A 72,089-nucleotide genomic window follows, 5' to 3' on the forward strand; every position below is an offset into this window, starting at 1 on the left:
ATGATTGTGGGTTCGAATCCCGGTTCGCCCCGATTATGTTTCTAGGTTTGTCAGCACCATACCCTTGCTCGTGGGTTTCACCGAAGCGGTAAACGTCTGAGACCTGCATCACTTCGGGCTTTCCTCCCACATTAAGCTGACACGCCGTGATATAACTGGAATAATGTTAAAAGCGGCGCCAAACCCAACTCACTCACTCACTTAATTCAACAGTACTTCACCTATATAACGGCGGGCGGACAATCCAGTGATTCACATCACGAGCACCGATCCACGCAATTGGTATACGGTGACATGCATCAACCAAGTCAACGAGCCTGACTACCCGATTCCGTAAGTCACCTCTTAAGACCTTTTCTAACCCGTATCTTCACGGGTATGTAAATAATGTACGAGCATCCGTTCCCGACCAGCCTGCCAATCATACTTGACCAACCAGCCCCAGGTCTTGCAGTGTCATGCTCTTCTCGTAGTTTTGTGAATGGGAGAATTGCTTCTAGCTGACCCTACGATACCCTCTAAGAAGTAAGTTTTGCTATCAGGTCACGTTAAGGTATAACCCTTCACCTTCACATTCTAAGACTCTTGTGATACGTCCCCCGTGAAGCTACGGGTTAGAATAGGTCTGCAGTACCTGCTTGTATGTGACGACTAGCGGGATCGGGTGGTCAGGCTCGCTGACTTGCTTGATGCATGTCATCTTATCCAGGGCGGTCGGGTAGCCTAGTGGTTAAAGCGTTCGCTAGTCACGCCGAAGTCCCGGGTTCAATTCCCGACATGGGTATAATGTGTGTAACCAATTTCTGGTGTCCCCCGCCGTGATATTGCTGGAATATTGCTAATAGCGGCGAAAAAAACATACTCACTCACTCACTCACTCATCCTATCCCACTTTCGTTGATCGATGCTTATGATATAAATCATTGGATTGTCTGATTCCGTACTCGATTATTTACAGACCGCCGTAATAGAGCTGGAGTAAAGCTGAGTGCAGCATTAAACAACAAACAAACAAACAAACAAACAAACACAATCTTGCAATAAGCGAGTGCGTATGTTGCACAGCGTGTCAGTGCAAAATTATTTTAGAGCTGTTCTATAAGTCAAAGAGCAAAGTTATAACAAAGCAAGGATCGGGGATTTGGGCCTTCAGCGAGTTCTTCCAGTGACCGCATTTGTCGAAAACGATGCACTCCAAATTCTTCAGCAATGGTCTCCCAAACTGGTATCGGTAAGGAAGTTCATTCATAAGTCTCATTCATTCACGATCCAGACTTGCCGCCAGGGCAAATCTTCTTCCGATTGCCCACTTGAGCCAGTCTGGGTGTCAACAAGTATGCCCGTGGGGCCAGGAACGTGCAGGGCAGGAAACACGCGTCTAGAGTTGCCTCCCTTTCGAGAAGCAACACCTGTTGTTTTTAGGGGTAAACAACCTATTTTCATTCCCCTGCCCAATGAAATATGTCTTTTCGTACATACGCCGTTGTTACCAGGAGGCAGTGGTAATTTGGAACAAAACTTCAGCAGACATAAAACCCAAGACACTGTGATCCGATAAGGTAGAGGTGTTTTTAAGAAGCACATTAAATTATTGGTTTACCTTTGTTCTCAACATATACTATTATATATTGATGTGAGATGTCAACTGCTTGGAACGTAGGGTTCATATGAAGAATGGTGTGGAGTGACTAAACGTCAACGCCAGAGAAAAACCAGTCTCGATTATCCGCAGAAACAGATTCAATTGTGCATGAAAGGAAACTAAAGGTGAAAATGATATGAATAGATCACTGAAAATCAGTGATGACACCAGGTGTTCACGAAATGGGTAAAAATGTCCGTCCTGACCTGTCGGTGGTACCCGACACTCACACAATTCGCATAAAAAGGAAAACACGTTCTCTAACGCCATCGTAATTATTAATATATCCCGCGTAACATAATCTAAATCCACCATCTGGTCGTATTCTGCAGTGTTCGGATAACAAGGTGTTTGAATAAAAGTTGTATAATAGACAATAAAGTTGGATTGGAAATGTTGATTTATGTGTGATATGAAGATGCTGAGTTCGGCGTAATAATGAACGGTGGTGAGGTGAGGTGAAATTTGGTTTAACGTCGCGTCCAAATTTATTGCTCTTATATAGCGACGTGCATGTACGTGTGTGTGTGGCTGATTTATAGTGCCGATTTATAGTGCTAGCCCACTGAGATACAATCCCGTAGTTTAACATGAATAACCCACTCAGACACAGTATACCGACTCCGAGCCGACCAGTCCTTGTTTTAGCCCCTTAATGCCGAGCACCAGACAGGGTAACAACAACTACCATCTTTTAACGTCTTTTGGTATGACGCGGCCGGGGATCAAACCCCGGACCTTCCGCTCTCCGGGCGGACGCTCTACCACTAGACCCCGGAGGCGGTCTTTATTAATGAATGAATCCAATGGCAGGCAGATGACCACTGTATGCTTCAAGTGCCATCTGTTGCTGAATACAGGGGGTATATAGAACCGTGCCAATATAGCCAGTTAATGTCCGGATTCTGAGGAATTGGTTAGTTTCCGGTCAGACGGTCAAAACAGGTTTCTCATGGTCAACTCCTGTTCTTCTACTTCTGCCATCTACAGATGTGACTACGAAACGTTTAAATGTACACAACTCGATTCTGTCTATTATCCCTTGACATAGCTAAACCTTGACTTACAAGTGCCCTGGAATGTATGAAAACAACGTTGACTTACTAGAGCACTTAAATGTAACTAAACTTTGACTTACCAGAGCACTTAAATGTAACTAAACTTTGACTTACTAAAGCACTTACATGTAACCAGACCTTGACTTACTACAACACTTAAATGTAACCAGACATTGACTTACTGGAGCACTTAAATGTTACCAGACCTTGACTTACTGGAGCACTTAAATGTAACCAGACTTTGACTTACTAGAGCAATTAAATGTAACCAGACATTGACTTACTAGAGTACTTAAATGTAACCAGACCTTGACTTACTAGATCACTTGAACCTTGACTAATTAGATCACTTGAAATGAACTAAACCTTGACTTACTGGAGCACTTAAATGTAACCAGACCTTGACTTACTAGAGCACTTAAACCTTGACTAATTAGATCACTTGAAATGAACTAAACCTTGACTTACTGGAGCACTTACATGTTACCAGACCTTGACCTACTGGAGCACTTAAATGTAACCAGACTTTGACTTACTAGAGCACTTAAATGTAACCAGACCTTGACTTACTAGAGCACTTAAATGTAACCAGACCTTGACTTACTAGAGCATTTAAATGTAACCAGACCTTGACTTACTAGAGCACTTAAATGTGACTAGACCTTGACTTACTAGATGCCTTAAATGTAACTGGACCTTCAACTGCTGGAGGAATTAAATGAAGAACTAGCATCCATGTCCGTAGGTAAGCCTTGACGAACTAGCATCCACGTACGTAGCTCAGCCATGCCGAACTAGCATCCATGTACGTAGCTAAACCATAAGAACTAGCATCAATGTCCGTAGGTAAGCCTTGACGAACTAGCATCCACGTACGTAGCTCAGCCATGCCGAACTACCATCCATGTACGTAGCTAAACCATAAGAACTAGCATCAATGTCCGTAGGTAAGCCTTGACGAACTAGCATCCACGTACGTAGCTCAGCCATATCGGACTAGCATCCATGTTCTTAGCTAAACCATAACTAACTAGCACCCATGTACGTAGCTAAACCATAACGAACTAACATCCATGTACGTAGCTAAACCATGACGAACTAGCATCCATGTACGTAGCTCAACCATAACGAACTAACATCCATGTAGGTACCCAAAGCTGACGGACTTGCATCCACGTACGTAGCTAAACCATAACGAACTAACACCCATGTACGTAGCTCAACCATAACGAACTAGCATCCATGTACGTAGCTAAATCATAACGAACTAGCATCCGTGTACGTACCCAAACCTGACGGACTTGCATCCACGTACGTAGCTAAACCATAACGAACTAACACCCATGTACGTAGCTAAACCATAACGAACTAGCATCCATATACGTAGCTACAAACCATAACGAACTAACACCCATGTACGTAGCTAAACCATAGCGAACTAGCATCCATGTACGTAGCTAAATCATAACGAACTAACATCCATGTACGTAGCTAAATCATAACGAACTAACATCCGTGTACGTACCCAAACCTGACGGACTTGCATCCATGTACGTAGCTAAACCATAACGAACTAACACCCATGTACGTAGCTAAACCATAACGAACTAATATCGTAACTAAACAGTGTTTTACACAGAGATGATCTTTGACAAAGATGTATTTATGCGCATACATACTTCGACTGCCTTAATAATCTGAAATATAGAAAATAATATGAATATGAAAACTGTTAACAAAACCTTCTACACTCTCAGCCCCATTCGTATTTGTACGCTTACAACTTCAGAGTTCAATTTAAAGAATAACTGATTTAACGTAATCTCAAATCACATAAAACAGGGATCTAAACGTAAAAAAAGCTAAATTGTGATTCTATCCATCTGTATTTAGTTCCTACTTCCCAAAGCGCCAGTGTCAGTGTTACAAGCTGGTGCCACATGCCAGGACTTAATGGTTAGCCAGGACGCTCGAGCCATGCTACTCCAGCTGGCGGTCTTGTCGTTAATAAGGACATATTGTATACCGAAGGACATCCGACACAAATACTTTCTTTATGGGTGACATAAACTACATAATGTTCTACAATGAAATGCTGAAACATGTTAATGCTGTAGAATGAAGTTTCTGAGTTTATGCAAGGAATACGAACTCAAACTGTGGATTTTAAGTATATTAAACACCTTATACGATATTTTACCCTAAATAAATACCATTCTGTATGTATTTAAACATTTTTAACATCGTAAATGTGAATTTAGTTTAAATATAAATGTCAACGCCAGAGAAATATTAGTCTCTATATCTGCCGAAACAGATTCAATAGTGTGTAAAAAGCGAAACAGGGGTGGAAATTATATGAATGGATCATTGAAAAACACCGATAACACTAGGACAGTTTACTGTGTCGCGAAAAGAGTAAGCATGTTCTACCATACACCTTGCATTTAACAGAATTATGTGTACAAGGTTAGTAACTTTTCAAATATGAGGGATTTACTATTAATATGTTTCCTTTTGAATATTTGTGATCAGTCCTAATTCAAAGACCGCCTCCGTGGTTTAGTGGCAGAGCGTCCCCCCGGAGAGCGTTCGGGTTCGATCCCCGGCCGCGTCATACCAAAAGACGTTAAAAGATAGTACTTGTTGTTACCCTATCTTGGACTGACCGGCTCGGAATCATTATACTGTGTCTGAGTGGGGTATTCATGTTAAACTAGGGCATGGTAACGCAGTGATCTAGCACTATAAATCGGCATCAGTCCGGACTAGTGCCAGCAGCCACACACACAGATACAAGTGCAATAATCTTGGACGCGACTTAAAAACCCCATTTCACCTCACCTCACCTCACCTAATTCAAAATGTGTATAGTGTAGGTATAAGCATTTAACTGAAGTCATATCTAAGAAAATACCTAAGGTAATTTCAGTCAGCATCACACAGGAATCAGGCTTATTTAAGATTCAACATTCATGCAATACTTTCTTCTTGCCATACGCTGGTTATTTATTTACAAGTAATTGAAAAGTGTTCTTTTCTTGTGGTAGAATTTCAAATCTGTTTGTTGCAGTGAATCATTCGAAGACGTGAAACGCATAAAAGGACGCTTAATTTAACTGAAACGTGAACCTACATGTATCTTGTTTAAAGAAGACAAATTTATTTGCAGTGTAAATACAGTTCACACGCTCACAAGCATTTTCCTACACCATAGAAGTGTTTTAAGATGTAATGAATACTATGCTGAAAACAGGTCTGGTTTTCACTGGCGTTACCACGTGAAATAAACAAGTGATATTAAGATACCTAATCCGCAGTTGCCTTCTTAATCTGTTAATCCACTTACGTGCACATCTGCAGGTTCACGAAAAAAGGAGGCACCGTGTTTACTTTTGCCACAAACGTTTCCAATTTGGTCCTTTCGGCTTTAAAACCCGGATGTCGTCTATTGAAAAGTAGAGAAATTTCCTAGCCAATTACCACATTAATGTACTTCACTTTTCTCGGATTCGCGAATCAAGTTTCATTTCAGAAGCAATTTACAAGAACGGGACATTGCACTTGTAAGATACAAGCAAGCGTACATCAGCGCCAACCAGCCACTTGACAGACCAAACAGCAAATTGTTACACATGTTTTTCATAAAAGATACTCAGCGTTGGAAGATGTCCGCCTTTCCAAATTAAGCTGAAGGGGAGACAAAGCCTTTAACTGAAACACGCTGTCCCTACGGCGCTCAAAGGGGCATACAATTTACAGCAAACAGTACCGCAGTGCTTGGAGATCCCTATTAATTATGCGGCAGTGTCCTTTCGTTTATGGAATGTTTACATAGATATTGGGGAAAAAATGCCACAGATTTTTAGTCTTCTGTATTAGCAAGTCATATTTCTGTGTTTTTACTTATATTTCTCCTTTTCAAAATGTTTGCATTTTCTTCGTTGCTGGTAGTGAGAGAGAATCAAAGAGTAATTGAAGCGGAATCTTTGAAGCATCTTGCGGCAAAAAGTTGTGAAATATTTTGTCATTTGTAAGATGAGTACTTGCAAAAAGCTGTCATGTGTTGGCAGATCTATTGAGCAAATAAGACATAAAACAAACACAGAAAGTTCAAAATTTCAGAAAATGAAGAAAATGCTTTTATCATTGGCAGAAGACACGTGCAGAACATGTTCAGATGGAAGGATATCTTCGCAGATTTTTAAAAACTGACTTTGTGAAGGTGACACGTGTCATTGTGAATAGCTACCCTAGATTTGTACACGATGCTCTCGCTGACGTATTCCACTGCATAAAATCTAGGGTTGAACCATGAGACTGATTCTTACCTGCGCTTGGACTACTCAAACGATTATATAAATTTGTTCCATGCACCGAATGCGCTTTTTCATGAGTAAATGCATATGTATTTTTAAAATGTGTTATTACCAATTTTTGCAGCCATGAAAACACATTATGAGTAAGAATGTGTTGTATTCATGGAAGTAATCCCGCTGCATATAAGTCTTTACTTTTTATAACACACGAACCGCTTTTCTTTGATGTTTAATCAACAGTGTTATCGACTGTGTAGTGGTTGAAAGAGATGTATAAAATGCTTTGAACAGCTTAATATTGCTAAACAGACCGATGTTCAAACTTCACAAATTAAATTATTCTGATGGCATCATGTATTACTTATAACGAGGCACCATTTACTTTTGTCGAATCAACCATTCGGTCAACGCCTTCCCCGTATGCATCAGGCGCGGATCTGTTACGTCATCATCTATAACCTTGTAGCGTCTCTCAAGTCGGACGGAACCCACAATCTGACCCAGCCGCTGTTTAATGAAATCGACTTGTTTCAACAAGAAAAAACAAGGGTAAATAAAAACGCTTAGAGAACAATTGGAGGACGAGTGTTTTGGTGGCTGTCGAGTTATTTCTTTTCATGGTTTTTCCGCGAAGGTCTGACCCCCAGAGAGTTAAGGGCGGGCTCCCCCCTCGACGTCATCTAACGTCAAAATCAAGACAAGATGTGGAACAATAGGATGGCAGGATAAGCTATTGAGTGAGATGATCATTAAACATTGCCACATGTTTACCTCTCTCTGAATGTTTACCTGCATGACGAGCGCACACGAAAACAATAGTACGGGGCAGAGGTGATCGCCTTGCCCTACCCCGCGCTCTCAACGTACAGAGCGCCACGGCAAGATGGCGGCGGTCTGTCGTGCTCATCAAAGGCGTGCTTTAAGTGCTTCCAATATCACTCTTCCTCTTCCCCTTTGCTCTGCTCGAGCCTCCTTCCACAGAAAACACAAGACAGCCATTGTATCCCCCTCAATCGAGTTTCCAAAATACACACTCACTTTAAACAAGAGAAATGAAGTAACACTTTTTGGCGGTTTGCTCTCACGTCGAGGGCATAATTTTACTCCGATGTGTCTGTCTAGCGTGTTATTTGAGAGATTTGTATCTAATTCTCTAGCACCTGTGGGTAGGGTTCTTTTAGTTTCGCAGTCTGTCAATAATCAGGGAGGGGATCCCTGTTACTACACACAAAACAATACTACTTTCTCTTGACCCGCCTTGTTAGCCCCTTTCAATGCTGCAGTATTTAGAGGAATTTTCATTATTGTGTGGAGAGGGATGTATGAAACATATTTCTATATTTAAAATCCGTCTTTGGAAATATCAAGTGTATTCTCAGAGTTTTTAGAAGATTTATGTCTTTGAAATTGTTTACAAATGTTAGAGTTGTTTAGGAAAGAGGCAATATACATAAGTATTAGTACGATGCGATATTTTAGCAGACAAACTATTTGTTAAATTATTTTAGATTGAATACGAAACATCCCATGAACATAACTGTATTATCTTCTGGGTGTTACCTTCATGTGTATAAAAGGTAAGATATATTTGCATATCAATGTATTATGATACTATATGTTTATGGAACAACCTTTACTTGTTAGAAACCTGTAGAATCTCGAATATCTTTGCTCCCATATGTTTTGAGAATGTTTCTTCATAAAGCAGACTTCGATATATCCCGAGGATGACGTCTTGAACACTTTCGTATACCAATGACAAAACCAAGTATTGATGACGAGCATTGGTAATGTCAGCTGGATTAACAATGCTTTCGCCAAATGATAATATTATTGATTTTGTATCCGTTTTAATTATTCATCAAACAAGAAATATTCCCCTTTGAGACAGATATTTCCTTCAAGGAATATTTGCAATTTAGAAACATCCTTCAAATTTTTCCCCGGGATAGACAACATAGACAAGATAAACTTGTGGTATTGTAGCAAAAGACACAATTCGTGGAGTCGTATAAATAGGAGAGATGTCTTATATTTATTTTAAAAAAGGTTTTGTCGCTTGTATTTTCAGTAATAAGTTGTTCTTTAAATACAGTAAATGTTGATTCTTTACTGTTAAGCTCGCTGCTTAAAAGGTGGGATTCTATAAATCTGTTGTATTTATGCTTCAATTACAACAGGTGTGGAGAAGAGAGCCTTATTTATTTCGGTTTCGATAAATCTATGAAGTTTCTTTGTAATGCAATTGCACGTACTTCTCTCCGTTAGTGTAAATCACCAAAGTTGATACCAGTTTAGCCTCTCTGACTCCTCCGAGTCTTTCTGTGTACAAGCCTTCATTCTGGAGATACTTACCTGGACCACATTCGTGGTAAGTTTGTTCTGAAGACCTTTTCTTGTCTTTAGTTCCTCAAAGGACAACGTTTTTTTAGCGACTGAACATCTTTAACTGACTCGCCAAATACGGTTTTATTGTGACATAGACCAGTTTTTTAACAGAGCTATGAAATGAACATGTATTTCCGTTTTCACAACATGCTAGCAAATTTCACATAGCATTGGATTCTTTTAAACCCAAACGTCATACTTATCTGCAGGGAAACTCTCCACGGAATGAAAAAGTGTATTTGATACTCGTATTGACCTTTCGATCGACACTTAGTATTGTTGTGTAAACAAACAGGATGCTATGCCTTTAAATTACTGACCTAAATGTGTTTTTTACAACGCTGCACATACGAGGTGCTTCAGATGATTTGTTTACTGACATCATTGATTTCATGTTTTTGGGTGATATGTAATTTGTGAACCAACAAACAAACAAACAAACAAACACATATAATAAATAAATAAATAAATAAATAAATAAATAAATAAATAAATAAATGAATAAATAAATAAATAAATAAATAAATAAATTAAATCCTTTAATCGTATTTGGGTTTTGTTCTGGAAACTGCTATAATAATTAAGTTTCTGCAACATCAGGCTATTTATCAGAGCATGGTTTAAAGAACATTTGAAAGCCTGAATACTTTTATTCAGAAAGAAGAACGTGATGCAATAATATTGATTCGTATTCACATTTTTACTCTGACCAAAGCAATAACGTTTTCCCTTACAGATGGTGCTATCTCGTGCTTCTTTTCCAGGCAATAACTGTTTTGGTTAGGAAGGTGGTTTAAGGTTGTATTAAAGTAAAACTTTACTCTAAAATTTGTCACCATCCCATTTTCTAAACAGATTAACCTTGTCAGTAAGAACTTTGCAATAAATATGAAACGGCAACGCCAGAGAATAATCAGTCCCGATTATCTGCCGAAATAGTTTCCATTTAGCATAAAAAGCAAAATATCGGTGAAAATTATATGAATGGATCGCTGAAAGTTAATGATGACACCAGGAGTTCGCGAAAAGGGTCAGCTTGTCCTATGAACCCTCATCTTATCGACAATTTTTATTTCAGGAAGCCGTTGATGTAAATTGTTTTAACGTTATCGGTTACTTTTACAATATTTACAGTGAGTGAGTGTCTTACCAATTACCGTCGGATCAGCAATTATTCAGTTGTGATTGCACAGAATTCGCTTTTGTTCATTCATGCTTTTCTTAAAGGTTTACAATATTCTTTTGGAGAAGCAAATGCTTTTCTACATTTACACAAACATTAATGAACATCGACATCACTCTGTTTCTATACAAACTGTCTACTTTGAATTAATATATATTTCTTTCATCGTGAACTCAAATTTATCTGATAAATATACCATATTATTAAAAAAATTCAATTCACATTGTTACATTGCAATTAGACGTCCGGATTATGCTGGTCTAATCTAAAACAAAGAACTAAAAGTCAATGTACTTTTGTAACCAGGATGCGAGAAGATAATTCTGGGTTTATTATTTAAAAAAAGTGAATTGCGAACAACATTATTCATGGCATATCACGTAAACCGCATCTCAAGCAACCAGGGAGGTACCTGTTCCATGTTTTCATATCAACATACAAGAAATTGAAGCAAAGGTCAAAGGGGAAGGAATATGTAAAGTAGATGTTTCGGCGTCATTTTCACATGAACATAAAATGTGTAGGCCATTTTGTTTGAATGTGTTTCTTTACATGAACACACTTGAAACTTTTTTATCGATAACAACTTCTTTATTCTTTACAGTTTTAATCGTATTTTTGTAGGTAAATAAAATCAGTAAGATTCAGCAAAAGTTTAGTTTGGTTCAGTATCACTTTGTATATGTATGAAATGCGCTTCAAGTTCTAACACTGTATTTATTGTTTGAGACTTTACTTAGAAGTTGACGGATGACAAAGAAGAGACAAAACTTTATTTATTTAAACTATGCAGATGAAAACATTGTGTCCCGATGTATGAATATATATTTTTTAAACGATTCACTTGGTGAAAACATACTTCTAATTACCTTTTAACGAGTTGTTGTATTTATCTAATAAAATACAACGAAAATTTAACATATTGTGTCCAATGAAGCATAGATGATAGAATCTATGTATGTAAATAAGAATAAAACCTGGATACAGCTATTTGAAAACTAGGGTGTGGGTTGAGGTGCACATAAAAAAAATTAACGGAATAGTCAAAGAAACAATTTGTTTGTTAGTCAAACAGTAATCAGTTAATCGTTATTTTTGCTGGAAACATGTCACTGAATGATCTAGACATATTTTTATCAGTCAAAGTGATCAGTATCTATTCAAAAATATATTAAAATATGGAGGTACACAGTCGTGGAAACCCGCTCCCTTTAAGAAAAGTTTTACTCAGTGCTTCAATTATATGTTGAGTGTCACATAATTAAGTAAAATTATGTACGTATACGGTTCGGCCGCTTTCTCTCATAGTACATTTGTACATTTTTCATTACACTGTAGACTGATAGTGCTATGGAAGCATTAAAAAATGTGTTCCCATTTTTTGCCCCTTTAAATCATAATAAAGCGCACATTTATCATCACAGAAATCATTTTGAAGTATATTGTGTTCAGCCAGTTTTGAGGTGTGCAAACGAATATTGACGAGGATCAGACAGAAAATTGCTTCTAACAAAGTTATGACATATTGAAAGTTTTATTAAACGGAATATTTGTGTCGCGAACTTTGTCCGCACTTAATGTATTATTATGTGCATGTGTTATCTGTGGAATCACATCATTGCATGTAAGAAGAAAATAAAAGAAACTTTAGAGATAACAGGCGAATAAAGAATTATTAGCGTTCTTCTTCAAACATTGTTGAGTTTATTGCTTTGCGTTTGGTTCTAATTAAATAAATAAATTAAATAAATAAATAAATAAATAAATAAATAAATAAATAAATAAATAAATAAATAAATAAATAAATAAATAAATAAATAAATAAATAAATAAATAAATAAAATCAGCATTTTCCCATATTCTGGGTGTTCCTTTATGATGTTTGCCGATATAAAAAAAACCACCTTGTACATTTCGCCTTGTTTGGCCACCATACCTTGTAAATCGCATGAGATCAAAGGGATATTTTAAGTGTGACGATATTGATTTCAGCGTTAAGAATGTGGCCGAATTTTCTTCTCACAGTAGTCCGTGGCTAACCCACGTTGCATGGACCACATGGAACACATGGAGGAGAGGGTTGACGATAGCTGGAACAAACAGGCTAGAGAATGATCGGGATTATGTATTCCATGAAGGTAAGAGGCAAGATTGTAATGGGATATCAGGAGACTGGGGGGAAGGTGGGGTTGCGTCACCCAGGGGTCGGGGTGTCTGGGGTGCAGGATGCCCGTGCTGTTCAGTCCCGTATATGCCTTTGAAGGTAGTTCTGTGTCTTTGCTTAATGGAATTTGTATTGATGCTACATTTGTTTCGACGATTATGGTTTATATGATACATTGTAAAATCAACTTTTAAGGATTTTAATCCTGGGGTAGAGCTTGTGGGTATACGGGTAATGGGTGTACTAACGTTTTGATTATAATATATGAAACTAATATTTCTTTTAAATTGTGACGATAGGTAATATACTTGCATATCAGTAATGTGAATGAGGTACAAGTTTCATTTTATTGACTTTTTAAGTTTCATTTTATGCACATTTTTTTGCGAACACCCTGTATCATCTGCGATTCTTAAAGCCATGATCATGTTAACGTCGGAATTGTAAAGTTGATGCTGTTTTTAGCAGATATTTCTTATGAATATGGAAAGGGTTTTGTCGCTTTTATATATAGGCATGCGTATGAACATCGACGTATATAACGTGATCACATAGTTATATCATCATATCAAAAGACCCAATTTCAATGTTGTTAAATATAAATATATATAAGTTCTTAAGAACTTATTTGAATTGCATTAATATATGTATATTTTAAAAGTTCCTATATATAACAATGTGATATTATTTTAGTAGCAGTTTAAATAAGACTAGCAATAGTTTTATAAGTCTGCGGTGTTGTCAACCGACTATTGTTTCTCTGTGAGCAAATGAAACGACTCTGAGGTTATGCAAATACGAGATTTCGCGCCAATCCACAAGCGTTTTCAGGCTGAATTCGAAGTGTTATTTGTGTGTGTCTGTTGTGTTAGGGACTGACAGTAGCTGACAGCTGAAGCATAGAGCATGTTCCAACTTTTGTCAATAAGATAACAAACACATTTACAACTAAATGTGTCTGTGATTTCAATATTGTGAGATGCATAATATATGTAATTTGCATACGTGTAAATAAGAAATGTTTTGATAATACTGAATTTTATTTAAATCATTACACGTCTAATATTCACTGTACATTGATTGATGAATAAGTTTATTTACCTATACTTATATAGAACAGTTTCCAAACACACGGTCGGTTACCGTAATGCAGAATATTTACGAATATTTATTTATGCTTGGGGTCTTTGTGTCTTAAAGCGTGGTAGTAAGCTACTAAGGGCAAGATGCATGTAACTATTTTTTCTCTCGAATAAGACATATGTTAATATAGACAGCTTGATACTTTAATCACGAACCGAGTGCTTTATAGCAACTCCAATCGGATTTCTTACAATATAAAAGCTGTACAATGGAGACAGTGTGAAATCAATGTGTGTGTGTGTGTGTGTGTTTGTGTGTGTGTGTGTGGGGGGGGGGGGGGGGGGGGATATTAACGTGCAATTATTTTCAACAGTACGTAAATATTAGTTGCAGTAATTATGACATTTATGTTATGTATTTAAGTGTCATGGATACGAACTAATTAATCAACAAAGGTTCGCCATATCCAGTATCTTGATCGACAAAAGCAGGTTATGAAAAGTAATGTCAATCTTGACACCACAAGATAAAAGCATGTTTTTTTCAAACACTTTTCATGTAGCAATTATGCAAACGTATGATTTATATTGCAGTATTTCAGTGGCCTGACGTATGCATACCCTCACACGTAACATCATGTTTCCATAACGCTTCTACACACGAAGCTGTTTCTAGAATGATGTCTGTAGTTTTGATAGTCTGTACAATCCATATTCATTGTATCAGTTAGTCCTGTTTGGTACCAATTGGCATCGTGTGGTATTGACATTATTTGATATTGTCTGGCAGCAGTTGGCATTGTCTGGTATTGACATTAATAAATATTGTCTGGCATCAGTTGGCATTGTCTGGTATTGACATTAATTGATATTGTCTGGCATCAGTTGGCATTGTCTGGTATTGACATTAATTAATATTGTCTGGCATCAGATGGCATTGTCTGGTATTGACATTAATTAATATTGTCTGGCATCAGTTGGCATTGTCTGGTATTGACATTAATTAATATTGTCTGGCATCAGTTGGCATTGTCTGGTATTGACATTAATTGATATTGTCTGGCATCAGTTGGCATTGTCTGGTATTGACATTAATTGATATTGTCTGGCATCAGATGGCATTGTCTGGTATTGACATTAATTGATATTGTCTGGCATCAGATGTCATTGTCTGGTATTGACATTATTTGATATTGTCTGGCATATGATGACATTGTTTGGTATTGACATTAATTAATATTGTCTGGCATATGATGACATTGTCTGGTATTGACATTATTTGATATTGTCTGGCATCAGATGGCATTGTCTGGTATTGACATTAATTGATATTGTCTGGCATCAGATGGCATTGTTTGGCATTGGCATTAATTAATATTGTCTGGCATATGATGGCATTGTTTGGTATTGACATATTGTGTATGATATTATCGGGTGACGGGTGTTATCTAGCATTCATTTATTCTGGCATTTCTTCATTTCAAACATACATTTTTATGCAAACATTGTTGATGGCGGGTGCTACAGATTCTTGTATTGTTAGGCGCGAACCCTCCGTTCTTCAGATATATAGATACCTCTTAAGGGAGATATTTATTGAAAGCGAAAATGTTTATAACTGTATTAAATGTTACTGTTATCCCGAAATAGAGTTTCCGGGACGATCATGGTAAGTGACCAATACTGATAAATAGACATGAAACTTGTTCATTGAATTGATCATGGAGGATTTATTCAGACCAGATACCTTGGTCTAATATAGAAATTAAAGCAACAAAGCTATTTCCATATTCACTGCCTCGGACATAATTTTTGTCACTGTTGCGTCAAATTTGAAAATATCCTCCACATGTCTACCATAAAGCTTTTTGAAAACTTTACTGAGGCCTTGAATGTAGTAAATGGATCAAACAACTTCTTAGTAAGAATTGTATGGCGCTCTTTGAAATCTTGGTAGAAAGAGCGTGGTCGAAGAAATGTATGCCCTGTCCATGGAAGACTTTGTGTTTAGCAGCATGGAAATGGAATCAGACCAGTCGAAATGATTCGTAACTCAGGAAATGACAGAAATGACAGAAATGACAGAAATGACATGTTGGTGACTGCTGTCAAACGTTACATAATGTAACATTATGTTTTATAACTAATAAAAAAATTCGACGTAGATAAGCGGATATTTATTTATTTGTGCGAATTCTTTTGTCAATACTAAAATACGCGAGTTTTACGCTGTTTTAAGCAAAATTCCAGCAATATCACGGCGGAGGCACATGTATCTTTGGAACAGTTTAGGTTGTGCTTATGGAAATGCATAAGTAGGTCCTGAATCGTCAGTGGCAGTACTTTGAAATTTATAGGAGCAACTTTAACACAGCAGATACAAAATATGTTTGTGTGTATGGAAACGTGGTCTATAAAGGAGGAGTCATTGTGTAGTGTTAAGATTAGTCAAACATGACACTTTCTGCTTTTAAGTTGAGGTGAGGTGGGGTGATGTGAAATGAAATTAACGTCGCGTCCAAGGTTAACGCACTTATAAAGCGACGTGCATGCACGTGAGTATGTGTGGCTAGTGTGTCGTACTAGTCCGGACTGATGCCGATTTATAGTGCTAGCACATTGAGATACTCTATCGGAGTTTAACATGAATACTCCACTCAGACACAGTATACTGACTCCGAGCCGACCTGTCCGTGTATTAGCCCCTTAATGCCGAGCGCCAGACAAGGTAACAACAAGTACCATCTTTTAACGTCTTTTGGTATGACGTGGCCGAGGATCAAACCCCGGACCTTCTGCTTTCCGGGCGGACGCTCTACGGAGACGGTCCACGTTAGTGAAACCTAAAAGTAGGTACTGACAAACCAAGGATCATAATCGGAGCACATCCAGATTTAAACCCAGGATCAGCGGATCCTTTCACAACTCAGCGGCGCGAATTTCGGGGCATGCCAACACCCGCCGTTGTGACGTCGAATGTGCTGTGCAAATGAACTCGAGTACTGGTAGCTGTTCCCCTTGAACGGCAACCGTAACTGCTCAAACAAAGATCATATGTTGATACTGCTTCTTGAGAAATGCAGGAGAGGGTTAAGTGAAGAAGTGTATTTCCCTGAGAACTATAAAATAGACGATGTCATGTCAAAGGTAACCACGACACAGCAACACTGTTTTATCCCATATTGCCCTGCATTACCTCGTATTGCCCTGTATTACCTCGTATTACCCTGTATTACCCTGTATTACCATAACGATCTCCACATTCTAGACAGGGGATAAAGATTCAACTGCATGTAGATCTATTCATATAATTTACATAACTATTTTGCCTTTACGCCCAATGGAATATGTTTCGGAAGATAATCCAGACTGTTTGGTCTCGGGTGTTGACGTTTTACATTAGACACGTACTCATTTACTCACATAAGTCATTTTGCACATGTGTAACTATACACACATGTGTATATGTAAATTTACTATTAAAATTAACTCAAGTGTGTAAATAAGGAATGTAAATGATGTAAGGCACACATATTCATCAGTATGTTCACGACTTTCAACATGTTTTCGAGAGTTACCTTACAGAAATCTTCGCATGAAGCAACATGGGTTTGATTTAATATGTACACCAATATGGACTCATTGAGACCCAAAGAACACACCGTCCACCCAGCTGTGGGTGTCAGCATAAAAGTTGGTATTGCTGTAGTCTGAATAGTGTCATTTTCAGAATAGAGAACTGTTAACAATTTGTTTGGTGTTGGCGAAACAACAGATATATAGTAACTAGATCATCCTCTGACGTTGGCATAAACATTCACATTACAACATTTACACACAGTGCAAATTCATATTTACATTTGCACCTGCTACAGACATGATGTAAATTTGCTCCTGATGACAAATATACACGCATATGTATAGAGGTGCATGTGAACGGGGTATAAGTCCTACACCTATCGACACATAATTATCACATACGTTTTATACGTAACACGAATATTCCCCCATGTCTTTCGAAACTGGAAATATCTTTTTTTTGTGTCGTCAAACCCTTGACAAATTTCAATTTACTAAGGATCGGTTTGAATTTCTGTATAAAGAAACGCTTTTAATGAATGAATGATCGGCGAAAACATGTGAGAATGTGCAATAAGCTTCGTGTAAAAGGATGGTTTTTAGAGGAGGTTATACTTTCTTAGCCAATGCACTTGATAACCTAATCTTTTTATGATGTATATTCCGCCGTAAAATGAACAACGAAGTTCCATTCCATGTGTGTTTATGTGTACATCGTCTCATTTCTCGTCTGACGATGACCGTTTTTTCCCCTTTCTTTATAATATATTCTGTGTGTCATGCTTTTATTGCATGATATGATTATGATTATAGAAGGGGTTTTGTTGTTTTATATTCATGAATAATTATACATAAAACGTCAACACAAGAGAATAACGTCTTTATTATCGGCTGAAACAGATTCCATCTGCGTAAAGGGCAAAATAGCTTTGAGAATTATATGAATGGCCCACTGAAAATAGTTCTCGTTTGAAGAAACCCAATGCATTAATAATTGCGATTCATATTTTGTGATGCTGTACAATAAGGTACGGATGTAAATTACATTCAACCTATTTCAGTGGTTTTATTGTGTGAACGAGGATGACACGATTGTGTAGTTTTTTACATATAGCATTGACAATAAACATTGAAATGTTTGAACAGTTAATCGACTTTATTCTGTATACAAGTCTGGGGCAAAAAAGACCAAACATGATACGAGGGAAAAAACAACTACAAGTCCACTATTTGTCACATCGTCATGATGAAAATATACTACTCAAAAGAAGTTAACGAACACCGTTTCTTTCATATGATAACAGTTAATCTCTCATGCCGTGACAGCTTAACTATAGTAATGTGAAAGAATAGATTGTTATTTAACTTCTTTTTGAAGTATATTTAAGATGCGTGACAAGATATATATTTGAAAGAAAAGAAACCACGTTAAACGTTACTTTATCATTGCTTTAATTATTTTAGGTTCACCAAAGGAAAAAAAACACTCGTATATTTATCACGTGACCTTCCGTCAGAATATATAACAATGCAAATGTAAATTCACGACGTGTACCCTTGAGAATATTCAGTCTCGTTTATTGACAAAACAGATTCAAGCGGGTACAAAAGGTAATATAGTGAAAGGATTTAATGAAGAAAGTGGGATATTGTTTCAATCAAGAGGCATCATACCTGGTAAGTGCGCAACGATAAAAAATATATTTTAACGGTTTTGCTGTAACAAAATATAATTTCTTTGGATATTCCCGACTCAATTTTAACCCGTAGATTTCCAGTATCAATTTAAATGCACAACGCCAGCGAATCTCGACCACGATTAGTTAAGATTTATCTCCCTTTGAATGATGACATCTAATTCTGCGTCATACTCTCCTACCACCATAGCTATGAAGATAAAAATCCCATTCTCAGGTTAAAGTTGTCTTTATTGCTGACCCGACTGATAAGTCATGCATTAAACGGTTGAGCATATATGCTGTTGTATGTTTACTATTTGCCCTTTTGTACGACATGTTGAAATATGATTGAAAATACAATATATAAAACATTTAAAAAAACATTTAGAAAAACTCATTTATGACTGTATTGCATATGCTCATCTGATTTTTCGATAAAACTAAATGTTCTAACAAAACATATCTGATGCAATTATTTTTATTTGTTGGGTTCGTCAGAGTTAAAAATAATTTGTTGACTTTAATTCATGTAAACATTGTCTTATTTCCTAAAGGCTTACACTGTTTTAATTACTTTAAAAGTTCGAACTGAATTTATTGTACATATTTCAAAACCAGCACCTTTACTATGGACGAAACCAGGCGCCGATCATTAACCCTTTTAGACATACTTATCTCCCCTTGACCGAGATCGCCATGCATTGACCAAATCTACTCTGAAAGGATGCCAGTGCATGTATTTTCAACGTTCCCGTCCTCAGTTTCGAGACGTGAAGATGAATACACACAGTTTTCCATAGCCTACGATTTTGCGATCTTATGGTTTTCTGCGAATAACTTTAAATCAGTTGTTGACAGTGCTACGATCTCTTGTCTTGAATATGCTATATCAATTGTTTGGATTTACTTGCTTTAATCGCGGTAAATTCGATTTCTCATTGCCGATGTACAAGTTAAATACGCGTTCTTTTAGAAAAAGCGATCTAAAGCTAGGTGTACATTTAAGAGGAACATTCTCTCATTTAAGTGTATATTCTCACGAAAGGCTTTATGAAACTTCACAATTTGAACGTCATGCACAAACGAAAAAAGGTCATATATGTGTTTGCATTTTTTTCTTCAACAAAGGCTTTTAGTTGTGTCATACAGATTCATTTAAGACATTTATTATACTCTTCGAGGCACCTTCTTAACGAATCCCCCTCCCTTCCTCTCCACCATACCATCACCCCACGGGACTAATACCTGCCACACGTGTTGGCCATACGCTCCCCTGTTGCTCCGCATCAATTAAGTTAATTAACACTTCACTATTGAAACCCGGTCTCGTAGATCTAGCTCTAAAGCACTTCTCAATTTCTGTTGTTTTTGTCAAGATGTTTAACATGTTTTATGCCCACTTCATTGACCGACATGGGAGCATTATTCGTGGACGGTGTTGAAGCTCTAGTGGGTCTTGATAAGAAGGCTGACACACGAATTCTGAACATGTTAGTAAGTTGCTAATATATGAATAAGACTGATATAACTTAATAATGGATAGAAATACTTGGAATATTTTGATTGAAGACATGACGCCCATAAGCCCCTGCTACAATGAGTGTAAGACACACATATACAATAATAAGGAACAAGCATTTCCCCCATGTTTTGAATTTATGGAGAGGGCGGGGAGAAGGGGAGAGAAAGAGAAAAAAAACTCTGAGGAAAAAAGTTTCAACATTGACATTATAGTCACCGAGTTAATAAAACACTTGCATTTCTCAAAGAATACTCTTAATTTGAATACTCTGTATTTGTTTGATTATATTTCATCCACAAAACTCAATTTGTAAATTAAGACATTAGACATTGACATCGGTCGCGCTCCTCATTATGTTGACAAACCTGGTTGCTGTAGTAACATTTGAGTCACTTTGAGGTGATATTATTTCAGCATTTGACAGTATTTCACACACAATTACCAAGTGTATATTATTACTTTGATGCCTGTTGTAGTTCACGATTTGCTCTGAAACATAACGTCTCGAAGTCACACTGATATAGAAACACCATGTGCTTGTTGATTTCCTTGCGTGTATGATACATAACACCATGGATAATCATATGTGTTAGACTGTAACACGGGACCCTCATGTAAATACATGTACATATATGTTGATACCTACAATGTTAGCAGGCAAGAAGTTCCGTCATTCCGTGTAGTTTCTCCGAGAGAGAACAAATACAAGTCGGTTGCGAAAATACATTTTTACTTTTAGTTGCCTCACCATTAGGAGATAAGAGGAGAGTTGTTAGGTTCAGTCATTCCTGGTGATATCAGGACTTCGAATCAATGTAGTTCACAGTGAAGTCCAACATTGCTAAAACTAGAGAGACCATATACATCTCTGTTTAAACACATAAGAACTGGCATCTTAGAACATAATAAGATAGAACAGAATATAAGTTGCATCGGAAAGCTGTGAAGTAATGCATACATACAACGTGATAAAAGAATTTGTAAGGTGGCAAGTGTAAGCCTACCTGTGCAATATAAAAGAATGGATTTTTGGGGTACTTTTTTCAGTAAAGTAGGACAAGCTTACCTGTTCGCCAACACCTGGTGTCATCACAGAGTTTCAGTGATCCATTCATATATTTAACACTCTTTTGCCTTATACGCCCAATGGAATCTCCTTCGGCAGATAATCGAGACTGGCTATCCTCTGGGGTTGACGTTTTATATTCCTAAAAAAGATCAAAAATATATCCCAATAAAATTCATGTCTGTTGTTGATGTCAGGTTATCAATGACGTGTACTTCATTTAATTAATTATATCAAATTTAAACAGAAAGAATATGTCTGTCAACATTTACACCTAACTGCTCGTAAGTGGAACGTGTGACAGTGGACGTTATATTGGCCACACTGTCAAACACAGTCAGATCTTTAATATCGATGTGGATCATTTATCATCTTCCAATGCTTATCATACGTGTAGTGACTTTTTGGACCAAGAACAATGTCAAGAACCTGGTATTATTAACATTGAAACTTAGGTTTATGTCCAGCGATATTCCAGCAGCTCCAGCCTTTGGTGTCTACATTTCAACTTTTGAGTTGAGCATGCTCATTCTACGAAGATTTCAAAGCGCGTCGTGTGACTCTTGTATCAAAAGTTGATTGATTAGGGTTACAACATTCACGGCCGTAGTAAAGCCTTCAAAACGTTAATGGTAGAAAAGTGGAAAACATTTCCAAATTTGACGCATCAGTGACAAATATATTGTCTGGTGCAATTCCCTATTTTGACTTGTACCTTATGTTTCCGTGTGTTTTTCTGGTGACCAATTGACTTGGTTGTACGTGTGTTTGTGACGGGTGCCACCGGTGGGTCAGGATACGCTCACGTTTTGGGGAAAAGCTGGTATCATCTCTATTTGATTAGGATTCATAAACATAATAATAATACAAAACGTCAACGCCAGAGAATAGCCAGTGTCGAATATCCGCCGAAACCAATTCCTTCCGGAAAGAAGACAAAGGGGAGAAAATTATATAAATGGATCACTGAAAATCAGTGATGACACAAGGTGACACAAGGTTTTCGCACGATTATGATACAGTCTAAATAAATAAATGAAACTTCCAGATTTTTTTTTCTTATGATTGCGGAAAGGGTTTTATCGATTTTATTACAGCATCATATCTTCAATTCGGATGATCTCAGTTACGTTTGTCCTACGATGTTTATTATCCGTTTAATGATATTTTCGATCAGAGTGTTGGAGTGCGTGTCTTGTCATAGTTCCAGTGGCGTCGATATATTGGCTGCTGCACGCCAGATGAGGAATCACAAAACAGTAGTATGAATGGTTCTCGTAACGCCTTTACGACCGATGTATCCGAGTACAATAGGTGCTGAAGTGACAGTTTCGTGCTGATTTGCGTGATATACAGGTGCTTAGCATTTCACTATCTGCACCCCATAAACATTGTACACAATGCGAGGAGGCTAAGACATACTGACATATACAAGTATACGAAGGCGAATTCAGAAGGAGAATGAAAGGGGTAACATCGTTGACATTTGGAATTGTCAGCAATAAACAATATTAACGTTGAAATTGATATTTTGTATGGACATCGTTGATAGCTAAAAAATCTCTTTTCATATATCCGTGTGTATATTTTATTCAACGTATTTAAACCGTGTGCATGTTCAAACTAACACAGAAATTGTCTTTTCTGTTTCTTAAAGTGCATTCGTTTTCAACCATCAAACGCTGTATAATTCTAACATCAGTTCTCAAAATGGTGTTAGGGAGACAATAACGTTTTTCAATCAAGAACAACCTCATGTAGGAATGGCAATAATTATCATTATTATCAAATGAATTGATATGGGTTAACATTAGTGGTTCATGGTACAACTAAACGGTGTAATTTTGTACGCGCTGCAGATATTAGGTTCTGTTCATACCAAGGAATCTTTATTCCAAGAAACACGAAAGCTGTAAGGGAAAGGGGGGAAGATATTGTGTGCGCCCGTATCTAACACGTGTTGGTGAAGCTGGGGGTCCGAGAACAATACGATACTCTCTTCACCTAGCATCGCTGGCCGATTTGCGAAATTTGAGACCAAACATAAATATAACACGGTCCCGATCACCGGGGTAGCTACATCATCCTTAGGCACCGCTTGTCGCAAAGTCTGGGAACTCTGCATTAATCTGATTGGTCTCAGTCAGCTGTCAATCACGGCAGGGGGCGGACGTCAGAGAAAACAAGAGCCCAGCGCGGCAATCGTTCTAGATGTCGTTACAAAGCTGCCCCGCCCCTCAAATTCCGAACATGAAGAAATACAATTCCACGTACTCATGGCAGTGTTGAAATCGTCTCATGGTAGCAACGGATAACGGTGTGTGGGGTTTGGAGAATGACTTGCGTCGATCTTATGTATCAGTTTTATTCACCTTATTTTCCGTACAAATCAGCCAGCGATGAAAATCAGGTAAGAGGAGCAGGGCTTCAAGAAGCTGACAACTTTTGTAATTGAATTCTAGCAATACTTTAATTGTATCTTTCGATAAGGGCATAATTGCATGACAAATAGTCGCGGTTGGAAGCATACCAATAGGGACTCTCTAACATACTTCACGCTCCCGACATTACCAGTGATTCTTGCCCTGTCTGCCTAGACTATAAGCTATAAATTCCATTCTCACAAATACTCCACACATCACATAGCCAGAAATTCGCTGCCACCGATGTTTAATACGAATGTGCACGTTTCAGAAATTCGGCGTTCCGTCGATGTATGAGAGTCCTCATGCCGGACATTATGTAGAAGGCAGTCCCGGATCCGAACGGGACGGCGAACCAGCTAAGGAAAATCAACCAAAAGGATCTCAGTACCTGAACCCAAACTGTCTCCTACTTACATACTTCTCTGGAGATATTGCCTCCGTTGTGGACGAACATTTTAGTCGAGCTCTCAGTCAACCAAGCAGCTATACGATAGACAGACAAGGGAGCAAGACATACTCCAGATCAGGTAAGTGCAAGTTTCATGCATTTGAAGATTTAATATTTTAAGAAAATACCTTATTGAAATGATATTTGAAGTCAATAGTTATTTTAATTAGGTCTTAAGGATTTATTTGAGGTGCCACATATAATACCAGTTCAATAAATTTGAAATTATTTTTCAATAATCGGAATATTGGTGATGGGGAATATTTGTCATTACCGTCACTGTCAAAGCTATATATGCTTCGTTTGCTCCATTGGTCATTATCTTGATGAATATAAGTTATATCTAATCCTTCTAATTCCACCATTAGGGAAATATAACGTTATTATCAACACTGAATTTATGTGACTGGACATAAACATACATTTAAAGATTTTTCATAGATCATATCACTTCAAGCAAAAACATGATCAGATAATTCCCTATCCGACTGAATGTTTATGAAATATGGTAAAACATATATTTTACATTTCGACTTGTATATCTCTTTATTGCAAAAATCATTGATAATTATTATTCACCAGATAAAAAAAACATTTATTAATTATTAAAATGATTTCCTTCAACGTCATTTATATCTGCACTATCATAATGAGAGATTAGAACAATAGTCACACAAGTATAATATGTGGGCCCAAAGCTAAGATGTACATTGTCACGTGACCTATCAACCTGCACATGGAAATCAAATATGCTCTGTTTGTTTGCTCTGATTAACTACCATTTGGTTTACCAAATGTTCCTTATTTATCAAGTCACAATGTTATTAATAAATATATGGTGTTTCGGGTTTTTTCAAAACCATAATCCAAAAGTAACCGGAAGGGAAGGTTGTAATTTTGAAATCACTTTCTAAAGGAAGGCTTTCCTACAATTAGTACAAATAATAACTAAGATATTGGGAAACAATCCAGAGAGATTGATGAGGTTTGGCGTATCTAACGCTAGTTACCCACTTACACATTTCCAGTACTAATTAATTAAATAATCCAGCAAATACGCCCCAGTTCATATGATCCTACTTTTATAGCAACCCTGCTAACTAAAGAGATAACATCCACGATATGAATAATGAGATTTAGTGCTAACTGTTATGAACCCTAAACTCGCACTGTTAGCTAATCGTGTCCAGAGTACACTTCTTTAGAACATGTTCAAATAAGACATATTGTTTATTATATTGGTTAAATGATTTGTTTATACGCCGACAATAGTTTCAGTTTCAATTCAAGTTGTGTTCTCTATTTCAATTTGAATGATGCGTGTTTGTAAACCAACCTCCGCAAATATGTCTACCATTAGCTGCGGAACTGACACCTATCGATGTGACGCAACAGCACGAGTTCGTAACGTGATGGCGTCATCAATGACTTTCCCATGCCCGCGTCAGCAAGACGTTATGGTAATGCCATCATGTAAAGTGGAAGTTACCTAAAGTGTGCCAACGACTCTTCAACCCACCCACACCTATGCAATATATATCAAGCACACGTCATTATAAAATCAGCTGATGATGTCAGGCAGTAGATTAGAGATCAATTTCATTCAGTTCTTGATGCTTTTGATTAGCCTATAAAACATGTTGGGTTTAATTGATAGTGATTCAAAAAGACATGCTTATGATAAAGTCGGATTCGTAGAGTCGAATCTGCTTTTGGGATAGAGTTCTGAATATGGAAAGGGCTTTGTCGCTTTTATTCCCATAGTATATTTTAACTTAAGTGAAATATATCTAGTGAGGTTATGTCAATTGTCAGATCAAATTCATTTGGCTCGTGACATTGTTCTGTTTCTGAAAATCTATCATCAATTTTAGGGTTTTGATTTCATACACGAACTCAGCTGATCCTATTAATCTGCAGACAGATTATCAATTTCTGATCTTTCCTGTTTGAGTTTTAAAAAAAAAAAGTTTTATAAGAAAAAAATCTTCACTGACTGACCCCTATTTGAAAACTAACAACTCAAGTTTCACCATTTTGAACGCTTTGAGTAAACATGATAGCGAAAGACTGATGTAACAGATCGCCTGATACCAAATGGTTCTGTGTAGGAGCTCGTTTCATCAACGTACTTCTATTTATACTACACAACGCTCATTGATTTTTATCGCGAAACAATAAGCTTTGAAACGTTTACAGTCTGTTACACTTGCAAAGGCAAGCAAAATATAAAAATTGAAAGAGGTTATTTATGTGTCTTCTTAATGATATGTGAGAAAACACGAAACTACGCAATAAAACAACAGCAAACACGTTGTTTTCTTAAAGAAAAATATCAAGATCGTCAAGTCACGAAATCAGCGCTCAAAGGCCTGTCCTGTCGACAATACCAATGTACCACCCCCGTCCCTTCCTGCTTGAATTAAACCGAGGCTCATACATAGCATATGTCTTCACATTCAAATTACAACTTTGGAAAAAAAAACTCTTTTATCGTATCGTTTCTCTGTGTGTTTTAGTTTGGCCGTCATTGGCGCAGAATTTGGTTACGATTTTTTTACGGTCTTCGTTATCTTGTATCGCCGATTGTTGCAACCGGAGCATATCCTGAACAGGCTTCGTTTCGTTTTTATTTTCCAACTTTTTGTGTTCCCTTAACACGGTAGTTTCAAATTCATTGACACTTCCATTCAAGGTTTAACTTTTTAACTGGTCTCAAAGCAACGTTTTTTAAATTTCTCAGCTAATTTTTGAAAACTATCTTCAGCGTTTGAATATCTGTTTGAAGTTAAGTTAATATCTTACACGAGGGCTTTGCTCTCCAACTTTTACAAGATCACAGTGTATTACTGCTTGTCAGTGTACCAGTTTTACTTGGCACATGTTGGCATTGGTCCGGGATGCCCGAATTCTTTCTGGTAACGCTGCCACACTCTGTTGTCAAATAAATTTGTCGTTGTTGGTTCCCGAAAGGGTATACCAGTGCACCAAGAAACAGTACCATCTAGGTAGGAGTTTGTAAATTGTTTTAAGAAACGCTGAATAAAGTATACGTTCCCGAAAGGGTATACCAGTGCACCAAGAATCAGTACCATCTAGGTAGGAGTTCGTAAATTGTTTTAAGAAACACTTAATAAAGTACTTCCAGCATTTTATTTAGGTGTAGTCATTTTTTGTGACACAGTGATGCACATTACGTATATACAATAAATAATTGAATAATACATTTTGATCATATTGAATAAATACAGACACGACAATATAAGCATTTCGAAATGGGGCAGGATACGTTCACCGTTTCGCGAACACCTGGTATCATCACTATTTGATAGTGGTTCCTATACACAGGCTCATGATATAGTTAGTATCGTATCGCAGTTGTTTACCTAATCCATGTACCGGTAGCGTTCATGAACCTTTAAATATTTTGTTGCTCTCAAATCGCATTTTTACCTAATCCTTTCAATCCTATTCTCAATAAGTATTCCGATGATAAAGAACACCACTGTCCACAAGGCACTGATAATAATATAGCATGCACTTATTGTACAGCACAGCACAGCACAGCACAGCACAGCACAGCACAGCACAGCACAGTCTCACCAAAGAAAACCCGCAACTTGACCATATCACACTGGATAACGTCTTACCTTTATTCAGAGGACCATACGGGCATACTGCTAAACACATTGTGGAATATTTATGGGACGATATTAAATATCCATAAGACACCACGTTTAAGAGCTTCTCAGACACGATCTTACACGAGTCCTTGTGGTTACCAAATTGCCAGACGCATACCCAGACAAACCAACTATAATTCATACAAGTGTACATTCATCAACCATCACCCCCACCTCACCCACCTCCAACCCAGACGGGCACATGTTCTCACAAATTAAAACTAGTTTTCAACCAACAACTGGAACACGGTTCTAACCAGTGTAACCAACTGTTTGGCAGCACAAAGTTAGAGCAATTAATTCTTTAGTTGCCAGACGGGCTGAGTCGCCCCTTCATTATCAGCACCCCGCTCGTCTTGCACGTGCTGTCTGCTGACCTCAACAGGGCTATTTCTCCATGTCAGTGGTCAGTCTGCACGTGCTGCTCATATGTTGTAGGCTGATTGACCACTACTCCGTCGGGCACCTGTCTCCGTCAGCTGAGAGATTGTAGTTTCAGGGAGAACCTTCGGGGTGTGTTTATAGAACCGGATGCTAACATGCACAGCCAGTATACCAGTCTGTATGTAACACCTCGGATGTGAAGGGCTTGCTGTATTTGATTGAATATTATTTGCTGCTGCATACACACGGCACTGTAAGAAACAAAGGTCAAAATCCTCTTTATTTTTGATAACGGTATGATTGCATAAACGTTATCATGTATATAGCTTTTTTATTATTTTCATCATTTAACAGTTAGCTTAACTCCCGGCCAAACTATAACATACACCATGTTTGATGGCTGAAAATGAACAAACAACAAATGTTTTTTCGATAGTGATGTATTGATAACGGTATCAAAGATATGTTTGGACTTTACCTTGGTAGTGTTTCGGCGACTGTTTTCAGCCTGGTAATGTTTTGAGAACGTTGAAAATGTTTTGGTCAAATCCAATTTTCAAGTGTATACTTTCTTTTGATCGGCAGTGTATGATGCGTAAGGTTATGTAAAAACATACAGCATCTGTGTCGGTGTTAAAACGTGTAAAAGTATAAGCAGGACGACTAAATGTATTGTTTATTACTTTGTACATTTACACATACACGTCTAAATTACTGTAAATATTGTATTAAAGTACTCAAAACAACAGCTTCCTTCACATCATACGGCTATGCTGAGGATAAAGCGTTTGAGATAGGATTGCAATTTTTCATTATTATGATACGTCTTTCATCTTTCTGTATGTAAGAATTCTTTTTCAAAATTAATCCCCGATTTTGTGTTTTGTTTTTTTATGTTATTTTCGCCGCATACTGATACCGCACAGGAACATGTACCCATTTCAAAGAGACATCACATACATCAAGCAGATAAAACTATAAGAACAAAACATGTTTCCGAATTATAGATGCCATCCAACCTTTCGACATATCTTACATTTCCTGGCAATGTTCTACAATATTTCATGTTATCACTGTTGGGTTGTCTTGTACATAAATTGGCGCGTTTTCAAAACACTACAGGACGATTCCGTGTTCGTAATATCTGATCCAGTCGCAGTTTTTATTTCACCCTCGCCCTTTCAACAGGAGGCCTTCAGACAATACGCGCAGCCTCAGAGCTGACTCCGTCTTTTCGCTGGGTCGTATCTTAGCTTGAATCTCGGGGCACGAGTTGGGGAGACAGGGGAATAGAAAAATACCCCCCTCCCGTGAAAATACATCTACCTCCACAAGTGAAAACACCCACAGTGCTCGCCACCAGCGACATCGGGAGGGTTCGGTTGGTTTGAAGGTTACAACGCACGTCATATGTACGTTGATCATGTGTAATTTACAATAATGAAACTGCACTATTTATTGAGAGGGTTAGTATTTATTATCAGTATTGAAAATATTTTTGAAGTTTATTTTTACAACTTTGATGAAAGGAAATTGTTACATTTGATCCTGTCATAACCGAAAAGAAAAGTGTTTTTTTTTAAATATCAAATATCTATAATGTGCTGGACCCACCTGCACAAAGCGATCTTAGCGCTAAGATGATCTTAACTCCCATACCTTAACATAGGCTTACAATAGTCTTAGCGCTAAGATCGTTTTGTGCAAGTGGGTCCTGGTGTTTCAAAAAGTTGAAACGTTTTCATGTGCGTGTGTATTTGCTTGGATGTTTACGGTAATTAATGTAACAATCAATAAGATTATTAATTTGATTAAACTATTATTTGGTTTGAGGATGCCTTGTTAGGCTTCACTTAAGTAGTTTGAATTTGTTAACTTTCTTTACGTCGTACACAGACAAAAAATATTTTCCATCAACATGTACAGACACCACAGACCGAGATTGATTGCAACGCCGTTTTATGAGTTTGCTATAATCAAGTTATTTTATAGTTAGTTATGAGTTTGATTTTACTTATCTATATAATATTAATATCGCTTTATACTTTTCTTGCAATCGACCCAGATTAAACGTACTTTCGTTGAATGTGACGTATGTACTGACACCCGGTGTTCTGGACTAGTGAACAGCATGTTTAATACTCCGTGTCGTGATGGTCACAATGATATTACGTTACCAAGGTGACGGTACTGTGCATGAAGAACCCTGTTCACTTTTAATGCGTTTAATTCTCATTCTCCGACCAACACGTTAACACAACCGACATGTTTCGTTCACAAAGTATTGTAAATATAAAACGTCATGGCTAGAGTATAGCCAGTCTCGTTTATCTGCGGAAACAAATTCCATTGGGTGTAAATGGCAAAATAGGCGTAAAATATTATATGAATGGATCACTGACAATCAATGATGACACCAGGTGTTCGCGAAAAGGGAACGCATGTCATTTTCAGTTACACCCCGTGACTATTAAAGAAACCGAGCATAGTTGCATACTAAGATTGATACTATGACGCACACTAAGATGTGCACAAAGATGCTCGGGATTTATAACACTCTTGGCACGATATGGCTGAAATATTGCCGATGTGACGTTAAATTTTAACTCACTCACCCACTCACTATAACACTCTTATCAAACACCAATAGTTATCATTGAAAGAAACGAAGGTATGTCAAAGAGTATAGATTATACACAGACACAAAACAATTTCCGGAAACACATATAGATCATGTGTACTTAAAAAAAACATGGTTCTCACTTCATCATTGAAGTGTTGATTTGCCTGGGAAGTGACGTTTCAAATGCGCCATCTGTTGGCTTGTCACTGTACTAATCGCCGGATTTGACCGCCATGGGGCGCTGAGAAGCGCCTGTGTATCATTATGCATTTCGGGTAAAGCTACAATTTCAGTTTTATAAGAAAATTTTGTTCCTTGTCAAGAAATGTTGCTAGTTCTCCATGATGGATTGCCCAGTGAGGTTTTTGTTTATGAGAGGCCTCCAAAAGTAGACCATCTTTAACGAAGCGACAAAAAAGTGGAAGTGTTTGAAAAGAAAACCTCAAGTGGGATGAGTGTTTGGAAGTTTTATACACAAATTCCTCATTGAAAAATATAAAACATAAGACATTTTGAAAAGGAGCTTTTACCCGTTGAAGAAAAAGAAATATTTATAGTTCGATATAATATTACCATATGGTTAATATTGCATATACACTTAAAATCGAACTTATGCAACACTAATGCAGATCATCATCATCGTCAATCATCATCATCGTTTATTATTATTATTATTATTATTATTATTATTATTACTACTACTACAGAATAATATATAAATGCAGCAATTATTATTATTATTATTATTATTATTATTATTGAAAGAGTAGGCAAATGTATACAGTCTTTCGTGCCTTGCCATGTGGTGATCGCTACGGTCAGCACCTGACGTCACGAAGGTCCGTTTCCCACCGAACTTACTGTACGGACATAGCGAGCGCCGTCCATACACCTGGACTACTTGTGATTCAATAAACCTTTTCCTCCGAACAAACTAGCCAAAGCCGCGCGCATACATTCCCATATCGGAATATTTGGTATCAAAATTCGTGGTATCCGGCCCAACCGGTATTAATATACCCAATAACGGGAGGCTTTGTATTTTATATGTTTATAAACACAGACACAGAAACGTACAATGTTGCCTGACCATCTGTGAAATCATAAAGAATAATTTTATACAAATATATTCCCACCATAGGATATAGTAAGGCTTAAATGAAAACACTCTCCGGAATGGGAGAATATGATGCATTCTCTAACCGGTGACGTTGTGATACAATGGAATTTAAATAAGATAACCTACGATTATAAAGTGATGCACAATACAGAAAACCCCACATCAGCACAACAAAAATGGTTATTAAAATTAAAAGAAAACAACATGTATTTAAGATAAGATGAAATGAAATACATTTATTGAAACAACAGAGACAAAATAGACATACACACAAGCAGTAGGCATTAAAATACATGTGACATGAGCATATTTACAAAAAAAGGTAAAAGAAACAAATAATATAATATGTTAGATATACAATTCGGGACATTATTGCCTAAAATTGTAAACATGGTGAGACATATTATTTATGATGTTGACATCATTATTTTTAAAAAAATGCATAAGAATAAACCATCTTCGTCAACCTATCTAAAATTATTAAAACATTTATATATAAGGAAGAGGATTTAGGGATGTCAACATGTTCATTACGAGGAACACAACGTTTCGGAGTATATGCTTACACCTTCATCTGGTAAATTCTCTTCCTTATGTGTATCACTTCTAAAAGCCTTTCAAAGACTTAATATTTATATTATATTTATACTTTGTATAGGAGAGATCTTTGAGATCATATATGTCATAACTTTCAACCTGTCTGCTCAAAAGGAAGAGAATTTTATGGATGTCAACTTTTTTTATTATGATGAACACAACGTTTCGGAGTATAGGCTTACTCCTTCTTCACCTGATGAAGGAGTAAGCCTATACTCCGAAACGTTGTGTTCCTCATAATAAACAAGTTGACATCCATAAAATTCTTTTCCTTATGTGTATCACTTAAAAATGCCTTTCAAAGACCTTTCACCTCATAGTGTATTGTTTTCACAACTTAATATAGCCATTTAATAACGCTGAGTTCGTGTACCAACACTGAACCAACGACCTGTGTAAATGGGTAGGGTGGTCCGTCTGTCTTTAAGTCCGCTTGTACACAAACACACGGAAGATGGCATCACTGTAAGAATGCTACAGGGACGTGGAGTAAACTCAGACCCCGTACTGTACCGAGTTGTCGAGTAACAGTGACCTTGTAGTAGAGGGATGACATTGAATTTGGTCAAACTAACACACCTGTGATTGTTGTCGTTAAGGGCAGGTATTTGCTTAGGCATTACCGTGGTAATCCATTGTCAACATCGTGCAAGAAATAAAGAATCGAAAGTGAAACGAAGAAATCCCCACACATTTCTCATGGTCATAGATGCAGGATAAAAAATCGGTCGCCAAATTTTGGATGATATTCTCATATTTGATAATGTTGTGTTTCAACTTAGCCAATTCTTCAGACTTTGTTGTTGTGTGGATCTAAGCTTTGTTTGATACGCTTTAAGTTACAATGTTCAAATAACTCCATCGCGAATACGATGCTTTTAGATTCATTTCTAAAATCAAGCATTAACACATGTACAAATCTTAAATTGACTTTATAATAGTCTGTGAGTCATGCAAGCCAAATAAAAAGAGCCGGAACAATGTTGTATACATGTATTGTGAAAATTATGTAACAGTACAGAGGGATTTCATTTGATTGTATTTTAGAATTTTTTGGTTGGATGTTTGGTACTGAATAAAATTACATTGCAAATGTGGCGTTTTTGAAACAGCTAATACAGCCATCAGTAAAGATGTTTTTTTAAAGGTTGAACGTATGTCATGTGTTTTATAATTAAACTCATGCTGACTGTTTTGCCTTTTTAAATCCTCCTCAATCTTCCGAATTCTTGCAACCCATCAACATAATTAGAGGCTCCGCACAACATGACCTTTACGTGCTACAAATTAAGACTTAACAAACTTACGTAAACCGTGGCGCAGATTTGGCAAATAAGTTACAAAACATCGAACTAGTTTGACAAGTTGTTGGAAAACACTCAGCCCGTGTAGGGATTATAAGCTTGTCGTGTGCTAATTAGAATAATTATAAAAAAGTCATTAAAGGAAATCTAGAATTAGACATTCTTAACTTCAAACCAAGAGCAAATCTGACACGCTTGTTTCACACATGGAACTGCTTTCCTTCAACGTGCGCAACTAGCTTTAACTCCGTTCCCGCCTTGAGTAACTCAATTACTGAATTTGCGCTGACTTCCGGGAGGAAATATGAACCGATAATTTGCTTTATATATCATTTAATCACGTGAATAATCGCTGTTTAACGCCAGTATATCCCTCAACACTCGTTGGAAGGAGATTTAAAGACGGTGGTTTTCAAACAAACGTCCGGAGTGCACGTGGAAGTTGTTATAACTGTTAGATCATTAGTGGTTTGGTAAATAGGATGTTGTACCTCCATTTTGAAATTTGTTTTCTGTATAATTCTCTTTACCTGTCAGGTGAATTTACAAATGCAACATTGAACAATTGTTTGACTTTGGATTGCCTTTGCGTTAACTGCGGGCAAAAGAAAATATACACTCATGTTTGATGGTGGCTAAAAATTAAAGAAAAAAGAAAGTATGGACCCCTTACCCATATTTGATGGTTTTTAAATGAATCAAACAAGACATGGTTATTTGATGGTGATGTATTTGATACAAGTACCGTAGTTGTGTTTGGGATCTTAAGTTTGCAGTGTTTCGGCGAATGTTTTCAGTCTGGTAACATTTTGATATGTACTGTTTTTGGCAAATCTAATTTTCATGTGCATACGCTCTTTTGTCGGCAGTTTATTTAAGAAAGAATGTCCATGTTCTCATCGGTAACCTTGGCATTTGGGAATTATTAATCCATTGGGTTTTATCAGAGAGTAAACGTGTAAAGGGGCCTTACAAAGATTTGTCGATTTTGTAATAACGTTCATGCGTATTGATAACAAACAAAACATACTTATTTTTGACACGCTATCAGCGAACGCTTTATTCTGTGAAATATACATGAACAAGAGCATATATAACCAGAAACAAGACAGTACTAGATTTAACAACCTTTTCAAGCAACTTTGGAAGGTTAGGTTTCAGTCCAGACAAAGTAAGACATGTACTCTTTGACAGTGACAGTATAGACAACTGGTGTTATTTGTCTTTGATTGACTGATATCAACAAGTTTTCAGTTCCGTTAAACAGATTTACATAGCCCCTAAGATGTGCTTCCAATCCCCAGGGGTATTATTGCAACCTCAAATTAATTTGCATCGAGCGCGAGGAGACATCATGTGAAATATTATCGCACGTGATCTCGCTCCAGGAGGCGATCTGATTGGTTGACATGTGTTGACGGGCGCTGAGGGGCATGTTGTCAGTTTCGGGGAAATAGACAATTATTGCACGTAGAGAAACGATAAACCTCTTGAGTTTCACGCTTAAATGTTATCTTAATTTGGTTCCCGCGATTCCGACAGTAGAACAGTTTAGTTTCAAAATGTTGAATGTATGAGAAACCTTGCAATGTCTTCAAAATATGGCTTTAAATAAGCATAGCTCCTGGACGTGACAGGCAATGTGCTGATTCAGAATGAGGTACCGCCTCTGAGAATAAGCGACAGACCTTTTCTGGAATGTGCAAATTTGAATGCGATTTTCGTTTTACACAATTAAATCATTTTTATATTAATGGTCTTTTTTCCAAAATTAGAACGAACAAGTTTGTATTTCTGCGAAGCAAAGATTGGTTGATCCCTCAACAAATAATAAACTAAACAATAAGAGCGTTGCGTCAGGTTTTTCATAGATCTGATTTATCTCAATTGTCCTATAAATTAGCCAATTCGTGGCGTCATGCATGATAATATGCATTTACGCTTTCCAACATGCCACGTGCACAGGCACTATCATTTACAATTATACATATATTCATTCATACAATATACATACGCGGATAATAATTATTATCTATATATATTTATATAAAATGACAAATCCCTTCCATTTTTGCAGGACATGTCTGCTGAAAGCACAGTCGATTGTACGATTTCGTCTATATCATGAGCATGTGTTTGTGTATTACTATCAAATAGTGATGATACCATCTTATCATATTTTTAATCAAGGTTTTTATCCATGTGAAAATAATTATATCAATCATTTCAAGTGTCACGGGTGTCACGGGTGTCACGGATGCAAAACAAACACATTCATAATCTGAACATCATAAAAACACTGGAACCTTGTGTGTCGACAACACTCGCGTTCTGACCTTGATCCAGTCTCAGCCCCATGTACACTGGGGTAAGCTGATCCCATTGTTTTACCCACAAAACATGAAGTAGACAAAATGCCTCCACTTCCATGAGGCCATGTCGAAAAGATGGGGATGGAACTTGTGGCATTGAGCTTCAAGAAATGCTTAGCGAAATCTGATCATCTGAGTAAACTTTTCATTACTTGATCGCGTTTGTGATAGGGATACAAACAACTTGATACAAATACTTGATGTTTGGAAAATGTGATTTTTTTGTAGGTGTTAATGAATAATTTATACTGATACCCTGTGGCACCTGGCACCTTATTGTACAATCCATGTACTGTTACTTTCTGGGGTATCCATGTTAAAACACCGGGTGGTATTTCAGTGGGCCAGCACTATAAAATCGGTTTAAGTCCGAACTAGTACAAGCAGACACACACACAGACGCTGTACACATGCAATAATCTTAAACGCGACGTTTAACACAAATTTAACTTAAAAAAGATGAATAACAATCACTACAATGTAGATATCGCTGCAATGAAATTACATCACAATGCTTTGCAGACGTCCAGACTGCAGACTGGTTACCATGACGTCACAATCAAATGACATCACTTATGGCTCTGCTACTGAAGCTGTTTGCAGTACTTTTTACACTGAAGACACTGCTAATTACTGTCTACAAATTGGAAAAATTGAAAGAATGATGTTGGATGATAAATAAAATCTCACCCTCGTGTCTTTTGATATCAAATATATCAACACTCGTCATAAAAGTGGCAAAAAGCCTCGGCAAACCTCCGAATTTTTCCACTTTTATCAACTCGTGTTGATATATTTAATATCAAAAGACACTCGGGTGAGATTCTCTATATAGCTGAGAGTAATCCAGTCGAAATAACTGATGTCTGCCGAGATCTGTTTTGATGGATCCGCAATATCCACCGCAGACATGTTGCGATTGTTAGTGTCCATGTTGGATATTTGCATGGTAAAGTTTGTCAAGACTTGACCACCATTTCTCACTTCTCCGCTGCTTGCAACACGCGGGACAATTTGTCATTAAATATTTCCCGCCATTTTACACGCTTTGGATGTTTTTGAAATCGATGAGAAAGTGACCACTTATCCCTTGTATATGTACATTCCTGGCTTCTCTATAGCCTTCCTGTTGGCCAGTGTTTGTTGTCAATATCAGCGATGAGCTAAACATTGACATTAGTTAAATACCGTGCGTCCCGACCCACATTCCTGTCATTAAGGCATAAACTGACGATCCGAGGCATTGGAAGGACCAAGAACAAGGGAACGTTATGCTTGTGTTTTGAGGAGAATGTTAAAGATACGATGCATTGGTTATGTAGCGTAAATACAAATATACACAATGAATATATACAACGGCCGTTAATCCGCAATCCACGCCACGTAGAGTACTGTTAGGACCGTCTGTGTTTATGAACGTGACATTACGATGTACCAACAACACGTTAATCCAGACGGTTGCACTCGGTTGTCACTGTATCTTAAAAAAATAATAATGTTTCCTTCTGATATGCAATTCGTAAAATATGTTTCTTGAAGTATTATAGTCTTCATAATGAAATGAAATCCAATCCGTAACATTGTAGCTTCTGAAATTAAAAATGGTAAATTATGCGTAATCCGTATCGCAGTGGTATGTTTCTGAAATGCTTAAATGTCTGCGGTGTGCATTTGTTTTAGGCATTTGTCGAAGGGTAAATTTTCGATTAATGGTCAGAGATGAACTTCCCGTTATGGTAGTGTATTAAATAAGTGTATGATATATATGTTTTTTCTTGATCACATTTCCCCCTCACACATTTTAATACCCCAAAAATGATTTCAGCGTCAAAGTTATATGTGCAAAGTAATTATGCTTCAGACTTTTAAAACAGAAATTGTCAGCCACGAAGGATACATTGTTGCAAGTGTTCTATATATTTTTCTATTATGGCTCATAGTTATAATTATTTATAGTTTTAGGTATAAATATGTTTGTAAATGTAGCTGAAATAAATGTCCAGTATCCAGACAAAATATCCCCGCCCCCTCCGATTATCAAATAGTCGGTCCCTTACTAACAACTCCTCAAGGCAAGAACACAGAAGTCCAACAAAATGGCACATCAGTAAATACTACAGCAATATTTTAGTCAAGTTACAACTTGCACCTCTGTCCTTCTTTTGTAGATTTGAATCAAATTCGCAGAATTAGGATACATTATGTGCAATGCAGAACTCTTCTGAAAGGGTTCTGAGCATCGGTAAATCTTGTACAAACATCAACAATTATCTTGACTGGCCACAATTTCATGGGTATTATACATTTCTAAACACTAGCATGGGTATTATACAATTCAATACACAAACTCCGCGAGAAACAATGCCATACCCACAGCACCAGTGTCCAAATGATGGCAGGTTAAATTCTTCAAGACAGAAGTCCTGTGAACGGGCGATGTATCAATGTGCGGTATAGCCTCCGGTATTTCCAACAGTTGGTCTTGTGCAATGTTTGGTTACAGGAGCCCGGGTGTTACGCTCCACAAACAGTCGCTCTACACACCCGAGTTGTGCAATGACCGGTCACTCCATACGAGTATTCCTGGATGAGCATGTTACTGAATAGTGACACGTGTGGAAACACTCTCTGGCAGTTGGTTAGTTTTGTATTTCGTATGGAAACAATGACGTAAGAAGGAGATTCCGGTGGTCAAGTGTGTTTGCATTGTGTGTTGACCCATGTTATGGTTGCGATACTTGTGGCTACAGTGTAACCATCCTTCTATGTGAGTGAGTGAGTGAGTTGGGTTTTTCGCTGATTTTAGAAATATTCCAGCAATAAACCCGCGGGGGACACCAAGAATAGGGCTTAATATTGTTCTTCTCAGTAAGGCTGTCGCCGTTAAAAAAAGAATAATAAGTGAGTGAGTTTAACGCCCCTTTAAAAAAATATTTCAGAAATTAATATCCCAGTGTCAGTTTGATGTGAGGAAAGCCTGAAGTGTCTTTGGTCGTAGAAGTTTGGTGAAAATCACGATCACAGCAAACTATGGTTCCTAATGAGTTTCAATGCTATCTATATTTATGAAAATGAATCAAGAAATTATTCCTTATATTAACATCACTAATACTATATTTCTGTTAAGCGTTCATATGTGCATGTGTTAATACGATTGTTGGTTCCACCAAGGGGTCATTTGTGCATTTTTTGTTATTGTTATAATGTATAAATGCCATGGTTTAAATTATACTTTATGTATAATGTCTTAGCTATTTGCACCAGACCCTTAGAGATGAATATACATATACAATACTACTACCTTTTCTTTATATTTTATAAGAGCGAGAAATATATTTAACGCCTGTATGGTCTTGTTTCATTATACATCAATTATCAAACTGATAAACAAATTAGACAGTTTGGACAAGTACTGACTAGAATTGTACTGTCTCCCAAAATTGAACGTAACATCTCCTTATTGGCGTCAGAAAAGCACGTGTTAAAATGTCACGAGGTCCCAGTCAGTGATGATATTCAAATACAGAATTTGATTTAAATACGGTAACGTGAGCCGTGTGTCGGCCGTCATCTGGCGGCGAAACAGCCATATCGGGGACCACACAACCCACAACGAGGCACGAAATGAACGCCATCGTGTGTTCCCAACGCTCATTGTGCCGTGCCGAATGAAGTCTCCGCAAACCAGAGCAGCATGCATATAAGAAATCAAAGAGGATCCGGGGTGGGCTATTCTAGTGGAGAATCTTGCTCGCATCTTTTCCCAGTATTTCTGTGTTTTTCTTTTTTCCAACGCGGAATAGGACGCACTAGACTTTAATCATATGCAGTACGCTACTGTTATTGTCAGATGGCAAAAATACAGGGCTGAGGGTTTGTTTACATTTTCGGCATTCGACTTCCCTCGGCCGATTTGCCTTCTTAGTTTGGCGGAATGTTCACGTGTAACACACACCGTATAACCATTTTGCAATGTTTTATCAACTAACCAAAGCCAAGAATTAAAACAAGAGATAATTTGCATTCAATGAAATGTAAACAAGACATAGCCTTTCTCATTTTGATATCTGAATATCAAACGATATTCATATTTCTTCTCTATGGGAAAGGAGCGTCGAGCTCTAAAGGTCAATTATTTAAAGAAGTGAATATTGGTCATGTCAAATAATGTCGCCCAATGTGAAAACAGATGCCGAAGAAATCGTAGAGTTATCATGCCACCTCGATCGTGAAACAATAGTTCTAAGAATAGAGGGTGATAAACAGCGCATGGACGATGTGAGGGTGCCACGATAATGTATTCTCAGAAGACACATTGCGCGATCAAAGGTTGAAATCTATATAGGCAACATAAGTTTTTGCTGTTTTATAAAGCTCACACCTTGTCTATATGACCAAGTTACCGGCTAATTGGTGTCATTGTACACCTGTGGGTCTGTCTCCATTCAATCAGAAAAAAACTAATCTAAACCAAAAGAAAGTAAATACTTGATAAATGGATTTGACAAACGTTATCCATACGTTACCCGGCTGAGTCAGTTGCCGCAGCACTGCAAACTGAAAGTCCAAAACAGAACTATGTGGCACCCCTATAACCATTACTTTTTTGTTTCATGTTTAGTCACCATCAAGCATGGATGTACGCTTTGTTTTGGCCGACAGTTACTCTTTTATAAAGCACACATTTTGTCTATATGGCCCAGTGCCTATTTAATTGGTGTCTTTGTATCTATATACATGTACACTTGTGCTCTGTCTCCCCTCTATCGGGAAAACTATATATGGCTTGAGCACGCTGAGATACCTTGTAACAAGCGAAAGCACCGTGTTGATAGCAATCCGCATACTCTTAGCTGCAAGCGCGGATACAGCGTTCTGGAAAGAAGAGGGCGAGGGGTCGTTACAAATGTTTTATTTTATCTATTTTTTGACAGTAAATATGTCAATCGGGAAACAATTTGGTTTTTGTCTTTGTATGCAAGGATTAGTCAATTACCACCCCACCCCCTTCCCCCCTTCAAACTCGTTGACTTGGTTGATTGTGCGGCGTACTCGAATGGCGTAGGACGTTGCACATAATATCGATCATTGGTTTGTCTGGTGAGATTATTTACAGACCGTCGCCATGTTGCCGGAATTTTGCTGAGTGCGACGTTATGAAAGAAAGAAAAAAAAACACCATTGTCAAATCAACATAAACTTATTCCCACCGTTTCTTTTCCAGATACATCCTTAATGTGCAATCGGAAGTTACCACCGTCGTTTTGGAATAGTGCATATCAACCGCCGCCATCAGCTTCCGGTTCCGCTCACAGCAACTTCCCTCTCAGTGCGGACTCATACTTTCCATCATCTCTATACGGACTCCATAAAAACTGGCCGTATTACACGTCACAAGCCCACACATACGGCCATCAGGGTCCCCATGCCTTTTCCTATTCAAGCATGGATTCTGCAAGTCGTCTTAACTCACATTATAACTCTCTTATGATGCAAAACCCCTCACTCGGCGGACGTATGGATTCCAGACATGCGCAGTACGATCTTGGCAAGAGCTCGGACGCCTTTACCGCCGCAGGATACTATTCTATGGGGCGCTTCGGGTCAGACATTGCTTCAACTGTTGGCGTCGACTCGGGGATCTCAGGTTGGTTAGCGTCTCGCAAATGTTACTAGGGTTGCCTGCAATTATATTTTGTGTTGGTCTATTGTTTGTAAACTCATATCCGTCTGTGTATAAAATGTTGCGTATCTGAGCCAGGAAGCTGGAATGTTCTTCTGGGTTGAAGTGTGTGTATGCTACACAATACGTTGGCCTTTCAACATATCTCGACGTTTTCTTTGCTTTAATGTCAATATTTCAGCCGACAGACTGGTATGACAAAATAGACTGGTATGAGTGGTTCATTATTTTTGGTATTTTATGCAAATAAAACTCTTAATAATTCAGATAAGCTTTCCCCAATCGTAGACGAACACATACTGAACTGTTATACGTGTGAGTGAGTAAGTTAGGCTTAGCACCGCTTTGAACAGTATTCCTGTTCTATCACGACGTGTCAGTTTTGTGTGGGAGGAAATCCCGAAGTAATGAATGTCTTAGACGTTTACCACTTTGGTGAAACTCACGGGCACAGGCATGGTGCTTATAAACCTAGAAGCATAATCGGGGTCACGATCGTAGGTTTCTGGCATGCCCAAAGGGACGCAACTCTGCACAGCGAATTAAGGCGCCTGAGACAACCCTGTAAATAGGAATGAATACTGATTATATGTTTTGTGCAATTTTATATGTTCTTTTCGCTATTTGTTTACAGGTTTGGATCTTCCTCTACAACAGACGAAGAAAGAGATGTATTGGTGACAGTGAAGACGTATCAACTCATGCCAATCACGTGACTTGCCAACGTCTGATGAACAAATCTACACGGCAGTGACAGATTCATTTGTGGTCTGCAGGAAGAAGCAGTCGGAGTGATTTCCCTTTGGAGGACACGTGACACGCCAAATCACGTCAGTGGTTCGAATGGCATTTAAAACAAATCACGCGAGAGCGGCGGAGGCCCCGGTCGTCATTGCAGACAACCTGCACCAACAAAGATTGCGCCGCACGTGCAGTGACTTTAATGAATTACATCACAGAGCGCCCAGGGCGTAAAGGGCGCATGTTTTATATGTATATATGCTCAACTTATTGTATGAATGGGCACTTGTATAAACTGGTGAACAAATGAGAATATATACCCGGGTTTATTTTTATTCATTACTACGTGTGTGGTATCTTAATATGTTTGTTTGGTCGACATTTGCTCTTTTGGGTAATTCTGTTAACATTTGCAATATTTATGCCACAGCCGTGATTGATGTAAGGCCGGGGTCCTGCACTTCCGGGACAAACCAGCTTTGAAGGTGTGAGCGACAGCTCATAGTGCACAAATACGCCGTACTGTGAAATGCCACAACCATCACACTGTCCGCGTATTTCTGTGTGAGGAATGTACAGGGTGCACCGAGTCAGCAAATACTGAACAAAGGATTTAGACATGTTCACAGTAACAAGCGGATTATTTTAGAATTACACCCAGCTTTGACCTTTGAAGCCATTTAATTGGACACGGGTTGACAATTGGTTTAAGGCGTTGCGCCCCTTAGCCGTTCCAGGATGCGCTGATAATTTGCTCCGATTATGTTCCATGGGCTGTCTTTCGTGGGGTTCAGGAAAATATTAAATGTCCTCGATCTACATTACTTTAGGCGTTCATCCTAATTCAAGATGACATGGGGGCACGGATGATCAGTCGTCTAAGGCGCCGCAATTTCTTGAGCATAATTCCGCCTTTTGGGTATGCGTGAAACCTATGACTGTGGGTTCGAATCCCGGTTAGCCCCGATGATATTTCTAGATTTGTCAGCGCCATACCTGTGGGTTCCACAAAAGTGGTAAACGTCTGAGACCTGCATCATTTCTGGCTTTCCTCCCACATTAAGCTGACACGCCTTGTTAACTGGAATACTGTTCAAAGCGGCGTTAAACCCAACTCACTCAAACCAACATGCTATGACAAACTGATACACTCTATTCGCCCATTCATGTCATTTTAGCATAATGGGGTTCACCGGATGGGAAAAGTTTCGTCCTTCTTACACCAAAAAGTCATTGTCTCAGTGTCTCTGAGATACTGTTCAAAGAGGCCTAAAACCAAAAAAGCCCCCTCCTGAGACGCGGAGACAAATTCGGTGAAGGGCGATCACGATCATCCTACAACAATTACTAGGGAGGTGCACAGGAGACGCCTAGGAATAATCACTAACAGCAACAGCAGACGGTCTTAAGTATACAACTTAACGAAACAAGCAAAACATTTTAAAACAATTATTTTTTTGTCGATGGAGCGCTTTTACACACAGTAATCTGAGCTGTACGAATCTGTATTATTGCATAGGAGATACAGCGGTTCCCTTCCCGATACACTTCCCTTGTCCAAAACTAAGATGTATAGCCTTCACGAGTTTATTTTCAAAATTTAAAAAAAATGCTCAAATAAGCGTGATAAAGTTTAAGTTTTGACCTTTTTTGGTTGTAGAGTGTTGTTTCTTTATTTCACGAATTTTTGAAACAACGCTGTTTGGCCATGGGCTCATTATCGAAACACAATCTATGTTAATGGAAACAAATCCGTGTGTTTTGTATCCCGACCAATCTTTCATTTAATTCTGTGTTCCCGAAATATTTACTACTTCTGTAATTCGTTTCATTAATATTCTTATTATGCTTGTCGCAACAGCGACTAACGGGATCGAGTGGTCAGGCTCGCTGACTTTGCTGAAGCATGTCACCGTATCCCAATTGCGTGGGTTGATGCTCATGTCAATCACTGGGTTGTCTGTTCCAGACTCGATTATTTACAGCCCGCCGTCATATGCTGGAATATTGCTGAGTACGACGTTAAACAACAAACCTATATGGTTGAGGCCGGTTATCTTACACACAATCACAGATAAATCTCAACTCGAACTCCATCAAGTCGACATACCATTTAAGACAATTTAGGTTCTAAGACCAGACAGGGTCATTAGCGACATTATGGTTCAATGTTTCCGCTTATCTCGAACTACAGGAAACTCGACTTGTTTTCGATGCTGCCCAAGACTTCGAGTTAACGAGGTTTAATTGGATCAAGGTTGTATTGGCGTCCTAAGTCCTTATCCTTCGAGAATAGAATTTAAGAAACTGGCCGTGTGTTAATAAGGTTATAAACTCGCCGAAATGTCAGAACATTTCTTTTATATATTATGATGTTTCTTGTCTCTTTTACGTTTCAGAGACTGAATTTATTTTAGTTATGCACAATGAACATCGACAAAAAGGGAACATCATCTACATCGGTGATACATGTATATCGCCGGGTGTCACCTTTAAAAACTCCAAAGTCACAGTGGTAGTATTACGCTAATAGCTTTATGTTCCGATGTGGCGCTGAAAGATCGTGAGTCCCTGCTGTCGCTTTGTTGCGTAATACTGATTTAAACTTTTCACTGTTGATGCAACTTATGTTAACACGTGGGAGTTTTTAGCTAAAATTTCTCCCAATGGAACTTCAATGGAGCAAGCAGACGTGAGTCCCCGGGAGTATGAGAACTGGAAACTGAAACAATTCGAGTCCTGTCTCAGGCTCCCGACACTGTCGCCAGTTAGGAGCTTTAAACTACCCTGAATTCTGGCTTTCCCACAACTTTAAGCGACAGTCTCTCCGCTATCTGGACAATCAAGGCAACAGTTGTTGAAAAGTACACAACTCTTTTTCTTACACCAAGATTCGATGACAATTTCTCAAATTATCAACTAAATCATTGTACGACTCGCGGCAGTTGCTGCCCATAAGTCAAACTCCTCGCACCACACTCTCTGAACCGAGGCTGTTTCGGAGCCGGAATTTATCACCCCCTCACAAACGGCAGGTCAGGGGCTAGGCAGTTGTGAAATTGATTAAGAATATGAAGTTTGCTTCCTGTGTTTTTTGCATACGTGTCATTATATGCTTCACAGATGAAAATAAACAAACAAGCCCTCTTTAAACGGCGCATACAGTGTGGGACTCCCTTGCCGGAGTGAAATAAAATAACATTTACGGGTAATAGAAAATATTGTACAAAGTCTACGGATGGAATAAAAGTTATGTCGTGGATTCCCCATGGAGAACAAACTAAATGTTTGCTAAAGAGAAAACGAGCTGGTTTTATAGGGCGAGGGAACACACGTAACCACCTGCAGTTCACTCGGGACTTCTCGAGATATTTCGCCACTTTTCGCGTATTTTCTTCTATAATTTCGACCACAGCTGAAAAATGCAAACAAATATTGCTTCATTTTGAACAAGAAATAGAACTAAATGAAACCAAAGCAATTATTTCTGCCCCGACGAACCAAAACGTGAGCACAAATGCAGGAATCAAGAACCCGAACCCTTTCCCGAAAGTGTGAGTATGGTTTTACGCCGCTTTTACCAATCTTCCCGCAATATCCACGCGGGTGACACCAGGAATAGGGCTTGAGACATTTTACCTATGTGGGGAATCGAACCTCGGCCTTAGGCGTGACCAAGGAACGCTTGAGCCACTTCTCTACCTTACCGCCTCCCCATCCCGAAGATGAAGCTTTTGGTTACTATAGATACGTTCTAAATGTTACATACATTATTGATAAGCACTCGATACCACTGATTGAGGATTAGTGAATATTGCTTTGCGCCATTGTCAGGATTATTGTTTTCTATGCCAAGGAGCCTGTGTGAATCTGGACCCGGCAAACCAGAGGTTGACAACATCAGCACCAATCCATAATGAGCTGGGCCACACCTAAAGCTTGACCTTCATTAATCGACTATAAGCTAGGGACCCATTCTCAGGCGGTATCACTTTGGGGTACCATTAATGTCACTTATCTGAAACACTACCATTGATAAATCTGCCACACTTTAGGACATGGTACCAATACAAACAGCGTCTTGAACTTCACAACATGTTTGTGATTGTTGAACCATCATGCCGGAGGCGACATCAACTACATTTATTTGTTTGTTTATTATCAAACGCCGCACTCAGCAATATTCCAGCTATATGACGGCGGTCTGTAAATAATCGAGTCTGGACCAGACAATCCAGTGATTGACATCATGAGCATCGATCCACGCAATTGGGATCGATGGCATGCACCAACCATGTCAGCGACCCTGACCACCCGATCCCGTTAGTCGCCCCTTACGGCAAGCTTGGGTTGCTGAAGACCTATTCTACCCAAGATCTACTTGAACTACAGAAGAAATATCAACATGGATCTTTTCAGATTTGAGTGTAAAACTTTAATGCATTGGGGCAGTTTCGACATGAGTGATTTAAACAGGCCCAGCAAGCCTCTCGTTTGAAGAAAGGGAGACCCATGATCTTGCAGCATGAACACAGGGCGTAGGAGCCATGATAAATGACAAATGCTTTTTGTGTGGTGATTCGCGTCACGCTGTTATCGTGATGTTGATTATTATCCTGGCATAAAGACATGGTAAGACATGAAGTTAAGGTCCTCATATTTACAGAAGTTTTATCTCTGGCTCGGCACTCATCTACTCATTTGTCAGTCAACGGATGGACACTTTCCTACACATTCAGCAGCAATGTCCTTTTTTTTGCAGCAAAAGCTCGGTGGATATTTGTCAGCATGTGCACATTGCATATGCTTCAGGAGAAGGACAGAATCCGGAAGAAAAACTCTTCAGGGTTCATGGAGTCTTCATGGAGCTTCTTGATAAAATTCCTCAACATACGTTTGTCACTGACAATCAAGTTGTCAAGGGGAAAGCATTTCCAATAAATTGTCATATGTACACTGTTCCATCGAGGTGTCATGGACATTAGATGTAAGACTGATAACGTTGACGGGTACCCTATGCCTATCATATGAGTGAGTGAGTGAGTGAGTGAGTGAGTGAGTGAGTGAGTGAGTGAGTGAGTGAGTGAGTGAGTGAGTGAGTGAGTGAGTGAGTGAGTGAGTGAGTGAGTGAGTGAGTGAGTGAGTGAGTGAGTGAGTGAGTGAGTGAGTGAGTGAGTGAGTGAGTGAGTGAGTGAGTGAGTGAGTGAGTGAGTGAGTGAGTGAGTGAGTGAGTGAGTGAGTGAGTGAGTGAGTGAGGTTTTATATTTAGCAATATTTCAGCAATATCACGGCGGGGGACACCAGACATAGACTTCACAAATTGTTCCCATTTTGGGATTCGAACCCGGGTCTTTGGCGTGACGAGCGAACGCTTTAACCACTAGGCTACCCGGCCATCCGTCTGTATTATGAGCCGTGTCAAGAGGATTGGATGGTTACAATGGGGGATCTCGTTTATTGTGTGTTATCATCCCCTGGACGTGGATCGTTGCTATCAACAATGTTCCTGGTTCAGACTCAGTTTGATAACGGGACATTGTTACAAAGCTTGATAATTATGACGAAAATATTCACTCTCTCACTTGGATAAAAGCGCAATGGTTGACAAATTGCCGGACAAAAGAAAGTAACTACCAATGGTTGATGGTGGCTGAAATAGAGTGAGTGAGTGAGTGTGGGAGGAAAGCCCGAAGTGATGCAGGTCTCAGACGTTTACCACTTCGGTGAAACCCACGAGCACGGGCATGGTGCTGACACCCCCAGAAAACATAATTGGGGCGAACCGGGATTCGAACCCACAATCATAGGTTTCTGGCGTGCCCAGCGGACGCAATTCTGCACAGCGAATCGCAGCGCCTTGGCCGACTGGGCCACCCGTGCCTACGGCTGAAAATGAAACAAAAAAGAAATGGTTATTCGATGGTGATGCATTTGACACGGGTATCACAGTTGTGTTTTGGACATAGGCACGAGGACCGCCTCCGTGGTCTAATGGTAGAGCGTCCGCCCGGAGAGCGGAAGGTCCGGGGTTCGATCCCCAGCCGCGTCATACACACACACACACATACCCGTGCATGCACGTCGCTATATAAGTGCAATAATCTTGGACGCGACGTTAAACCCCATTTCACCTCACCACGTAAGCACGAAGTGTTTCGGCGACCCTATCAGCCTCCTTACGTTTCCATAACGTTTGGAATCTTTGGTCAAATCTATTTTTCATGCGTATGCTTCCTTTTCCCGTCAGTCTATAATAGCCAGTGACCATTTTAAACATCCATAAAACAATAATTTTGATATCCTTGAACAAATTTATAAGCGTAAACATTTTTATAAAAACCCATACACTGTCTGTTATAATGAAAAACCTCCCCACTAATATAGCAACGGTTAGGATTCAATAGATATAAGTCAAATGTGTTTGTGTAGTGTTCACACGTTGTTCACGTTTACTTACATCCGGGTCGTTTTCGCTCCCAGTCACGTGAGCGGCGCCATCTTTCCGGCCAGGAAGCGAGGAGCAATGAAGACATTGAATTCAGCCCTGGGTCACGTTTGGCTTTAATTGTCTTTGGATTCGGGCTGTTATGAAACCAAATGAAAGTTTTGATTCATTGTTTTGGGTTCCTGGGAGAAGTTCTGATACTCATCTTACCTAAACCACCTACACGTTTCCGTACAAAGCCTGTTATTCCCAGCCTAAAAACTTCCAGTGGAACAGTCGTTTCCGTGTTCTGCAAATGAATTGCCATGTTGTGGAAATGGACCGTGTCTTTTCTGTCGTTTTACGGGCGATGCTGATTTTTGTGTGTTTTGATGAAGACGAATTGTCCGTCGTGTTCTCGGGGCATATGGGGAATACAGGGGATGTTGGAGTGCGTGGAAAGTTGCTGTAACGAATAACGTACTGCGAGAATGTTGTATTTGGTTTTCTTGGTATTTGTTGCTTAAACGTTGTCACTATGCCACAAACATATTTCAGTGATACCAGAGGGTAACAAAAAGATATGCATTGTGTTTTGTCTGTGCAAAAATAATATTTGATTAATATTGATTAATATTTTAGTCGATAAACATTGATGTCGACCTCATTGTATACTTTGTCAGTAAATGTAGTGAAAAAGTATTGACACATTTAAACACACACGCACATAAAACGTAATACATAAAACAACTAAAATTAAAAGATAAACAATACCAAAACGCTACAAGCACACACAACTATCCCACCCCAACCGACAACAAATAGTAAAGTAAAAAATACCAAAATGCGTGGATAAGAAAGATATCTTTTAATTTTTCTGTGGCTATATAGATTAAAGATAAATGTACACGTCAGCTGTTTGAGTGAGTGTAGGGTTTGAGGAGTAGGATGTAAAATTAGCCGAATTCAGTTTTTATTGATAATTGTAACTCCTCATCTCACAGAAAAAGAGCATCGGGAAATTAACCATTTTGGCCACAATTGCTTTGAAAGCTGACACAACTACTTGTTGAAATAGATAAATACCATTTTCAAATTAAATTTATTGGAAAAAAATTTGATAAGTAAAATAGTATGAACGTATACCTAGAATATTGAAACTGGTTGATGTGTCAGGCGAAATATGTCACCTTAATTTAGGAACGTTTTTTTTTCAAATCCCTTTCACTCGGGCAAATGGTAAAACATATCATGACGAAAGTAACGATGCCTTTGTTATTTTTCCTACAAAAAGGGTGTGAGGCTTGGTTACCTTCCCAACAAAACCTTTGCCAAATGCCACTCAAATAATGTAGGCTACTTGCCCCAAATATATTTTCTAGATGGCTCATTTTCCAGTTTGGCAGAAAAAACCCTTGATGAATAGCGGTTCACGCCCTCACACACATTTTGACAAGAACATCGAAGGAAAAAAGACACGAAGGCTTAAAATGGGAATGAACAAATTAAAAGGAAAAAGTATACCAGTTTGTATATGTTCGCCATAATGAGGTTGTGTATGATGTAAGTACTACTGCTGCTATTGCTACCACCACCACCACCACCAACACTGCTACTGCTACTACTACTACTACTGCTGCTGCTATCGCTACCACCACCATCACCAACACTGCTACTACTACAACTGCTGCTACCGCCACTGCTACCATTACCACCACAACTTCTCTGCTTCTACTACTACCACTACTACTGCTACTAAGTACTGTTCCTGTTACTACTACTACTACTACTACTACTACTACTACTGCTACGACTACTACTACTACTACTACTACTACTACTACTACTACTACTACTACTACTACTATGCTGCTGCTACCACCACTATTACTACTACTACTACTGCTATACTGCTACTATTACAACTGCTACTACTACTATTACTGTAACTACCACTGCTACTAATATACTGCTACTATTACTGCTGCTACTACTACTACTACTACTAGTACACTGCTACTTCTACTACTACTACTATTATACTGCTGTTGCTGCTACTACTAGTATATTACTACTACTATTACCACTGCTACTATAACTACTGCTACGACTACTACTACCACTACACTGCTGCTGCTGCTGCTGCTACTACTACTACTACTACTACTACTATTATACTGCTGTTGCTGCTACTACTAGTATATTACTACTACTATTACCACTGCTACTATTACTACTGCTGCTGGTACTACTAGTATACTGCTGCTACTACTACTACTACCACTACTACTATAACTACTACTACTGTACTGCTATAACTACTACTACGACTGTACTGCTACTACTACTACTACTACTACTACTACTACTATTATACTGCTGCTGCTACTACAACTACACTGCTGCTACTACTACTACTACTATACTGCTACTACTACTACTATTATACTGCTGCTACTACAACTATTATATACTGCTGCTACTACAACTATACTGCTGCTGCTACTACTACTACTACTACTATACTTCTACTACTACTACTACTACTACTATTATTATACTGCTGCTACTACAACTATACTGCTGCTACAACTACTACTACTACTAAACTGCTACTACTGCTAGGACAATGCTGCTACTATTATACTGCTGCTACTACTACTATACTGCTACTACTACAACTACTACTACTACTACTACTACTACTTTACTACTACTACTTTACAGCTACTACTACTATACGCTACTACTACTGCTATACTGCTGCTACTAAAACTACTACTACTACTTTACTGCTGCTACTACTACTATACTGTTACCACTATGCTGCTACTAATCTACTACTACTATTACTGATGCTGCTGCTACCGCCACGACCACACCACCATTGCTACTCTACTACTACTATTACTACTACTACAACCACCATTATTACTCTACTACTACTACTCCTACTACGGCTGCTAAAACTATTACTACTACTACTATCATACTGTTGCTGCTACAACTATATTGCTGTTGCTGTTACTACTACTACTATACTACTACTTAAATATACTGCTGCTACTACTGCTACTACTACTACTACTACTAGGACAATGCTGCTACTACTTTTCTACTACTACTAATATACTGCTACTACTACTACTATACTACTACTACTATAATGCTACTACTACTATACTACTACTACCATACTGCTACTACTACTATACTGCTAGTGCTACTACAATACTACTATACAGCTACTACTACTATACTACTACTACTATACTGCTACTGCTACTACTAGGACAATACTGCTACTACTATACTGCTGTTACTGCTACTATACTGTTACCACTATGCTGCTACTAATCTACTACTACTATTGCTGCTGCTACCCCCACGACCACACCACCATTGCTACTCTACTACTACTATTACTACTACTACAACCACCATTATTACTCTACTACTACTACTCCTACTCCTACTACTACTACTACTACTGCTAAAACTATTACTACCACCACCACTACTATTACTGCTACTTCTACTACCACCACCACCATCATGATGATATACACATTTACCCACATACCAAACCATTACCACACCATTTTCTCCACCAATACCACAACCACCACCACCACCATCACCACCACCTTAACCACAAACAACAACACCATCACCACAAACAACACCATCACCATGATATACCCACATGCCTAACCATCACCACATCACCATTATAACTCACCCTACCATCATCACCATCCTCGCTATAAGCACCGTTACCACATCACCATTACAACCAGCTCTACCATCATCACCATCCTCGCTATAAGCACCGTTACCACATCATCATTATAACCCTCCCTACCATCATCACCATCCTCGCTATAAGCACCGTTACCACATCACCATTACAACCAGCTCTACCATCATCACCATCCTCGCTATAAGCACCGTTACCACATCACCATTACAACCAGCTCTACCATCATCACCATCCTCGCTATAAGCACCGTTACCACATCAACATTACAACCAGCTCTACCATCATCACCATCCTCGCTATAAGCACCGTTACCACATCACCATTACAACCAGCTCTACCATCATCACCATCCTCGCTATAAGCACCGTTACCACATCAACATTACAACCAGCTCTACCATCATCACCATCCTCGCTATAAGCACCGTTACCACATCACCATTACAACCAGCTCTACCATCATCACCATCCTCGCTATAAGCACCGTTCTGCTATTACCAACCCCATCACCGCTGTAAGCCACGTTATCATCATCAAAATTTGAGCCAGCGTTATCACATTCACCATCACCATCACAATCGCCGTTGACAACATCTCCACCGTATGTCCCACAACCACAACAAACACTATCCACCCGCCCAAAACATCACCCAAACCTCCACCATCCCCACCACCATCATCAACATACTCACTATCGGCAACACAAGCGTGTATTTCTTTTGGAGACCACTATAACGCTCTTACAAAATTTGTTACCAACATCTCCCCTACTTAAGTGCCTGTGCGGCTTAATGTATCACAGATCCATACCGCATTTTACCTCCACAGAACATACCCTCAACATCTGCGATAGTTAAAATATTTCAAGGTGGAAATTTAAGTTAACCGATTTCAATGTCATTATTTTGTCATCCATCTCGTCAGTCCCTTTGCTCTCAACTCAGTGGGGGAGCAATCTCACCCCCTTCACCATGTGTTCTGTACAAACCGTCACCACTTGCCGGGGAGCAGGTGGCGCGATGTGACCCCCGCCGTCAGCCGTTCACGTTCTACCACCCTGGTGTAATTAGAGATATAAATTCAAATTATTTCTGTGAATTTTCCGCTCAATAAAACAGGTCTAGAGGACATTTAGAAAGAGTAGCTCTTTGCACTTTACATTGAACTTATCTCAGCCGTGACCTCCCTTCTTGATGTGTGGCAAAACACTGGAATGAACTTGTTCCGTTGTTGGAATTAGCTAATATTGGTAGATGAGATCCCAGTCGAAGTGGAGGTTTTGATGCCTGCACATGGGGGTAGCTTTAAACTGGCATACTAATGCGATCAGTATCATGGCGCCTTGCGGTTGGCCATGCGCGGATGGTTCCTAATACATGAATGCAGAGATTTGGACTGAATATCACCAGAACCATTCACACTAGTTTTCGATAATGATTTATAATGTGTTAACTAACTTTGATCAAAATGTCGTATAAAGATGTTAAACAAAGATAATATTCCCATTACGAAAGCCTCTCTTGGATATCAAACATTTAATTTTGGTAAAATTGAGGGATTATTTCCATTTCGTATTTAATACTTTTTATGAGTTGATATTTATACAAAGTATAGTGCTTCACTGTAACACATGTAGACATACCAAACATACGCCCCCGAGATCCGGGTTCGAACTGATTCTCAGCAACCCTTGTCGTAAGAGATCGGGTGATCAGGCTCACTGACTTTGTTGATGTATGTGATCGTATCCCAGTTGTGTAGATCGATGCTTATGATGTATATCACAAGATTGTCTGGTCCAGATTTATTTTCATACCGCCGTCATATAGCTGGAATATTGCTGGGTGCAGCTTTAAACAACAAAGCAAACAAGCTTAAAAGTATTACATTATTATACAGATACGTGAACCTGAGCCCCACCCTAGATCTTAATCTTACATGTCCCAGTGAGTGAAGTGCACCGAGTTTAGATCCATGTACATTGTTAACGGACCTGACACTAAAGGTCGTAACAAAAAGGAGAGTAGCAATTTTTAATCTAAACCAGCAATGTCTTTTACTGTCATGTTTTTGCAGAAAACATAAAGTCTTTCAAACATGGAAGCTAAATGCATTTTCCACCCAACAGACACATGTATGTTCGCATGTCTGTTTGACTCCGCTATCACCATTCAAAGTAATATACAATGTTATATATTGGGGGAAATTCGAATTTCCTGATCCGACTGTTCAAAAACAAATACACCTAGCGTTTAGCAGCCATAGACATCGCAGTCTATCAGATTAAACAAACCACATGTTAAAAGTACGCGTACCTTTGCCTTCAGGGCAGAGACATTAAAGACTAGCGTCTGAAAGGGTCAAGACGGAAAGTTTTGAAGAGAAATTATGTCTGAAAACAAAAACATGGTTCCACTTCCGTGTTAATACACAGAGAGATGTTTACAAAAACAGAACGGTGCTAAACGTCTTTGAATTTTCATAATGCCTTTTTGCAGGTCCATTAAGACCGAAATTGTCATTTTGAAATCAGTTTTGATACACGTTCGTGTTTTTAATGGTATCCTTACAATAAAAGTGGAATTATAGGTCGTGTGTTTGTAGAATAAATGTGGAGTCAAGTTTCTTGGGTTTGGCTTTGGGAACAAATAACAAAAAATACTCACATGGAATGCGATACCCTATATGTCTTCGAGATTATGTTGCCCTTTCGCTCTTTTTATTGACAATGTGATGATACAAGGTGAGGGGAAATAGGGTTTAGCGTCGCGTTCAAGACTATTTCACTTTTATAGCGACATGCCTGTATGCGTGTATGTGGTTGCTTGTACTAGCCAAGGACGTTTGTCAAAGTAATGAAACTCACAAGCTGACAGAACACATGCCATAATCAGAGCAAATCTGAGATTCGAACCCACGAATACCGGATCCAGGCAATGCTATGGAACGCATCTCTTCGCTATGAATAAAGGACAACATACAAAGCATACAATCAACACACAAAATATACAATCAACCTACAAAACATACAATCAACATACAAAACAAAACATACAATTACATACATCAGAAAACATACAATCAACATACAAAACATACATTCAACATACAAAACAAAACATACAATTACATACAACAGAAAACATACAATCAACGTACAAAACATACAATCACCATAGAAAACATACAACCAACATGAAAAAACATACAATCAACAAACACAATATACAATCAACATACTAATCAACATACAATCAAAATAATACATACAAAAAATAATCAACAAAAAACAACAACAGCATATCGTTCAAATTAACTGCAGCTTACTCGGATCGATTCTGCGCACATGCGTTTCCATGACCGGTTGTGTTTTTTCTATATGTCTTTGCATAAACCGCTAACTTAGGTAATTATTTCAACATCACAGACCGAGCTTGTTATGATAGTATGGATGTCTCTATCGATGACAAGACGCCCAGTCTGCTCCTCGGGGCCTCCGGGGTAAATAAGCCGGAACAACTGATATCGGTGACTGTAAAAACAAGAAACAAAGAAAATATAATCCCGATTCGTTTTAGTGTGATGGATAACTTTTTAACATCATTTCGTTTTCGTTTCGTTTAATTACAGCAAAAACTGCCAAGCTGTCAATAAAAGCTTTCCTACCGTTTCAATTAGAGTTCATTAGCAGGCAAGATTGTTTACAGTTATTGTTGAGATCTCGTCCAACCGACCACTCGTTGTATGACCCTTATCAGAAAAATCATAGAAACAACAAACTAAGTGCCAGGATATGTCAAAATTAGCGTGTTAGAGAAAAACGAACACGATCGTATCAGCGGTGTATTAGTTCGACACTGTTGTGTTTTATGTTTCTTTTCCGTTTCCGTTTTCCGACCACACTTTTACATCCATTGCATCAGGGATATAAGGTTAGGAATTGCCACATCCTGTATTTGTATTTCGCCGAACACAACGTCTACCAAGTTGATGTTTTCACAGATGACAGGTGAAGTGAGGTGACGTGAAATGTGGTTTAACGTTGCGTTTAAGATTATTGTATAGTGACTGGCATGCACACCCTGTTTTAGCCGCTTCATAACCTACCGCCAGGCAGGGTAACAACAAGTACCATCTTTTGACTAGGTATGACGCAGCTAGGAATCCGACCACCGACCTTCCCTTCTTCGACCCTCTATCATCTTAACCACAGAAAACTCTATGATCGTCCGATCCCACTGCCAGGGTCCGGTAATCGTGGGTTCGAATCCTTTTTATTCGATTATTGTATGTGTTCTTTCGGCCCATTGTCTGAGCTTCACGAAGACGACAAACGTCTGCAACCTTGGCGACACCCCACAATAAGCTAGCACTATAAAACCAGCATAAGTCTAGACTAGTAAAAGCAGCATCACACACACATGCATGCACGTCGCTATATAAGTGAAATAGCAATAGACTGTTTTTCACATTATCCCTACTCGTGTATATACAGAACCGTGTCATTGGTATATTGTAAGTCTTGAAATAAATGGTCTCCAGTGCGACTGTTAACCCCCAGCCAAATATGCGACTTAATATTAATAGTATGTCAAATAATCAGTAAGATCATTTATAAGTTATCGAATCTAAGAACGACTCATTATAAGGTTCGAATGCCAATAAATAGACTTACTGATTTAATGAATAGAATGTATTTCTGTTTATGCATTATTGACAGTGACAGAAGAATTGGTTTTACAAATTTTATCAAACCTGACCGGTATGGGACATCCTATATTGTAATAAATTTGATTATAATTCTCAGTCAATGTATATCCTCCAAACTAACATACATTTACTATTCGATAAAATGTATTTTCAGTTGGAAATTTAACCCAAAATTTAAAAAAGAAAAGAAAAAGAAATTCATTTTAAATTGATAAATGTCTTCTGATTCCATGTTAATATAACAAGGTGACGTATTGACTTCATTATCGCTCCCCTCTACCTGTATCTAAGACCAACACCAGGTCCCGTCATGCAAGGGAGAACGGCACCACGGCCTGTGTTGGGGGAAGGAATTACGTTGGGTGTAGCGCTTAGATCGCGTCAAGGGAGGGGTCCTATGCCTTATTGTGTGGCTTACACGAGTAACAAATCTGTGTTTTCTTCTCTGGAAACTCATTTCCTCTGTTCCTCTTGTGCTAATTTCATCACCCCAACTTTTGTCTTGTGTTTCTCGGTTTCCCTGGCTAGCTTGTTGTTTGGTATTTGACTAACATTCCTCCAGACGGCCATTCTCTGCCGGCAGAGGGCGCTAAATTGTAGAGCAAACAACGGCCTATTTTTTCAGCTGATCAGCTCACAAATGTGACGTTCGGTCCATCGTAGCTGTCTTGACATACATCAGGAGTTTTTGCTGTATGGATAAACTAAGTAAGGAGACAAAAACCAATACAGGATTTCAAGAAACCTTTCACACCGACTTCAATACATTGGCAAATTGTCAACACGGGATGGAACGACTTCAAATTACTAATAAATAAAATCATCACATGTTATATATAATTTACTGTTCACATGAAAATGTATCTTATTTTGAGAAGAAAGAGGAGAGAGGGCGCTCCTGTAAGCTATTGATAACCTTTAAATTTCACAATGTGGATAAACAATCATATTTATCTCCTTCACAATGTAGATAATCAATCATATTTATCTTCGAAATGCTCGGCCTGTGAAGATCCGGGATAGAGTAGGTCTTCAGCATTCCATGCTTGCCGTTAAAGGAGACTATGCTTGTCTTAAGAGGCCGGCGACTAACGGGATCGGGTGGTCAGGCTTGCTGCCTTGGTTGATGCATGTCATCGATCCCAATTGCGTGGATCGATGCTCATGGTGTCAATCACTGGATTGTCTGGTCCAGACTAGATTACTTACAGACCGCCGTTATATAGCTGGAATATATGGCTGAGTGCGGTGTTAAACAACAACACAAACAAACAAATCCTAAATGCTCAAGGATTAGAATTTGGGGACCCTTTAGCCGATGTTCGGAGTTGACCGGGATCAAATGTGAGGAGATTACATGTTAATATCATAAACAAATCCAATTGTTTGCAACCATTTTTTACAAAGAATTGGAGTGAGTACATGAATGTTGTTTAACACCACAATCAACAATGTTCTAGCTATGTGACGATAGCCTTTAAATAACCCATTTTGAATCATCCAAACCTGTGACTAAAACACCGTTCACACCATTTTGGAACGATAATACTCAATCCGACAGCCACAGATCCCGACTACTGGTTCCAATTTAGTCGCCTCTTGCGACCGGCAATTGGATGTTGGAGACCAATTCTAAACAGTCACATGGGGAACAAGACTTTTAGACCATCTATGATTGATGTCTTAATAGATCACTCACTGCACATTAAATAGCCTTGATGAACGTGACTGGTTAACGTTCATGTCAGAAGTTTTTTAAATATACATTTTGGACAATTCACGTTTTCTTAGTTACTAGCAGTTGAAATGTAGGGGAAATTTGAACCAGATGAAGTAAAACGTCACTCAAAATTTTATCAAAAACATCATAGTCTTTCCTATAGAACGATTGAAAACACAAGTCGGAGGCTGCATTTAATCATATTGTCCAGTTTAGTTAGTCTGTCATACAGACCCTGAAACAAATATATCCAATACAGCCCATGAAAGTCTATAATGTTTTGCAAGTCTAGATTACTGCAGTATCTGAAAATGAAGTAAGTCTCTGTCTGCTTTTCATTATATTTTATAACTATAACCTATTTTTCTGTAAAATATGTTCATTTCAGAGACTAGATGTTAGTCTACAGTTTAGTAAATCACAAAAGACAGAAAAATACAGGCCATTAGAAATAACGTAAATTGGATATGAAATGATGTCAGTTGCTCAAATAAATAAATAAAACCGCAGATATCGTAGTAATTATTTATAGCCAATATCGAGTTGTCTCCCCTTTAAAGTGCCTGATAATGCCATCAACCACGTGGCCACCCCATATCTAGTACTTCCTAAAATACCAAATGTGTTTATATATTTCATTTACGGTAAATATTCCTAGAGTCACTTACCACTTTAAAGCGCTTAGCATGGCAGAAACTATGCTAAAAGGGCGCTTTTCTCTAAACATTGTCTTCTTATGAAATTGCTCAGCAAGCCGAGACGAAGGCATAGAATACTTGCCGAATTCCACAGTGTTAGCTTGTTGTTCCTTACTACCTAAACCAATCAAATTGCAGCATTTCCACACACTAAAGTGCACGTGAGTCGTAATGACGACACATTTGTGAGCAGAAAGCGCCATCCCCCTGGAAAATTAATGAAACTGTTTGGTAATGGCGCGTGGAAATAGCACTGGACATCTGAGGAATTTGCAATGCACATCTACACCAACAACTGTGTATTTTGTTTCTTTTCGATCCATCTCTTGTATACATACGAGCTATAACTTTAAGGAAAACATTGGATTTTGTTTTGTAATCGAGTAGTGTGTAAAACGGAGACACACCCCAGGCCATAACGAAATATTTCAAAATATCCTGCAAAATTTGGTTCCGCTGTAAGATTGGTATTTAACTTGACATAGATTGATAATGTTGTGTTCTTTCGCAGGACAAAAGATCACATTTGGACCAAATAGCTTTTGGGACACAACCGTGAGACACATAAGAGGAATACAAGGTACAAATACAATTATCATTATTATTGCTTGTATGAAGGACGTCATTTTATCGAGCAGAAAGGTTGTTGACTATGACTAAATAACTAGATACATTGGAGCCTACTATAACACATGAAAGGTTAAAGTATGCGTGTAAGCATTACAAACGTATCATTTTGCAGAAAATACAAAGTTACTTTATCCAAGCTTACATTTGTCCCATCGTCCTATGGTGACCTGGGATTCCAAATCCCCATCCTCTTGAAACTCAGGAGAATATACCTTTGGTATTGTTATTGCAGATACGATAATTCTAGACGCTGTCCCAAGTCTTGAACTTCTGTTGTAGAACACCTCGCTAGACACAACTAAGGAAGTGTCGGTTTTCTCGATCTGCATCTCTGCTATGACTCAATCAAGTGACGCTATCAACACAACTCGATACCAGACGCTCGTGTACTTTCTTTTGTTGTGTATTTTTGTAACTGATTTAATCTGGAAACAGTTCTCTCCCCTGTTTTGCAAAACGCTTGTTATCGTGGCTGACATGTTTTCGTTTCATTCGAAGCGACCTCTGGCGGCGAAAACATTACTGGTCCCAGATTGAGGAGTATCGAAAGATAATAAGTCAAAATTATTTTGTGTGCGTTTTTGGACGTCGAAGGATATCACTCATCAACTTCTTGTTTGCATTGTATCCATTTAGCCGCCTATTACGATGTTTGAAAATGTCGGAGTGATGTTTTAGTAACACAAGCCATCGCATCATTATCTAAAATGCACATCATTGTATCATTACGCTTGCAAACACTGACTGTGCCTTCAGCTAGTCATAGGCGTATATATCCTTGATTTGCAGCTGAGATCCGTTGTACAGTTCCATTGCCCAAAGTCAGCTAGGTCGATGTTGAAAGGCTTGATGGAACATCTGACTCCTTGTGACCTATATGAAGAATGTGTAGACGTGGTTGTTAGTTGGTAGGACATTGGGGATTGAACATCAGGACGTTTTGAGCCTGAGACATATTGCAATATTTGAAATACCAGATTCAGGACGGACTTGAATGAATGAATGACTCATTCATAAGCATCCAAAGATCCTTTAAATGAAATATGAAACGTCAACGCCAGATAATTATCAGCCCCGAACAGATTCCAGTAGGCACAAAAGGCAAAATAGTGATGAACTTAACATGAATGGATCACTGAAAATCAGGTATTCGCTGAAAGGGTAAGCATGTCCTGCTCTAGTGGTAGAACCCGCCACTCTAGTCCTGCGCCATGACCGTTGAATATATCTATTTTGTGAAAAAAATAATCTAGAAACGCATACAAAAGCAAGTCTAGCCAGCCCTAGCTAGCTCTATTCAGCATAGGGATTTTTTTGATTTTTTCGAGTCAAGAAGGATATTGTGTTATATAAGATTTCAGAGACTAAATCTTAGTCTACCGCCACTCTTACAACTTGCATTAGAAAGTAAGTGTTCGTTTGTTGCCAAACGGCACACAGCAGTACTCCTGCCATACGACGACGGCATATAAAAGAATGCTCTTATTTTAATGCTAAAAGTGGGAGACGAACAGTATATTTGTTTCACAAATAAGCTTTGTATCTCACCAAATAACATTCCTTGACATCATGAACCAATAATGTCACTTCTTGTAAGAATTGGAATCGTTATAAAGCATCACCCCTCTATGCAATGTTTACATTACTTGCAACAAATGATATTGATAAGCACACTTGATAACATAACATCAGACCAACTCGGACCTAGGCTCCTTTAGATTTCCTCCATGGAAAGGATGTGTCTGTCCCGAAGAACATGCAGGTACATTGCTGCTGCCTTATACAGCAGACGTTTCACTATTTAATCGTTGATTGATCTTCCCTCCCCGTCAACATACCCCAACCCCCTACTCCCACCCAACCGCCAGGCAAATAGTATAAGAGCTCTGGGGGAGGAATATGAGAGTGAATCGGTGTACTGCTCAGGGTTAATGATATTTTGATATATGGAGAACATGAAGACAAGGGTGTCATTTTTCATATTTTATTGCATCTCTAACTCATTCAGTGGGTACAATGTGCACTCCAGAAACAGGGGAGCGTGAAAAGAAACATGGTTTATGAATAAAACCTCACAAAATGCTCATTGGGAAAAACTTTTAATAACGAACGGATGTGTTCAGAAGGTTAATAGTCGTCATCGCCCGCAATGGTTTCTATTATGTATATCAACAACTGTTATTGTCTTGTAAACTGAAATCTAACAGCTTAAAAAATATAATGGTCTGTTAACACCTCTTGAAAATTCGCGGCAATAACAAGAGCATGAAATTATTGAAAATGTTTTAGGAGGTTAAAAACGAATATATTCTTGGTACAAATATGCTGCTTGCAGCACTGGACGTCATTATGTCGAGGCTGACTTCCATTTATCACAAAGGTATGCTCACCCCCGAGGAGGAAATATGCTATGATAGAGCCACCCTCATGGAGTACATTGGCTGTAATAATACTTTAAGACAACTAATCATGCATCGAAATATGTTATACACGTAAATGGTCGTACTTTCGGTGGAGAATAAAGTACTTTAATGGTCGTAAGGAATTCTTGGTTTCCTTCTTAAAGAGGCATCATCTCAATGTCCACATGTTAGCTACAAAAAACGTCATGGAATGAAATATGTTATTAAAAATGTTTCTTTGACATATGCTTATAAATGTATGCCATGTGCTTTGTAACTACCTTTGTTAACTATGGACATTAGATGGGTATCATAATGTCAATGGTTAGATCAGTCTCGGCTATGCTTTGAATATGGAATAAAATATTAACAACAGATATATTTGAAATAATGCGACCTATTTCAAATATAAACTTTACACAAACTCAATACATGCAAAACTGATGTCTTACATATACGATGGGTATTATTGCATAACAAACACACTGAATATACACTGTAACATATGTATCCATTATAAATGTTTGCTGTAACAGTACACCACATCATGTGTCTTCCTAAATAGATAAACATGTTTATATACAACTATATGTGATCGAATAAAATATGGAATGTCTAAACATATTTAAGATACGAGGATGTGATGCTCCAAACAATTGGAAAATAGTTTTATTTGCCACTTTAATGTCCCCTTCTTTGGCCTTATTAATGACTATAAAAATGTAATTATAAATCCGTAAGTAAATATAAAACGTCAACGCCAGAGAATAATCAGTCTCGATTATCTTTCGAAACAGATTCCATTGGGCGTAAAAGTCAAAACAGTGATGAAAATGTTATGAATGGATCACTAAAAATCAGTGATGACACCAGGAGTTCGCGAATTTTCTATTCGCCCTCACACTAAATGTAAATGGACGTTTCTTTACCGTCCCCCTGTTGAGGTTAACAGCAACACAAAATACCATGTAGTTGTAGGGACTTTTTGTGTGCAACAAACCCTGGCGCATGAACAAACACCGGCGTCGATCGTTGATGGAGCTGCATTGAAGGAAACAACAGTTGATGAAAACATTACGTTCCTTTTTTTCAAACCACCCTCGAAACTCTAAACCATCTTTTATTTTGGAAACAGGAGAGGGGGGTGTATAGAGCGTTAAATCTTGTTTTGTCTTGGCAAAATAGAGCCGACAGTAAATGTGTTACAGAACGGCCACGGCAGTGGTAAACATAATACTTACCATTTTCTCCTGTCTTGGATCATTGCAGGAACCTTGGCGCCTGTCTTGGCTAACATATGGTTACGAGATGGTACAACAGTGCGAAAAAAAGATTCTCTGGTGCTGACGGTGAAACATTGTCAAGTTTCTCTGTACGATCTAGCATAAAAAAACAAAGACTAAGACCTCATTTTCAGAGATCTGGATTAATTTTAAGACTAACATCGTGTAACAGTTTAAGATATCGCAACAAAACTGTTTCATTTGTTTGGTACACTGAATGCTGAGAAATTGCTTATATACTGTGAAGCGTATGAAGATAATCATATCTGACATTTAAAACCAAAAATGTAAATGATCGAAACAGCTGGGGAAAAGGTAGAACTATTTCATATATCAAGGCTCAGCAATCGGCAGATATTTTAATGTAAATGCAGAATGATATTCATCTCAGATCAGCGTAATCCAAATGATCAGCCAATATTGTGAGTGCATATTCATCTTAAAACATTGTACAAGTGTTTTAGATACATTAAACATTGCCTTTTCAAATACAATGTACACCGAACTCCCTCAGTTGAGTTTATAGCCACATATGGTTTAAAGGATGCAACATTGTGATACCTGCGGATTCCTCTTCTGCACTGCGGTCCTACATGGTCACTACGCTTGTCTCAAACTACGAACGGATTTCTGTTGGATGTGTCACAGGATTTAAAGAAGTTTCGCTGTCTGTTTCAAATATATAATTACATCGCTGTATTTTTTCAAATACATGTTTATTCCGCTGTATGTTTCAAAACTTTTCTCCAAAAACGTTTTTTTAGATCTTTTAACATGTACATGGCGAAATATGTACACCTGCATTAGACATACATGCACTAATTATGACTGTAAACGCTTTACTGATAAATTGTGGAAAGAAAGAACATCTTGCATGCTTATGTGAAGACTCTGAAACCTTACTGGCACCTACAGGCAACAGCCTTATATCTTGAACTGAAGCTGTCATACTGGTGGTGCTCTGGCATACATCGTGTTCATGGTAAACGAGGTGGATTTGTTCATCATTATTCATATTGAAAGGTTCATTTCAGAAAATTACAAACATTATGAAAAAATATGAATTAACTGCGTTAGGTAATAAATTATTACTGAACTAAGTCGTTCTGTCAGTTTGGGAAGAAACACCTTCGGAAAGATAAATTGTAATTTTCGGAAACTGTAGGGAATATGAACGAGTGTCAGAGAAATTGTAGTGTTTTCATTATTTCTTTAATATAAGTGAGGAAGGAAAATGGAATTTTGGTAAAAAAAAATAACTACCTTAAAACGATGATGAACAACTACGAATATCGTTGTTGATGAGAGACGACTTGTAAGGAGGGACAATTGCTAAATGTGCACACATGAACATGAAATGTAATGGACGTGTGTGTGTGTGCTTGTGTGTGTGTATGTGTTTGTGTGTATGTATGTTTGTGTGTGCTTGTGGGTGTATATGTAGGGGTTTGTGTGTGCTTGTGTGTATTTGTGCCTGTGTGTGTGTTTGTGTGCGTACGTGCGTGCATGAGATAGTAATTATGGCCCAAGATAGTTAAGTAGAAACTAAGACTGCTCAATCTCTACAGCATAAATGTAGCAGTAGCATTACCTTCGGACCCAGTTTTGTTATAAATTACTAGTATATAGGAAAAAGGAAACACACTTTTAACTAATTAATTGTGTGAATTGGTTCAGTATCGGATTTCTGTACAATGATATTACATTGACATAAAGTTTCTCATTCAGATCCCATAGCATATATTTAATAAAACATAATGTCATTCTGGGAGTGATACAAAGACATCCGCGAAAGATACAGACGTAGATTGAAGTTATAGATTGATGCCAAGGATGTCTTTCTACCAGTGATACAAAAAACACCTCTAAAGATACAGACAAGATTGAAACAATGACGTTTAGTTATAACATTGTGTTCCCTTGCATCATGCAGTTCCGAGCTTCTCCCTCCCAGATAAACCTATCGATAAGCACACAGAGTGCGGCGTGTAACAAGACTTGACACGTCTTCTCTTCATTAGGTTCTCACTAATGTCCAAAAAAACATATTCACTGCGCAGTGTGCAGCATTTCATAACATGAACTGAACTAAACATGCACCCTACCCTGTATAAAGAACGGTAAAATGTTGGAGTATCGTGAACCTATCAAGGAGAACAAGAAGCTCCTAGCGAGGACGGAGACAAGGAGATCACATCCTGCCGAGCTGACCCAAGGAATACAAATTATGATCAACGTTTCAACGCCCGCCATATTACCCTACTGGTGGGGGTACTTTAAAGCCCATAAAAATCTAAGTGCGTCTTGATTGGTTCACGATAAGAGGACGAGAATTGGTGAGTCGACGTGAAAACAACGAGAAGGAGTAATTTGCGGAAGTGAAAGCGACTTATAAATAACGAGGGAGATGAGGGTTTGTCAGCAGGGTTATCTGAATGATAAGATTAGCTGCTTCACTGTTGCAGATCCCTCCACACTCTCACAATTGGATCAGCTTGTTAAACAGAAATGCTTCTTCAACTTGAAGGGATAAAGTCAAGCAGTTTAAAATGGTAAAAAAAACAATATTTTGAGAGAAAAATCCAAGCTACTTAACACATATCATACTTGTTTTGTCTTGGTGCTAAAATGGTTCGATTGTTGTACAACTTTGTTGTCACATAGTTATATAAACACAATTCATGAATACAAGTGTTTCTTGGGGACTTTAAGAGCCATATCCTTCGTTGGTACAAGGTGATTTTCATGTGGCGTATTTTTTCTCTACACGTTCTGTATTTAACTGTTAAAATGACAGCCTTTGACATTTCCAAAATCGTTATTTTGCAATAAAGCTCAATGTTTATTTTCTATGGAAGGACATAATCACATTTTCAATACTTCTCTTCTTAAGGTTGTTCATCTGTAAGAAAGAAACTATTACGAAACAAAACAAATTTCACATATAGCATACAATTCCTTTACTCGTTAGAATCAATTACGAAAACCAAACATTAACTTTAAAAGAATTTCTTAAGTTCCCATGAGAAAACTCTCTACACAAAACCTTTGCAGTGTTATTTGTATTTTCTTCCAAAGCAAAACGATGACTGCACAAATCGGAGCAAGAAAGCAAAATATTGCTCTAGCCCGATTCATTTTCCATTCTCGTGTTTTCTCGCTGCTCGATGCACGTGCGTTTGTTGACGCAGGCACCACACGCTTACATATCGTCACTTCTCGCAAAATATCTCCATTTCACTCAGTTGCGCGAGATTTGGGGGATACGCTCCCCCTGTGAGGAACAACACTGCAGTAGTCGTGTAGGCAACACGTTATACAGGAATGCTAACGAACCCACACTTCCACGATCCTAGAACGCTAGTCATGTCTCAATACATCCACTGTTTACTAATTTTGAGATATTCTGAATAGTTGTAGGGGAAGTATCACTTGCAATATAGAGAAGGTTTTCCTGAAGGCAACCCTCCATCATGTAGACCTCTTCATCAACATATTCTGTTCACACCTCGCTTGTGTGTGGTTTCATACAAGAAAAGGTAGATTACAGAGATCTTAAGAAGGTAAATGGAATGGAGGCTATCGCTTATTTATCATTCCGAAACGCGATAACAATGAAACCCCACGTAGCTCCTTTACCCACAACGAAATACAAACGTGCCAGCCATTTACTATAAGTCGTAAATCATTTTCAATGAATTGACTCTTTAAAATTCTCCATCGATTGAAGAATTGTTTTTCTCTTTGACAGAACAGATACACATCAAAAGCATCCGTGAAGTTTTAGGAATGTATTGATGGTCACAAGTTAAGGATCATTTTGTAATCACAATGTGAGAAGCTATCAACCATGCAGTTTTCAAAATTCCATTTCACTGAAGCTGAATAATATTCTGGTCCACAGTGGCGCAGCCTAATCATGACGCTTTCCTGGCAATAACCTCAAACGAAGACATGAAAATAAATAGACTTTTTTCGATTGGACGTGTGATTTTACAGGCCATTATTTGTATATCATCGACCTTTTCCATAATCATAAGAAGTATTTGCTGAAAGCAGAATTCATTCATTTGTAAGATTATGGCTACACCACGAGCATGTGTTTATGAATCAATATCAAATAGTGATGATACCAAGTGTAGGCTAAAAGGTGAGCGAATTCTGCCCCTCATATGCAAAGGCAAGTCAATTGTTCACCAGACAATATCGGTATATGTCACAATATGTCGGACATCATCTGTGTCACTTTTAAGTCAAAGTTGGAATCCACATGCCAACCATAACACTTTTTAAAAGCTTTACTGATGCCGTGGATGTTGTAACCCTGATCAAACAACAAGGCAATAGTCACATGACCCTCTTTGAAATGTTCCTAGAATGAGCATGCCCTGATGTACCTCAAAGTGTAGACACCAGAGGAAGTTACGGTGTAGTTTCAACATTTACAACATACTATCCCATAGCGCCGTGTGTGTCTCAAGTCGGGTAGCCTAGTGTTTAAAGCGTTAGCTCGTCACGCGGAGACCCGGGTTCGATTCCCGACATGGGTAGAATGTGTGAAGCCCATTTCTGGTGTCCCCCGCCGTGATATTGCTGGAATATTGCTAAGCGGCGTAAAACCATACTCACTCACTCACTATGTGTCTCAAATTAATATTACTATTTTCAGCTACGTCATCTGCCTTAAACCCCGGTTTCTATCTGTGAATCTATACATTTACATTTTCATCACAAATTGATTTAATACTTGGAAAGTTACAAAAGTTCTGGTGTGGCTGAAAACTTGAATGTTTGTATTTTAGTAGGCATTCTATTCAAATGTTTATTTCAATATGCCCAGTGAATGGCACAAGAGACGGATAGGTGCGTTATATATGTTGCTGTGTATATAGCTGACAGAAGCTATTTTCTTACTGCTGTCTGAAAAACGTGAAAGGGATAGATACATGTATTTTCAGATGTAACTGAACGTATGGGTACTGGAAAGGTACCATACTCGGTTTGTGTGTGCACTGGAATGTTTTCTTACACTTTTTACAAACGTTATCCTACACTAACAACGTGTTTAATAACACTTAAATCAGGGTTCCTAGAACTTCTGACTTTGTATGCATGTTCTCACGTCCTCCTTACATGTTCAACGTTAATTGAAACGTTTTTGTCGACGCATCAATCTTTATATTGTGCTGTCATTTAAAATGATATTTATGAACAAACCGATGAGCGATATTTAAGTTTATGTTTGGTGACGACGTACATGGTTTCATCGAGAGAAAGTATTATTGAAGTTTGCACATAATTTCTTTGTATGTGTTTACATGTGCCTGCGTGTGTGCGTGCGTGCGTGCGTGCGTGCGTGTGTGTGTGTGTGTGTGTTTGCGTGTGGATGTTTTTGTATGTGTGCGCGCGTGTGTGGATGTAAAACGAAATACTTTTCGGAATGAGGTTTAAAACACAACAGAAGAGACCTTTAAGAAATTAATCTATCTTTCATGTTTTTCGGAAATATACCAAAATTATAGCTTTCCCGTGCACTTTATCGTAATGCCTCTAATGTATCATTTCTTATAAGTATCCGTTTGCGGGCAAAAAATATTTTCTATGAAGCCAAACCACATCTCAATAAAGACACTCTTTTCCCCAAACAGGGCTTGTAATGGACATTCCTGTCTTGTGTCGGTTTCTTGTTTTCATTCCACGAGAGTAATGTGGTCATTCTTAGCGGCAAAAGTCTCACATAAAAATGCCAACATTCCGGAAGAAGAACTTACCGATCTCCCATCCGTCATCGCGGTGTACTACTTTCCTCAAACTGATGATCACCACCAACAGTAGCCTGACGAAAGAAAGTATATGTATCAATCAAGTTTGCTTATTTAGCTGCGTCGGAAAAAAATGGTCATTAAGGAAGTGATATTTACTATCAGTTCCCATGTCCAATTTCATCTATTCTATGTATCTATTTCTTGAGAGTTTGGGTAATTTAAAAAATCGATTCTAATTTTAAAGGGTGATCTTTATATCACTGAATGACAGAGAGAGAGAGAGAGAGAGAGAGAGAGAGAGAGAGAGAGAGAGAGAGAGAGAGAGAGAGAGAGAGAGAGAGTTGTGTAAAGAAGGAGTGAAATGCACTCACACAAATCTTTTGAAAATGAAATGCATCATATGTTTCATCGCTTTCATAAGCATTTGCTTCTAATTGTTTTGAGGGTCCATGAGTGATTAACAAGTAGGTACTTCTATAACATGCCTCACTTACGTGTTGATGATTTGATGGCTTATTTCAAGCACTGGAGTTGTGCGCACCAAATCAGCGCGTGCATTTACATGGCGCCACCTGGTGATGAATCATGGAAACTGTCAAAACGAATTATGATGGCTGAAGCCGAGCAGGACAGAGGCAGTCTCCCGAGTTCCTCATGTCTTTTAGTCTCATGTGTTCGAGATGCACCAGATCGTCTAGGAATACGTCGCGGTGTATGGATGCTACATTTAAGATCAAGAACTGAACAGAAACATCAAAACATTGGACATCATTAAACCGGTATTATGTTAATGGTATTTTGTGTTTAAGGTTGTAATTCATATAAACCTTTTATGAATTAGAAATGAGTCAGCGGAGATACAACTTAAATAGTGCACTGAGGCTTAACATAAGCGACGGCATTCCTTGCTTACATAAATTCAAAATTGGCAGTATTTATGTGAATATAGGTATTTGGGATTATGTTTTGTTTAAAACCCCTCTTTGCCAACTTTGAAAATTATAATAAAAAAAAACTATTACCTGTCCGTCTCACTGTGTAGCGATTATTATTATTAATTGTGAAAGTAAAATATGTCTATGGTGCTTAGCAGAGCTAGTTTCGGGTTACATGTAATCAAGAAGTTTAAACTTTTTCAAATTAAAATTAAAATAAGACAAACATGGGCAAAGTACCACGAGTGGTTATCTTTAGAAACACACGCACACAGACACACACGCACAGACACACGCAAACACACACACACACACACACACACACACACACACACACACACACACACACACACGCACGCACGAACATACACAGGCATGATTTAACCACACGTACTCATTGTTCGTTGTAGAGAAGATCAGCCATGTGTTCCTAACACACAGATGGACCTCGTACTGTTTAGTTTTGTTCTTCTAATTGTACAGAGTGTACCACTGGAAACATGTGTCTGCTTTTCGAGTTCAAATCGCAGATCCATTTCGCTCTAACACGTTCTGCTAAAAGATAAACTCCAAATGTTGTCATATCGCCAAGTTCATCAAGTTTATTTCGAATTTGAAACACATAATATCACATACATCATACAATAAGCGATTAAGTTGAGCACGCACAGGTTGCCCTGCACATGTAAGGTCACGA

The 72,089-nt window shown here is 38.4% G+C and overlaps 1 protein-coding gene across 2 annotated transcripts; it reads left to right on the forward strand.

The window, feature by feature from the left end:
- The first annotated feature begins 12,648 nt into the window (after positions 1 to 12,648).
- On the forward strand, positions 12,649 to 43,359 carry LOC139474980 (transcription cofactor vestigial-like protein 2). 2 transcript variants are annotated; one of them, XM_071258184.1, is made up of 4 exons: positions 12,649 to 12,728; positions 24,377 to 24,635; positions 41,864 to 42,286; positions 42,957 to 43,359. In XM_071258184.1, exons 1-4 carry the CDS (start codon positions 12,702 to 12,704, stop codon positions 43,001 to 43,003), a joined length of 756 nt encoding a protein of 251 aa, XP_071114285.1. In that variant the 5' UTR covers positions 12,649 to 12,701; the 3' UTR covers positions 43,004 to 43,359. The 2 variants fall into 2 exon arrangements, with proteins under 2 accessions (XP_071114285.1, XP_071114284.1); XM_071258183.1 differs by lacking the exon at positions 12,649 to 12,728 and adding an exon at positions 23,986 to 24,092.
- The last annotated feature ends 28,730 nt before the right edge of the window (positions 43,360 to 72,089 follow it).

Source organism: Haliotis cracherodii, unplaced genomic scaffold (genome assembly GCF_022045235.1).
Source record: "Haliotis cracherodii isolate W230 unplaced genomic scaffold, xgHalCrac1.p SCAF_3, whole genome shotgun sequence".
In the NCBI taxonomy this organism is placed as follows: domain Eukaryota; kingdom Metazoa; phylum Mollusca; class Gastropoda; order Lepetellida; family Haliotidae; genus Haliotis; species Haliotis cracherodii.

Excerpts from the sequence above, each read along its gene's own strand:
- LOC139474980 (XM_071258183.1), top strand. The coding sequence starts at position 24,018 with ATGACTTGCGTCGATCTTATGTATCAGTTTTATTCACCTTATTTTCCG. Across the intron at positions 24,093-24,376 it reads CAGCCAGCGATGAAAATCAG|AAATTCGGCGTTCCGTCGAT; the intron begins GTAAGAGGAGCA and ends TGCACGTTTCAG. Across the intron at positions 24,636-41,863 it reads CAAGACATACTCCAGATCAG|ATACATCCTTAATGTGCAAT; the intron begins GTAAGTGCAAGT and ends TTTCTTTTCCAG.